Source organism: Hemitrygon akajei, unplaced genomic scaffold, assembly GCF_048418815.1.
Source record: "Hemitrygon akajei unplaced genomic scaffold, sHemAka1.3 Scf000103, whole genome shotgun sequence".
Lineage (NCBI taxonomy): Eukaryota > Metazoa > Chordata > Chondrichthyes > Myliobatiformes > Dasyatidae > Hemitrygon > Hemitrygon akajei.
The window spans coordinates 1,963,486-2,035,574 of record NW_027331989.1 but is presented as its reverse complement, the minus strand read 5'-3'; the positions used below and the strand labels follow the sequence as shown (position 1 = coordinate 2,035,574).

The 72,089-nt window shown below is 44.2% G+C and overlaps 2 non-coding genes across 2 annotated transcripts; both read left to right on the top strand.

Moving 5' to 3' along the window:
- Window positions 1-36,617: 36,617 nt before the first annotated feature.
- trnai-uau (transfer RNA isoleucine (anticodon UAU)) lies at window positions 36,618-36,711 on the top strand. Its single transcript has 2 exons — window positions 36,618-36,655; window positions 36,676-36,711. It is a non-coding gene; the product is annotated as a tRNA-Ile (tRNA).
- Window positions 36,712-38,214: 1,503 nt separating this feature from the next.
- On the top strand, window positions 38,215-38,287 carry trnav-cac (transfer RNA valine (anticodon CAC)). Its single transcript has one exon. It is a non-coding gene; the product is annotated as a tRNA-Val (tRNA).
- Window positions 38,288-72,089: the final 33,802 nt, after the last annotated feature.

Genomic DNA, 72,089 nt, shown 5'->3' with positions numbered 1-72,089 from the left:
CCCGGGGTGTGAAACAGAGTGAAACTCCCTTCTCACCGTCCCTTCACACACTCCCGTGGTCTGACACAGAGTGAATCTCCATCCAAACCGTCCCATCACAGGGTCCCGGGGTCAGACGCAGAGTGAATCTCCATCCTAACAGTCCCAACATAGACTCTCGGGGTCAGATCCAGAGTAAATCTCAATCCAACCGTCCCATCACACGTTCCCGGGGTCAGACAGAGATTGAATCTCCCTCCTCACCTTCCCATCACAAAAGCCCGGGGACAGACACAGAGTGAATCTCCCTCCACACCGTCCCGTCACAAAAGCCCTGGGTCAGACACTAAGTGAACCTGCATCCAAACAGTCCCATCACACATTGCCCGGGGTCAGACATAGAGTGAATCTGCATCCACACCTTACCATGACAAACTCCCGGGGTCAGACAAACAGTGAATCTCCCTCCTCACCGTCCTATCACACACACCCGGGGTCAGACACAGAGTGAATCTCCATCCACACCGTCCCATCACAAACTTACGGGGTCAGACACAGAGTGAATCTCCCTCCTCACCGCCCCATCACAAAAGCCCGGCGTCAGACACAGAGTAAATCTCCCTCTTCACTGTCCCATCACAGAAGCCCGGGGTCAGTCACAGAGTGAATCTCCATCCAAACCGTCCCATCACACATTCCCGGGGTAATACACAGAGTGAATCTCCATCCACACCGTCAGATCTTAAACTCCCGGGTTCAGACTCTGAGTGAACCTCCATCCAAAACGTCCCATCACACATTGCCGGGGTCAGACAGAGAGTGAATCTCCCTCCTCACCGTCCCATCACAAAAGCCCGGGGTCAGACACAGAGCGAATCTCCCTCCACACCGTCCCATCACAAAATCCCTGGGTCAGACACTGAGTGAATCTCCCTCTTCCCCGTCCCATCACACACTCCCGGGGTCAGACTTAGAGTGAATCTGCATCCACACCTATACATCACAAACTCCCGGGGTGTGAAACAGTGTGAAACTCCCTCCTCACCGTCCCATCACTCACTCCCGGGGTCTGACACAGAGTGAATCTCCATCCAAACTGTCCCATCACAGGGTCCCGGGGTCAGACGCAGAGTGAATCTCCATCCTCACAGTCCCAACATACACACTCGGGGTCAGACACAGAGTGAATCGCCCTCCTCACCGTCCCATCACAAAAGCCAGGTGTCAGACACAGAGAGAATCTCCATCCAACCGTCCCATCACACTTTCCCGGGGTCAGACAGAGAGTGAATCTCCCTCCTCACCGTCCCATCACAAAAGCCCGGGGTCAGACACAGAGTGAATCGCCCTCCTCACCGTCCCATCACAAAAGCCAGGTGTCAGACACAGAGAGAATCTCCATCCAACCGTCCCATCACACGTTCCCGGGGTCAGACAGAGAGTGAATCTCCCTCCTCACCGTCCCATCACAAAAGCCCGGGGTCAGACACAGCGTGAATCTCCCTCTTTACCGTCCCATCACAAAAGCCCGGGGTCAGCCACAGAGTGAATCTCCATCTAAACCGTCCCATCACAAACTTCCGGTGTCTGACACAGAGTAAATCTCCCTCAACACCGTCCCATCACAAAAGACCTGGGTCAGACACTGAGTGAACCTCCATCCAAACCGTCCCATCACACATTGCCGGGGTCAGAAACATGAGTGAATCTCCTTCCACACCATCCCATCACAAATTCCAGGGGTCAGACATAGAGAGAATCTGCATCCACACCTTTCCATGACAAACTCCCGGGGACAGACAAAGAGTAAATCTCCCTCCTCACCGTCCCATCACAAAAGCCCGGGCTCAGACACAGAGTGAATCTCCCTCTTCACCGTCCCATCACAAATTCCCGGGGTCAGACCTAGAGTGAATCTGCATCCACACCAATCCATCACAAACTCCCGGGGTCTGACACAGAGTGAATCCCCCTCAACACCGTCCCATCACAAAAGACCTGGGTCAGACACTGAGTGAACCTGCATCCAAACAGTCCCATCACACATTACCCGGGATCAGACACAGAGTGAATATCCTTACACTCCATCCCATCAAAAATTCCAGGGGTCAGACATAGAGAGAATCTGCATCCACACCATTCCATGACAAACTCACGGGGTCAGACAAAGAGTAAATCTCACTCCTCACGGTCCCATCACACAATCCCGGGGTCAGACACAGAGTGAATCTGCATCCAAACCGTCCCATCACACACTCCCGGGGTCAGACACAGAGTGAATCTCCATCCACACCGTCCCATCACAAAAGCCCGGCGTCAGACACAGAGTGAATCTCCATCCACACTGTCCCATCACAAAAGCCCGGCGTCAGACACAGAGTGAATCTCCCTATTCACCGTCCCATCACACACTCCCGGGTTCAGACTCAGACTGAACCTCCATCCAAACCGTTCCATCACACGATCCCGGGGTCAGACACAGAGTGAATCTCCCTCTTCACCGTCCCATCACAAAAGCCCGGGGTCAGTCACAGAGTGAATCTCCATCCAAACCGTCCCATCACACATTGCCGGGGTAATACACAGAGTGAATCTCCCTCCTCACCGTCCCATCACAAAAGCCCGGGGTCAGACACATAGTGAATCTCCCTCCATACGGTCCCATCACAAAAGCCCTGGGTCAGACACTGAGTGAACCTGCATCCACACCGTCCCATCACACATTGCCCGGGGTCAGACACAGAGTGAATTTCCTTCCACACCATCCCATCAAAAATTCCAGGTGTCAGACACAAAGTGAACCTCCCTCCACACCTTTCCATTACAAACTCCCGGGGTCAGACAGAGAGTGAATCTCCCTCCTCACCGTCCCATCACAAAAGCCCGGGGTCAGACACAGAGTGAATCAGCCTCCTCACCGTCCCATCACAAAAGCCAGGTGTCAGACACAGAGAGAATCTCCATCCAACCGTCCCATCACACGTTCCCGGGGTCAGACAGAGAGTGAATCTCCCTCCTTACCGTCCCATCACAAAAGCCCGGGTTCAGACACAGCGTGATTCTCCCTCTTTACCGTCCCATCACAAAAGCCCGGGGTCAGCCACAGAGTGAATCTCCATCTAAACCGTCCCATCACAAACTTCCGGTGTCTGACACAGAGTAAATCTCCCTCAACACCGTCCCATCACAAAAGTCCTGGGTCAGACACTGAGAGAACCTCCATCCAAACCGTCCCATCACACATTGCCGGGGTCAGAAACATGAGTGAATCTCCTTCCACACCATCCCATCACAAATTCCAGGGGTCAGACATAGAGAGAATCTGCATCCACACCTTTCCATGACAAACTCCCGGGGACAGACAAAGAGTAAATCTCCCTCCTCACCGTCCCATCACAAAAGCCCGGGCTCAGACACAGAGTGAATCTCCCTCTTCACCGTCCCATCACAAATTCCCGGGGTCAGACTTAGAGTGAATCTGCATCCACACCAATCCATCACAAACTCCCGGGGTGTGAAACAGAGTGAAACTCCCTCCTCACCGTTCCATCACACACTCCCGGGGTCAGACACAGAGTGAATCTCCATCCACACCGTCCCATCACAAACTTCCGGTGTCTGACACAGAGTGAATCTCCCTCAACACCGTCCCATCACAAAAGACCTGGGTCAGACACTGAGTGAACCTGCATCCAAACAGTCCCATCACACATTGCCCGGGATCAGACACAGAGTGAATATCCTCACACTCCATCCCATCAAAAATTCCAGGGGTCAGACATAGAGAGAATCTGCATCCACACCATTCCATGACAAACTCACGGGGTCAGACAAAGAGTAAATCTCACTCCTCACGGTCCCATCACACACTCCCGAGGTCAGACACAGAGTGAATCTGCATCCAAACCGTCCCATCACACACTCCCGGGGTCAGACACAGAGTGAATCTCCATCCACACCGTCCCATCACAAAAGCCCGGCGTCAGACACAGAGTGAATCTCCATCCACACCGTCCCATCACAAAAGCCCGGCGTCAGACACAGAGTGAATCTCCCTATTCACCGTCCCATCACACACTCCCGGGTTCAGACTCAGACTGAACCTCCATCCAAACCGTTCCATCACACGATCCCGGGGTCAGACACAGAGTGAATCTCCCTCTTCACCGTCCCATCACAAAAGCCCGGGGTCAGTCACAGTGTGAATCTCCATCCAAACCGTCCCATCACACATTGCCGGGGTAATACACAGAGTGAATCTCCCTCCTCACCGTCCCATCACAAAAGCCCGGGGTCAGACACATAGTGAATCTCCCTCCATACGGTCCCATCACAAAAGCCCTGGGTCAGACACTGAGTGAACCTGCATCCACACCGTCCCATCACACATTGCCCGGGGTCAGACACAGAGTGAATTTCCTTCCACACCATCCCATCAAAAATTCCAGGTGTCAGACACAAAGTGAACCTCCCTCCACACCTTTCCATTACAAACTCCCGGGGTCAGACAAAGAGTGAATCTCCCTCCTCACGGTCCCATCACACACTCCCGGGGTCAGACACAGAGTGAATCTGCATCCAAACCGTCCCATCACACGTCCCGGGAGTCTGACACAGAGTGAATCTCCCCCCTCACCGTCCTATCACACACTCCCGGGGTCAGACACAGAGTGAATCTCCATCCACACCGTCCCATCACAAACTTCCGGGGTCAGACACAGAGTGAACCTCCATCCAAACCGTTCCATCACACGTTCCCGGGGTCAGGCAGAGAGTAAATCACCCTCCTCACCGTCCCATCACAAAAGCCAGGGGTCAGACACAAAGTGAATCTCCATCCAACCGTCCCATCACACGTTCCCGCGGTCAGAAACAGATTGAATCATCCTCCTCACCGTCCCATCACACACTCCCGGGGTCAGACACAGAGTGAATCGCCATCCACACCGTCCCATCACAAAAGCCCGGCGTCAGACACAGAGTGAATCTCCCTATTCACCGTCCCATCACACACTCCCGGGTTCAGACTCAGAGTGAATCTCCCTCCTCACCGTCCCATCACACGATCCCGGGGTCAGACACAGAGTGAATCTCCCTCTTCACCGTCCCATCACAAAAGCCCGGGGTCAGTCACAGAGTGAATCTCCATCCAAACCGTCCCATCACACATTCCCGGGGTAATACACAGAGTGAATCTCCATCCACACCGTCACATCTTAAACTCCCGGGGTCAGACACTGAGTGAACCTCCATCCAAACCGTCCCATCACACATTGCCGGGGTCAGACAGAGAGTGAATCTCCCTCCTCACCGTCCCATCACAAATGCCCGGGGTCAGACACAGAGTGAATCTCCCTCCACACCGTCCCATCACAAAAGCCCTGGGTCAGACACTGAGTGAACCTGCATCCACACCGTCCCATCACACATTGCCCGGGGTCAGACACAGAGTGAATTTCCTTCCACACCATCCCATCAAAAATCCCAGGTGTCAGACATAGTGAGAATCTGCATCCACACCATTCCATGACAAACTCCCGGGGTCAGACAAAGAGTAAATCTCCCTCCTCACGGTCCCATCACACACTCCCGGGTTCAGACACAGATTGAATCTGCATCCAAACCGTCCCATCACACGTCCCCGGAGTCAGACACAGAGTGAATCTCCCCCCTCACCGTCCTATCACACACTCCCGGGGTCAGACACAGAGTGAATCTCCATCCACACCGTCGCATCACAAACTTCCGGGGTCACACACAGAGTGAATCTCCCTCCCCACCGTCCCATCACTCACTCCTGGGGTCAGACACAGAGTGAACCTCCATCCAAACCGTTCCATCACACGTTCCCGGGGTCAGGCAGAGAGTGAATCACCCTCCTCACCGTCCCATCACAAAAGCCCGGGGTCAGACAGAGAATGGATCTCCGTCCAAACCGTCCCATCTTTCATTGCCGTGGTCAGACACAGATTGAATCTCCCTCCACACCGTCCCATCACAAATTCCCGGGGTCGGACATAGAGTGAATCTGCATCCACACCTTTCCATCACAAACTCCCGGGGTCAGACAAAGAGTGAATCTCCCTCCACACCGTCCCATCACACACTCCCGGGGTCAGACACAGAGTGAATCTCCATCCAAACCGTCCCATCGCAAATTCCCGGGGTGTGAAACAGAGTGAAACTCCCTCCTCACTTTCCCATCACACACTCCCGGGGTCAGACACAGATTGAATCTCCCTCCACACCGTCCCATCGCAAATTCCCGGGTCGGACATAGAGTGAATCTGCATCCACACCTTTCCATCACAAACTCCCGGGGTGTGAAACAGAGTGAAACTCCCTCCTCACCGTCCCATCACACACTCCCGGGGTCAGACACAGATTGAATCTCCCTCCACACCGTCCCATCGCAAATTCCCGGGTCGGACATAGAGTGAATCTGCATCCACACCTTTCCATCACAAACTCCCGGTGTGTGAAACAGAGTGAAACTCCCTCCTCACCGTCCCATCACACACTCCCGGGGTCAGACACAGATTGAATCTCCCTCCACACCGTCCCATCGCAAATTCCCGGGTCGGACATAGAATGAATCTGCATCCACACCGTCCCATCACATTGACGTGGATTTGCCACCAGCACAATACGTCATGATTAGTATTTCAAGGTGTTTCAGTGGTCTATCATGTTTTCAGAAATGTGTGGCTTACGTTCCGAGCACCGTCAAATGCAGCCGGCGTGAAAATGTACTTTCAGGGACTTTGCATTTCATAATGTTTGGATCCCAATCGGAAAATGCATTTTACGAACACAGAGGGGAGGAGGATAGTCATATCCCGAAGAGGGAACTCGTGATTACATTCGCAGAGACAATTCTTATTTTGCTTCAGCGGGAACTCTGGCACCATACGAAAGTAGGAAACGCGTTTACAAATGTACTAGTTTGTATTCCGACCGATGTTTAGTTAAAATTATCAGGGAGAAATCGAGTATGTGTGCTTACAATAATGTTACTTTTTATATGGATAGACTGCTCACGTACGTGGAAACTGAACAGGGGAACGCAAACATAGGCAGAAGAGGAAGGCTTAAGATAAATCTTCACAATAAGAGAATGTGGACATGTTATGATGGAGAGACTGTGAAGTGGAAACATGAAAAGTGAACGCCCGGCTCTGAATAAATCAGAGGGAGATAGTTCGGTTAGGAACCGAAATGTGAATATTCCCTTTGATAATAAGGTGGACACGTCCGAAGATCTTAAAAGCAGAGGGACCTGGTTAATGTTCCGCAACGCCCTGGGGTGTAGATGACAGTCAGCGATTAACTTCGGGAACACAGGGGGCTTGGAAATCAGTTTAATTGCAAGGGAATCTCAAGTGAGGAAGCAACTCGATTCACAACATATATTCCCGAGTCCAGGATACATGGAAAGGGGAATCAGAGCGGATTAAACATGTAATCTTTCAACGTTTCAGTGACTGACCGCTGTGTGCAGCAATTTTAGGAGTTTACTCATGAGAACCTTTTCAATTGCATCTGGAATATTAGTGCGGCAACGTGACCAGAGCACATGCTGATGATAGTTGATGTATTTTCCACCCAGCAGGGTTTTTCTTGCCTTCTCTATATAAACTTCGATGTCCCTGTGAATTACACTTCTATAAACCTCCGCTTAAAAACGCCAATTATTTGGCCTCAGCAACCGTTCTGTGGTTGAAATGAATTGTAAATTGAGGTTATGACGATATGGGAGGAGCTTAAAGTTAGGTCCGCAAAGAGCGACTGCACTTTCGGAAATGCTCCATAATTCAGAAACCTTGGGGATACGCCAAACTGAATTATTGACAAATTTCTTAACACGAGGGGTGATTGCTAAATTCGTGGCCGAAGATAGAAGGAGATTTTTTATACAACTCTCGTTACATGCACATGTAGTGCAGCTCATTGAGTGATTATGCAGAAAGTTTGAAGTTAAGAACTCATCAGTCATTAACTCATCGGTGTGTTTGATAAGTTCGTGGGCCAAGTTAGCAGGAGATGTTATTAACTTCAACCTTTCTGCATAATCACTCAAAGGTTGAGCTGCATGTGCATGTAAAAAGAGCTGTATAGCTGATCCCTATGAACCATAGGCCACGGACTTATCAATCACCCATGTGTGGGCACTTTCTGGAGGTCCAAGATTCGGATAATCAACGACCGCTGGACTAAGTGTGTAGATGCAGGAGTGGACAATGTTGAAAAAATAAAAGTGCCAGGTTTTCTGAAATTGGCTCCTTCTAACCCATGCCACGAATTATCAGTCACCCCGCGATAAACTACTCAACATACGAAGTATGCGGTTTGTGTTTCAATTATGTACCAAGGATTAACAAAGTTAAATTTAGAGAACCACCATTTTCCATATTAGATATCAGGTGGACCATGCAGGAAATAGATAGATACAACCACACATGTTGTCACATTCGGGAATTCACCTGAACAAACTCCTCCGTGTATATTATAGAAATAGGTCGGGACCACTTAATGTTGGATCAGGACTTTATATTTTTTAACCATAGTAAAAACCGAATATGCCCACTGTATTGTGGGGAAGCGTCAGGAAGGAGCTTGGATTTCACTCGTCACACACCCATTTATGCTTTCAAATGGCAATAATCTAACAAGGGGGCACATTCCGCTCCTTGTAGTCAAAAGAAAGAATCGTTCAGCCAACGGACGGTCCCCTATTTCAGCGTCTGGGGTTTGGAGAGGTATTCGGAGTCAGTATTCGTACAATAGGAACAATACAATTCTGGATTTTATTTGTTGCCCTGGGGTAACCACAATTCCGGTTATCTTTATATAGAAACAATAAAGTACAACTGTTGAATTATTCAAAACTCCCGCAGAGAATTGCCAAATCTCGATCAGTTGTCGATAGTTCAACACCGGTTAGCGTCATCTGTTCCAGCGCCTCCGTTCCAACTTTCAAATTTGTATTAGTGATTTGGTTGAGAGTCAAAATTGCAGCACAGCGGGAATTTAAATCGAGGATCATTCAATCGGTAATTTTAAGCTGGAATCAACATGAGAGTGTCTGAATGTGGTCGGATATTCCGGAAAGACGCAAAATCAGTTATTATGTTAGAGACAGTAGGCAATTGGCATGTATTATTCTGTTAACGTGTAGATGCAGCATGCAATCACAAAGATGAAATGCGAGCTGGTGATTGTTGGATATTTCATTAAACGAGAAGAACATCTCTATGAAAGGAAATCTGGATATGTTGAGCTCACATCCGCAGTCTCATAATACGCTGCAAATGGACAAGGTCAGCTTAGTTTCAGCAGATTCCTTGCTAGCACATTTAGCTAGTCATTTCAAGAAGGACTGGGTAGGCATGGCTTCAATTGCCGGACAGCAGAAACAATAGAATATGGTCTCCACAAAGTTATGCAAGATGTGTACAGGCCTCAACACAACTGTTGCAGAGAGTTTTCTTACATTACAAGAAACCACATTTGGTTAAACACTGAAGCAAATAAATCTTTCTTTGAAAGGAACGCCGGCCTGCCACCAGATAGTGTTTCCAATCGGTATGAGTCAGCATTCAGTATCTCCGTCTGCATTCAAACGCATCGTTGTTAGATGTTGACGCACCTCTATAGTCTCTGTCGTCACTATCAATGCCATAGATTTGATAAATCTAACGACTGCTACCATGGAATTACGGGAGTTTTGCATCACTATTGGTGTAGCTTCGGAGATCGATATCAGTGGTTGGTAAGTAAACATGTGACAGCCAGACATTGCGTATCAGGGAAATGCCTACGTATTGAGAGGGAGGAACAATTGACAGCGATCAATCTGGGAATTTGGTTGTAGCAACTGTTTTTTGCAAGTACATGTTCTCATCGGATCGGCATTTGGGAACTGCTCCCTGATTAAATATGCAAAAATGTAGTCTTTTCGATTTTAGCAGGGATTTCAGTAACGGGAGACTGAACGCAAAACGTTGCAGTGGTCTCCGGACTTCGCTCAATAGCTGATTTTCTTAATGAACTCAAAAACTGAGGTAACGGGATTTTTCACTTGCTCCCTGAACTTGGACTGAGTCGCCACGTAAATAAATGTGTTGGTGCAGCAGCTTAAAGTTCTCAGCAAAAAAGCGACTTTATAAAATATATATTCAGAATCATTCCACTCGCCTCCTGTTCCTGTTATTTGATAATAGAGGAATTGTAAAACAGCTGTCAGCCACAGGAAGATGAAGCTGCCGGAGAGAGTGAAGAGTAAAACCACTGATCTCCTCCTGCTCTCCATCTCCGGGTCACTGCGACTCTCCCCTTTGCTCTGACCCCTCAGCCACTTACGGACCCGACTGGCCACTAAGATGTGTCTGATAGACAGAGCGTTGAGCAGCAGAATTGCAGCGAAAGGCAGTAAAGGAGTTAATACCGTACCAAACCAGTCAACCAGATGACACGGCCATAGTGGGGTGTGTCAGGAATGGACAGGAGGAGGAGTATAGGAAACTGATACAGGACTTTGTGATATGGTGCAACTCAAACTACCTGCGTCTCAATGTCACCAAGACCAAGGAGATGGTGGTGGACTTTAGGAGATCTAGGCCTCATATGGAGCCAGTGATCATTAATGGAGAATGTGTGGAGCAGGTTAAGACCTACAAGTATCTGGGAGTACAGTTGGACGAGAAGCTAGACTGGACTGCCAACACAGATGCCTTGTGCAGGAAGGCACAGAGTCGACTGTACTTCCTTAGAAGGTTGGCGTCATTCAATGTCTGCAGTGAGATGCTGAAGATGTTCTATAGGTCAGTTGTTGAGAGCGCCCTCTTCTTTGTGGTGGCGTGTTGGGGAGGAAGCATTAAGAAGAAGGACGCCTCACGTCTTAATAAGCTGATAAGGAAGGCGGGCTCTGTCGTGGGCAAAGTACTGGAGAGTTTAACATCGGTAGCTGAGCGAAGGGCGCTGAGTAGGCTACGGTCAATTATGGAAAACCCTGAACATCCTCTACATAGCACCATCCAGAGACAGAGAAGCAGTTTCAGCGACAGGTTACTGTCGATGCAATGCTCCTCAGACAGGATGAAGAGGTCAATACTCCCCAATGCCATTAGGCTTTACAATTCAACTGCCAGGACTTAAGAACTTTTTTTTAAAGCTATTATTAATGCTTTTTGAGTTAGTGATTTAGATGCATATCATATTATTACTGAGTTAAGCATTGTATGTAATGAGTTTTTGCTACAACAAGTGTATGGGACATTGGAAAAAAAGTTGAATTTCCCCATGGGGATGAATAAAGTATATATCTATCTATCTATCTATCAAAATCCAATCCATCCCGGAGCAGTGTAGTAACTTACTTTTATAACAATGTACCACGGTACGTTGTCAATAATTTCTCCCGGTTCAAGCGTGAAGTAGAAGGGAATATTTTTGAAACAGAACAACACGCCAACTGCTGTCAGAACCACGGCTGCAGTTTTCCCGGTACAATATTTTGCTTTCAGCTTGTGGCAACAAATGGCGATAAAGCGATCAAATGTGAAAGCGACAGTGAACCATACAGAATAGTCCACGACTGCACGAGTCAGGACAACTCTAACACTCCCCACGGGAGTAATGTTCAGGACACTCACTGGGAAATAATGATTGCTGATCCGATACAAAATTACCTCCGTGATAATGACCATCAGATCTGCCGTTGCCATGGCCACCAAGTAGCGAGTGGTGCAGGTGGACAAACCACACTTCCTCTGTGACAGGACTGTAATCGCCAATAAATTCACTGGAGAAACAGAGTTAAGAGGCATTATAGATTACAATAAATACCTTTACAAGAAAAGTGGCTGATATATTTAATCAACGAAATCAAACCAAAGCCTTTGCACCGGAAGACTGGATACTGAGAGTACCCGTGACTTTGGATACCAACAAGTAAAGTTAAGGGTGAAATGGTCGCAGAAAGATTGGACAAACCAAACGGTTTTCCATTTTTGTCCCGTACAGAGCGTTTAATCAAAACAACTGGACACCGAAGGGAAGCAAGAAGACGTTCAGAGGGCAGACAAAGCAATTCCTTTGTTCAGGAGAAAACGTATTCATTACAGGACTACTGTTGCAATGAGTACAATTCATTTTTTTTTCCGCTGTGACATGTCCTGCTATTATGTGCCCTGTAAGCGAACAAAACCAACTGAAACCATCTTAGTATAGCCTTCCGATGTGACCCCTTTGCTCAGCGCTGGCACACCAACCTAGATAGTGTCCGTGAAGGCTGCTTACATTTACGGCTTTACCGTACGTTTCATAGAGTTTTCTCAGTCACGTTGCTGCAAGTAATAGGCAAACTACGGGAGGAAAACTGTGTAAATGAGCAAAGGATTATCACCACACGGGGCTTTGGATGCAGGTCGCCGATATAGTAAGCAAAAAAAAAAAAACAGTCTCACTTACAGAGTTGTTGTGTTCTTGTATTCGCTTACCTGGAACGCCAATCAGGGCAATGAAGGCATAAAATATTTTCTCGACACGGTAATACGCTTCAAGCATTTTCTTTTCACGCAATTAGCGGGTCCGTTTGCGTTACAGGCATTCTTTTTGATTGAATGTTTTCGTCCATGCAGTTTACATCCTTTATGATCTCTCCTGGGACAATGGTTCACAACTACTACCATTGGATTCTAGAAATGGGAGCAAACAGATGACGCCATCTCAGTTACATTCCCGACGTGGCAGATTTTGAAAATCACTGAGATCGAAAGAGCAGACCCAAAACATTTAATCCGATCAGACCAATTGCTTAAACTGGAGCATCTCGTTTGCAGTAAATGGGATACCTTTTCAAATGCCAACAGCTCATCCCAGTTTCTCATATTGCTGGATCTTTTTTTAAAATCTTCCGATCATTTACAAACTCACTTTAGTCACCGGAATCTGTGGATGAACTGTTTATCAATGCTAGAGTCGAGTATGCATGGTATTCAAGTATTCATATAACTAGACCCCTATTCCTGGCCTAAATATGGACAGAACAGTTGAGTGATGGCGGCCTAAGAAATGTAAGTCTGTTCTTCATCAGATTTTCTTGCTTGGGTCTAAGTCTACTCGTGAAAATGAACATGATGGACGTCACTGGGTGTTTGTGACTGTCCCAGTACCTCTACAAATGAAGATATTTATGTTTGTAACATATCAGTAGATTCGGCATACTGGAATCCTTGTGAATATTACCCAACTTCAGTCATAGGCTGGCAGGCACGCCCTTAAATAAGGGACTTCATCCTAAACTTTAACTGCTTATTTATTTCCATAGATGCTGCCTAATCTGCTGTGTCCATCTACCATTTTGTCTGTGCCGCTTTCATTTCCAGCATCTCCAGCATTCCTTGTGTTCTTCATTTGCTACTTCAATGCAATCGAACTTCGAGGGATGACCACACTGAAAAAAGTTTAAATCTTCTTAAATAATAAAAAAACACCTTTTTGTCTGTTCCATACTCTCAGCTATTTTCTGTTCTCACATTCATCACTTGCTACTTGGCCCCTTCCTCCTTCGTTTTTTTCCTAACGTCCGTTCCCTTCGTGTATTAGATTCCTCCCTCTGCAGACCTTTACCATTCCCGCCACCAGGCTTCACCTATCAGCTTCTTGCAGAGATCACATCCCTGGCAGTGACACCAATGCGTACCCACTTATGGAACTCGTGAGGGTAGGCGTCCCATGGGAAGAGAAACCAGAACAAGGCAGAATCAGATCTTAAAACAGATCTTGCAACTGCACCTTCGATTGAGACCCAGGCCTCTCCGAGTCATTCTCTTTCGAGGTCGCTGCCACCAGTAAAACCGTATCAGCTTTGTAACTCCAAAGATGACAGACTGACGCCAGTGACATTTGCAAATCGAATATTTACCCCGACGAAACGAGATATCTAACATCCCAAGGTCATTATCGATTATTTGGACAGTTAAATATTTTACTTATGTTCTGGCTTTTAATACAATGATCCTTTACCTAAGCATACTCCAATTCATCTGGATGACAGTAAGAAAGATACAACTGTCAGTCAAATTCCACTAGTCAGTTTGAAATTGTTATTACAGGGCTGTAACGTCGTGATTGAAAGAGTTAACAGTGCTGTCACGCTCGTTGAGAATTGAACTTATCGGGGTGAAACTCATGAGTGCCCGGTGACAGTAGTACAACAAAGGAAAGAACCATTCATTCTCATCATAAATTAAAATCAAGAGAGGGCAATAGGGTCATGCGAATGCAATGTTCATATTTATGGATATTTCCTGACGGATGGCGATTAGTTCAGGAAGAAGAGTGGTTTGTCGAATCTGTTCTATAGATATGGATGGAGTATGAGTACAGATAGAAAGTATTATGAACAATCTGCCAAAATTAATGTGTACACAAGTGCTAGAACTTGCTTTAATGGCTTTTATTGTTAACAACCCAGACGAAAATCCTTCAGGGATGACATTGCACACGGATAGTATGTGTGTCTGTGATAGTTTAACTGAATAATTTCCATTATGGGAAGCCAGATCTTACGTGAATCCCCAAATACGTGTGCACGGCCATGTTTCAGATTAAATTTCGAGTGATGTCTGAGTTTCTTCCTTAAATCTCACCGGTGGTTCTTTTCTCGCATTCCCTTCAAACTTGCAGCAAATTCTAAAAGCTCAGCGCAGTACCGTTAAATGTGAATTTAAAGTATTTTACAATTTTGATAAAGAATTAGACCAATACTCTGTAAAGTTGCCCAGCGCTCCGGACTTTCGAAATTTACTTTAGCAGAGTCTTTGCACTGATAAATCAAAACTGCCCGCCATGATCCACAAAAGATGTGCACATCAGCAACTCAGTGCGCACTCCAAATACGGTGACACACCACATACAAAATAGATTATTCCAAAGCAGAATTCATGTCCAACAGTTCAGAAAATGGCTGTTTCGATATTTAAAATCCGCACGCACCCCAAAATACCTAAATGCCAACCCTAAAATCTACGAACACCCGAAGTCAAAGCTCACCCCTTTATTTGAGGATTCAACTTTAAATCCGTGCGCATTCCCAAAATCCAAACTCACACCATAGCAGTGTGCACCCCTTATTCTCAGACACTGTCCAATATCTGTACGACTCAATTCAGTGCGCACCCCAAAAACGCTAACATCCTGACATGCAGTTTAAAATCCTTTCAAGAATTCAGAAAATAGATGCCTCGATATTAAAACCCGCACACAGCCCAAAATTCATGTGCAACTTCAGATCCGCCAACACGCCCAAATCTTTATCTCCCCCCATATCCGTGTTTACATGTACACAATCCCGAATCCATATACACCTCAAATATGTGCACCACCACTAGGTGCGCACCCTAAAATTCATGCGAATATCATACCCGCAGAGAAACACACTTGCACATTAGATTATCCCAGAGGAGAGACATTTAAAATACTCCATGTCAAATTTCTAATTAAATTTATTATTCACGTGATCTAAATGAAACAACTTTGAGCTTCGGCACAGCTCCAACCCGCAGACACCCCAAATACGTGAGAAATCCGTGTGCAACTCCAAATGCAAATAGATCCCCACAACTTCAAAACCGTGGACACACACCCGCTAATTTGATTATCTCAACATAATAATTTCAGACATTCACAAGATGACAAAATCTGTGTACAACGAGCCCCACAAATGAATGTGGGGGTTTCAGCGTGTTTGGGCTGCGCATGGATTTGGTGATGCGCACCAATTTGACGATGCACATGGATTTGGTGATATTCGCTGATTTGGGTTGCCTTTTCGATCATGGGATACACATAGATTTGGTGAGTTGACGGATCACAAATTTCCGTGCGGATTATTAATGTCGAGGCTGCCATTTTCTCAATTGCTTTTATTGATTGTTGCTCCGGGAAAATCTGATGTACAAGTGGCGGAGTCCGTGGGTTTCGGGTTCGCACTGAATTGGCGATTGCGCAATTTTATTTTTTGTCGTCAAATATGGGTTGTACAAGGTCTTGTGGTTAATAAGGATCTAGGGTTGTGAATGGATTAAGGAGCGTTCTCTAATAAAGGGTTGCAAACTGTTTTAGGGGAGTGCTCCGATATCGGGGTGCGCACCTTTTTGGGGATAGCAAATTTGGGGTAGTTAGCGAATATGTGAGTCCCCACATTTTTGTGAGTGCATATCGATTTGGTGACGGACGTTGGGATTTTGGGTTACGTAGTGGTTTTTTCTGTTAAGACAGCCATTTTGTGTTTGGGTCATCTAATATGCCCGTGGGGTGCTCTCGTATTTGAGGATGTGCGCAGATTTGGGGGTGCGGACGGATTTTAGTGATCAGATATTAAGAGTGTAGACTTCAATGTGGGCTGCACACGGATTTGGGTTGACACGCAGATTTGGGTGTTTCGCCGATCTGCAAAAGGATTTTGGCTTTCTAACCTGGAGATGGTTATTTTCTGAATTGATTGAAATGTTTGCTTGTCTGGGACAATCCATTATGCATCTCGGGTGTCAGCGGGTTTGGGGAGCGCACCAATTTTGGGTTTGCGCAGATTTAGGGCTGCTTCGGCATATATGGGTGGCAACTGATTTGCGATGCGAACAGATTTTGTGAAAATAGCGGATTTGGGGGTACATACAGATCTGGACTCTTTAGGAGAGTTTCCGCGAGGACGTGTGCACAGTGATCGGTGGATTTGGAAACACATACGTATTTGATGGTGCTTTCTGATTGGGAGGTTGCACAAGCTTAGGAATGTATCAACCAATATGGGTGCACAGGACGTCAGTATGAATTTGGGGTGCACATGGGTGCCTGACGATTGGGGATGAGATCAGGTTTAGGTAGGTGTCGGCGCATATGGGTGCACATTAATTTGTTGGTGTCGGTCGATTTGGGGTTGTGGTCAATCTCAAAGTCATTTCATTTATAGAGTCTTCAATAATAGCAGCACTATTTTCTCGCGATTTCGTTAAGGTGAATGCTGTCACACTAAAGTGACTCTTCTTTTGGGAAAAACAAATGTGTATACGTGGGTGTCAGCAGGTTTGGTGGTGTACAACCATGGTGTTGCGCATTCACATATGAATACGTTATTTCACTAGTACGGAAAGGAATCGAATTACTGTATAGCATTTTAACACCGTTGCTACCAATCGGCTTAATCCTAGTGTTCAATGTGTTAACAGTAGGGCATATTATTAAGGCAAATAGAGTCCGCAGAGGGCTTCGGAAGAAATGTGATAATCAGAAGTATGCCGAGGTAGAAAAGTGATGATTTTTTTGTTTGCAATATCCGCTAATTTAATATTATTTTGGATGTCCTATGTAGCTCATTCCCTGAAATGACAAGCACAAAACTATTCTTATCAAGACAGATATTTGAGTTCCTTGGTATATATACTACAGCAATTGTTGCAAATTCTGAGTATGTGCACTAACACTTGTATCAATACACTGACACAAAGGAAATTCAGAGAAGAGCTGAAGAATAGATGTGTTTACATTAAATGGCCGTCTATGTAGATAACGTCCATGTTCAATTGCAAATCAGCGGAGTTTTCAAGCAAAACAGTTTACAGGATAATGTTTGGCAAAGTATTCATATGTTCAAACAATCAAGTGACAGGCCATTCTTAAATCCCAAAATCGGCGCAAGATTGCACACTTCATACAGTTCAAGTAGGAAACTGGGCAAATGGTCAATGAGCTGACGTAATCGTTACATTGGTTGATTAAACTCCAAATTATCACAGAAACTTGAAAATCACAAGGAGAGGAATGGCTTCTGGACAGGCCGGGTTTCCGATGTTTCAAAACGGATATTGACGGGTGAACAAGTTTAAAGACAGAGCCTTTCAACAACAGGGAAGGTCAGATAATTTAGCAGTTCACTTTGGTTGCTTATTGTAGTGAACAGGTGGTTGTGTCTCAAGAGGTATTTGCAAAGCAGACGTTTTGAAGGCAGGGTTAACGGGAAGGGTTTGGTAATAGAAATTTCTCGATGAGGTGTCAGACTATAGAAAATTGATTCCATTACCCAGTCCCATCATCTTCTGTCACCTCAGCTTTGCTGCCATCAGTTTATTTTTAATATGCGTCTGTGCATTTCAACAGATGTTACCTCTCCATCGTTCGTATTCTGATAACGTCCTGTGGTAAACACAAATTCAAATAAGCAGCCGTTGAGCAAAGCACACTGTTTATTGGAAATTTCAGAGGCATCAGGTTTTGCAGAAGATCCACGGTAAACTCTGCATGGAATTACAGTGCTGCGCATAGAGCCAGAGAGGCTAAAACATTTGTCAGTGCTGTATACGCCAAAATGGAGTGGAAAGTGAGTTTATAAACCTGATGGGAGCAAAGGATGTTGGGAAGGGCGACATTGGAACGTCGCGTGAGAGGTGTTGAATTGGAGGCAGATCAGGAGTGCTAGAGGTAGTGGTAAATTTCAGAATATAGAGTACATTACTAAAATGCCATAAGACATAACAGCAGTATTAGCCCATCAAGCCTGCTCCACCATTTCAGCATGGCTGATCCATTTCTCCTTTCAGTCCCAGTCTTCGGCAGCGCTCACAGCCCCCGACCATATCCCTTCATACCCTGACCAATCAGGAATATATCAACATCTGTCTTAAATATAATTAAAGGTTTGGCTTCTACAGCTGCCTGCGGCAAATAATTCCACCGAGTCACTGCTTTCTTGCTGAAAACAGTCCTCCTCAACTCAGTTCTAAATTGACGCACTCATTTCTGAGATTGTACCCTCCAACGTTAGACACTCCCACCTTCGGAAGCATCCTCTCCAGATTCATTCACCATTAAGGAGGATGTGAGGGTGGTGATCCTGGTGAGAAACCCGTTTCTAACCTTGCTCTGCCCCACGCATTCTTTCACAGAGCTGTGTAGCACTTTAGCCTGGACGCTCCCTTCTTCTCACCCGAGGTTTACAAATTATCCTTCCACTAATAGCAACCTCATGATTCCTCACTAACCTGGCAAACCTAGCTCTACCCCCTCTCCAAACCTAATAGGAGAACTTCTTATTATTTACTCCCTTTTTAAATGATCCCAATGAACTATTATCATTACTGGGTTTGGCGTCCTACTAACCGCTTCCTACTTCCTATATATACTTATTATAACACAACGAGGCCCTCTCCCTCCCTCATATACCCTTTATAAATCCCTCCCGTACACGAGAACATCTATTAATATATCTCCATCTAATTCCAACACTCCTCCTTATCTCCAAACCAGAACTAATTCTAGGTTGAACATCCTGTAATTATAGTTTAATAAAAACATTAGATTGTGGTTTTAAAAATAAAAGTTAAACTCTTTTTAATTATCAAATAAAGGTCTGGGACAAGGGAAACTGCTAACTTCCCCCACCGATGGTTCAAATCCATGGTTTTCTTAAAGCTTTAGAAAGATAATAGTCATCTATTGGTCTTAGGAACCAAAAACTTTTGGTGCAACTCCAAGCTAAAGCTATGAACTCATTAATCTTCAACACATCATTGTTACTAATCTTCCTAATCCTCCTATATCCCTTAATTTCATCTATACTCCCTACCAAAACACACCTCGATCATACCTGATCCTCAACCTATGTTAAAACAGCCGTAAAAACCTCTTTCTTCATCAGCCTTATCCCCCTATTCATTTTTCTAGACCAAGGCTTAGAATCTATTACAACTAATTGAAACTGAATTAACCTAGAAACTATTGACATTAACATAAGCTTCAAATTTGACTCCTATTCCATTATCTGAGTTGATTAAGTTAATGAAACAGGGAAAGAGTACAAGAAAAAAATGCTGTTTTGGTAGGAATATGATGACATGCGTTAGGTACTAAAATGGCTGCTGCTGATTTAGTGACAGTAACGCGTAGTTGTTTTGGTGGAATGTGTGAGCGAGTGAAAACGTTAGCAGGATGTGCAAAGATTTTGATAACAGAAAGTAGCGCTAAACGTTCAAACAAACAAACAAACAACGACGATGGAATTACAGTTTATACTATCAATCCTTCGAGACAGCGACAGCATCCGAAGTCCGGGCAATTACAGCCGGCATCAAACAGTCCTGCGAGAAAGCGGCAACATCCTAGTTCTGGAAAATCATAGCCGGCAGCAAACAGTCCTGTAATACAGTGCTGCCATCCGAGCTCTGGGAAAATACAGTCTATATCAAACATTCCTCTGATTTACGCTGGCTGTCCCACCACTCTATATGTCCTGGTCCATCACGCCCATGACTCTGAATGAACCGGAGTATATCCAGATTCAACTCGAACACCTTAAGGCGGATTGTTACACAATGCAACTGTGTGCACTTCCCGCAGGTCTCGTCATCAGGAACTCTGGACGTCTCCCCGCCTTCCACATCCTGCGAGGAGCCTTTTACTTAGACAATGGCTGCCCCGCTTGTCCCTGCCTTACTTTAATGTGTTCAGTGCCGTTACCACTGGATCAGAGAACCTGAGCGAATTACGTTCTCTAAAGCGTCTTATCTCTCAGAAAGGCATCTGCTCTAACATTCAAAAGACCCTGCTTCTGTTTCCTCTCTATCAGATTAAACATTGGCCGACAAGCCTGAACAACATTCTGACTGTCATAACTCATCCATGACGGAATGATGAAGCAAACCCTGGAGACCGAACCGTCTTTTTGCACGATGTCTTATGTTCTTGTGAACCTTATCTCGATTTGGCTTCCTTCCATAAACATCAGATAACTGGGCCTTATAGTCTACTTACCAACATCCATCTGTAAAGCAGCGTTGCACGGTACAATTGAACCTCCTGTGTTCAGTTTCTGTTGTCACGATCAAATCCCACCCAATGTTTTCAGATTCACTCCTGTCTAGAAACGTTTATTTCTCCGCTTCCCTAAATGTGAAAGCGATAAGCCTTCCAAGCGTTCTCATCCATCTCAGCAAAAGTCCTTCCCAGTTCTTGAAGAGACGCGTCCCACGAGTCTTCGATTTGTAATTTTTTTACAGCTTCACTCTCCACAGAAGCTGCCTAACCTCTCGCCTTCATTTCCGATATGCAGGGCGAAATGCGTGTTTGTCTGTATATGACTTTGCTTACAAATCGGACATTCATTCCGTTATGAAACACAACTCAAAAGTTGTCCGGATGGCCGAGTGCTCTAAGGCGCCACACTCAAGGAATGAAAGTATTTCCAACAAAATGGAGTGTTGTGGTCTCCATCTGGGGTCGTGGGTTCGAATCCCACTCCTGACATAATTTGTCTATAAGCATTCAATAGAGGTGATGTTATTTCTGCAAAAAAAAGACACCTGGGGTGTTGAGGTGGATTAGAAAACTGGTTGGAAGATAAGGTTTTGTTTTTTGACACTGTACATCGCATTACAACAGATCAATGTATACCGAATTCTGGGTAAGTGATTTCTTCAGAAACCATTTCACAGTGAAGAATCTCGGCCCAAAACGCCGACTGTTTACGTTTTTCCACAGATGCTGCCTGATCTGCTGAGCTCCTCCTGGCATACGCAGCTAATCAATACAGAACAGCTTTTAAAGTGAAATGATTGGTTGTCAGAATGTTCAATGGATGAGCACGTTTTGATGAAATTTCATATGATATAAACATGATTTCGGAAGTAATAAAAATAAAATCTGGACAATATAAACACATTAATCCACATTAAAAATAGCAAGAACAAAACTCAACGTTAAAGTGCATTATTTATCCGAGTATCTATAAACGAAACAATTTGAATTTTGGCATTAACCCAATTCCTCCGACATCCAAAAATCCACGAGCACTCCCAATTCCGTATGCTCACCCAAATGGGTGCGCACTCCGAATCCGACAACACCTCTCACTTACAGATTAGGTTATCAGAGAGGAGAAATAATTTCAAATAGCTCGCAAAGTAACAACCTCCAAATTAAAAATCACAGCAAGAGCAGAGTAGAAAAATGAAAGTGTATTTATTAATAATGTACCTGTCAATGAAACAACCTTGATGTTTATCAGGATCCGAAATCCAAAGACACCCCCAAATCCGGGAGCACTCTAAGATCGTGTACACCACCAAACCTGTTGACACACACATGGGAATTTGATTTTCCCAAAGGAACAGTCACTTTAGAGTGGCAGCATTCACCTCAAAGAAATCGCGAGAACATAGTGCAGGTATTTAAAGGCACTATAAATGAAATGACTTTGAGCTTCAGCACAACCCCAAATCGACCGACACCAACAAATTTATGTGCACCCATATGCGCCGACATGCACCTAAACCTGTCCTCATCCCCAATCCTCAGGGGACTGTATAGTCTGAATGAGGTGGGGAGATGCATTCGAAGATCTCAATGACAAAACAGCTGCTTAACATAATAAATCAAGTTGAAAGAGTATAAATGCTGGCAGTAAGAAAATGAATGAACTAATGTCCAGAGCTCCCGCCACACCATGCAACTCACACCCACATTCTACTCTCTGAATCCACTCCAAATCCACACTGACGTCTAAGTACCAGTGCATCCATATTTGCTTGTGCAACCTCCCAGTCAGAAAGCACCATCAAATACGTATGTGGTTCCAAATCATAGTGCACACGTATTCGCCGAAACTCTCCTAAAGAGATCAGTATGTACCCCCAAATCCGCTGTTTTCACTAAATCTGTTCGCCGAAGCAGCCCTAAATCTGCGCAATCCCAAAATCGGTGCGCACCCCAAAACGGCTGACACCCCAGATGCATGATGGATGCCAGCAAGCATTTCAATCAATTCAGAAGATGACCGTCTCGAGGTTAGAAAGCCAAAATCCTTTTGCAGATCGGTGACACACCCAAATCTGCGTATCAACGCAAATCCGTGTGCAGCCCCATATTCAGGACTACACCCCGAACTGTACTCAGATCACTAAATTCCGTCCGCACCCCCAAATCTGCGCACATCCCATATACGAGAGCGTCTCAAATCCGCTGACAATCCTACAGGCATATGAGATGATCCAGACGAATAATCAATGCAAACACAAAATGGCTGTCTTAACAGTAAAAAGCACCACGTATCCCAAGACTCTAAGTACGTCACCAAATCGATATGCATTCACAAAAACTTGGAGACTCGCCAACTACCCAAAATCTGCTATCGCCAAAAAGGTGCGCACCCCTATATCGGAGCGATCCCCTAAATCAGTTTGCAACCCTTTATTAGAGAACGCTCCGAAATCCATGCACAACCGCAGATCCATATGAACCACAGGTGTGCAACCCATATTCGACGACAGAAAGTAAAATTGCGCAATCGCCAATTCAGTGCGCACCCTAAACCTGCGGACTCCACCACGGGTAAATCAGATTTTCCCGGAGCAACAGTCAATAAAAACAACTGAGAAAAAGGCAGCCAGACGCAAATTTTGATCCGCCAACTCACACAAATCTATGTGTATCCCATCAGCGCACATCACCAAATCCATGTGCATCGTCAAATTGGTGCGCATCACCAAATCTATGCGCAGCCCTAACACGCTGACACCCGGGGCTTTGTACACAGATTTTGTCATCTTGTGAACGTCTAAAATTATTATTTTGCGATAATCTAATTAACGTGTTTTGAAGTTGTGGGGATGCATTTGCATTTGGAGATGCACACGGATTTCTCACTCATTTTGGGTGTCTGCGGTTTGGAGGTGTGCCGATTCTCAAAGTTGTTTCATTTAGATCACGTGAATAATGAAGTTAATTTGATTCTTGACATGAAGTATTTTAAATGATACTTCCTCTGGGATAATCTAATGTGCGGGTGGGTTTCTCCCAGGGTATGATATTCGCATGGATTTTGGGGTGCGCTCCTAGTGAGGTGGTGCACATATTTGAAGTGTACATGGATTTGAGATTGTGTACATGGAAACGGATTTAGGGTGAGATAAAGATTTGGGCGTGTTGGCGGATCTGAAGTTGCACATGAATTTTGAGCTTTGTGCGGATTCTAAAGTCGTGCCATCCACTTTCTGAATTTTTGAAAGGACTCTAAACTGCAAGTTTGGATGTTAGCGGATTTATGTACAATAGACACTAAACAATAGGTGCAGAAGTAGACCATTTGGCCCTTCGAGCCTGCACCGCCATTTTGAGATCATGGCTGATCATCTACTATCAATACCCGGTTCCTGCCTTGACTCCATATCCCTTGATTCCCCTATCCATAAGATACCTATCTAGCTCCTTCTTGAAAGCATCCAGAGAATTGGGCTCCACTACCTTCCGAGGCAGTGCATTCCAGACCCCCACAATTCTCCGGGAGAAGAAGTTTTTCCTTAACTCTGTCCTAAATGACCTACCCCTTATTCTCAAACCATGCTCTCTGGAGCTCGACTCTCCCAGCAACTGGAACATATTTCCTGCCTCTATCTTGTCCAATCCCTTAACAATCTTATATGTTGCAATCAGATCCCCTCTCAATCTCCTTAATTCCAGCGTGTACAAGCCCAGTCTCTCTAATCTCTCTGCGTAATACAGTCCAGACATCCCAGGAATTAACCTCGTGAATCTACGCTGCACTTCTTCTACAGCCAGGATGTCCTTCCTTAACCCTGGAGACCAAAACTGTACACAATACTCCGGTGTGGTCTCACCAGGGATCTGTACAAATGCAAGAGCATTTGCTCCTTGCTCTTGTACTCAATTCCCTTGATAATAAAGGCCAACATTCCATTAGCCTTCTTCACTGCCTGCGGCACTTGCTCATTCACCTTCCGTGACTGATGAACTAGGACTCCTGGATCTCTTTGTATCTCTTCTCCCTTACCTAACTCTGCACCATTCAGATAATAATCTGCCTTCCTGTTCTTACTCCCAAAGTGGATAACCTCACACTTATTCACATTAAACGTCATCTGCCAAGTATCTGCCCACTCATCCAGCCTATCCAAGTCACCCTGAATTCTCCTAACATCCTCTTCACATATCACACTGCCACCCAGCTTAGTATCATCAGCAAATTTGCTGATGTTATTCTCAATGCCTTCATCTAAATCGTTGACGTAAATTGTAAACAGCTGTGGTCCCAATACCGAGCCCTGTGACACCCCACTAGTCACCACCTGCCATTCTGAGAAATACCCATTTACCGCTACCCTTTGCTTTCTATCTGACAACCAGTTTTCTATCCATGTCAATGTCTTCCCCCCGATGCCATGAGCTTTGATTTTACCCTGCAATCTCCTATGTGGGAACTTATCAAATGCCTTCTGAAAATCGAGGTACACTACATCCACTGCATCTCCCTCGTCTAACTTCCTGGTTACATCCTATGAAAACTCCAACAGATTAGTCAAGCATGATTTACCCTTGGTAAATCCATGTTGACTCGGCCCAATCCAATCACTGCTATCTAGATATGACACTATTTCATCCTTAATAATGGACTCTAGCATGTTCCCCACCACCGATGTCAGGCTGACAGGTCGATAGTTTTCTGTTTTCTCCCTCCCTCCTTTCTTAAAAAGTGGGATAACATTAGCCATTCTCCAATCCTCAGGAACTGATCCTGAATCTAAGGAACATTGGAAAACGATTACCAATGCATCCGTAATTTCCAGGGCCAGCTCCTTTAGTACCCTAGGATGCAGACCATCTGGACCTGGGGATTTGTCAGCCTTCAGTCCCATCAGTCTTCTCATCACCGTTTCCTTCCTAATGTCAATCTGTTTCATTTCCTCTGTTACTCTATGTCCTTGGCCCATCCATACATCTGCGAGACTGCTTGTGCCTTCCTTAGTGAAAACAGATCTAAAATACTCATTAAATTATTCTGCCGTTTCTGTGTTTCCCATAACAATTTCACCCAATTCATTCTTCAAGGGCCAAACATTGTTCTTAACTATCTTCTTTCTCTTCACATACCTAAAAAAGCTTTTGCTATCTTCCTTTATATTCCTGGCTAGCTTGCGTTCGTACCTCATTTCTTCTCCCCGTATTGCCTTTTTAGTTAAGTTCTGTTGTTCCTTAAAAACTTCCCAATCATCTGTCCTCCCACTCACCTTAGCTCTGTCATACTTCCTTTTTTAATGCTATGCAAACTCTGACTTCCTTTGTCAACCACTGAGGCCCCTTTCCCCCCTTTGAATCCTTCCTTCTCAGGGGTATGAACTGATTTTGCACCTTGTGCATTATTCCCAAGAGTCCCTGGGTGCGCACTGAATTGGGTCGCGCAGATATTGGACAGTGTCGGAGAATAAGGGGTGCACACTGCTATGGTGAGAGTTTGGATTTGGGAATGCACACGGATTTAAAGTTGAGTCCTCAAATAAAGTTAAGTCCTCAGTTGAGCACTGATTTCAGGTGTGCGTAGATTTAGGGTTTGGCGGAAAATATACACAAGGATTTGGGGATACGCGCCAATTTAGGGATCTGTAGTTAATTAGGGGACGTAATTAGATGTGATGTTCGTATATTCCGGGGGCTCTTTGCTTACTAATCAACAGTTGCAATCGTAATTTCGGGTTGTGCGAATTTTAAATGTCAAAACAACCATTTTCTGAACTGTTGGACATGAATTCTGCTTTGAAATTATCTATTATGTATGTGGGGTGTCAGTGTGTTTGGAGTGCGCACTGATTTGGTGATGTGCACATCTTTTGTGGATTCATGGCGGGCAGTTTTGAATTATCAGTGCAAAGACTCTGCTAAAGTAAATTCCGAAAGTCCGGAGCGCTGGGCAACTTTACAGACTATTGGTCTAATTCTTAATCAATGCTGTAAAATACTTTAAATTCACATTTAAATGTACTGCGCTGTGCTTTTAGAAATTGCTGCAAGTTTGAAGGGAATGCGAGAAAAGAACTACCGCTGAGATTTCAGGAAGAAACTCAGACATCACTCGAAATTTAGTCTCAAACATGGCCGTGCACACGTATTTGGAGATGCACATAGATTTGGGTGTGTTGGCCGATCAGGATTTGCACCCGAATGTGTTGAGTGCGGATTGTTAACGTCGAGTCTGCCAATTTCCCAACTGTTTCGAATGTATCTTGCTTGGGAAAATCCCATGGACATGTGGGGGTGTCAGCGGGTTTAGGGTGCGCGCTGCAGAAATTAGGCGTGAAAGCGAAAATGGGTTGCACAGAGTCTCGGGGTGCACATGGATGCACACGGATTTTGGGGTTTGTTCTTGAATATGTGGATGCGCTCGTATTTGGGGATAGCATATCTGGGGGTGTCGGCGAATATGGAGTCGCCACATTTTTTTGGGTGTATCTGCGAGTTCATAAGGATTTGGGTTGATCTGTGTGTATCGGTGGATTTGGTGATGTGCTCACAACCTTTTGGGATGCTTGGGGCTTTTAGCGTCAATGCAGCCATTTTGTGTTTGAAATGATTCTTCGTCGGGGTCATCGAATGTGCGTCCTTACTTGGGGAAATGCGCAGATTTTGGGACTCACACGCATTTTCGAGATACGTGCATACTGCTGCTGAGTATGAGGGTGCACATGAATTTGACCATCGATGACCATGATGATAATGTTGTTATATTTGGAGCCTTAACACTGACCAGTGTGATAATATAACAGCGTGTCCCGGTCATTCACGGCAATGCATTCCTAAGACACCCATATTGTAACTTCCTCTCCTGTGCATAGAATTCAACTGGAGATTTACCCAACTCCTTGAGTCGGCTGAATGCGATTAGCTCGATCAAAGGTATATGCAGTCTTGTATGCTGTACATTACTGCCCCATATAACTGAATACCTAACAAAACGGGTGGGGGGGGGGTGGTGTTTAGTCCAAATGCTGGAGAAACTTCTCAGGCCAGGCAGCATTTATGGAAAAGAACGCAGTCGACGTTTCGGGCCGAAGCCCCTCAGCAGGACTGGAGGGAAAAAAAGCAGAGGAGTAGAATTGAAAGATAGTATGAGGGGAAAGAGAAACCCCAGACGACAGGTGAAGCTTGGAGGTGGAAGAATGAAGCAAAGTGATAGGAAGTTGATTGCTGAAAGAGACAGAAAGCTATGGAAGAATGAAAAAAAATGGGGTAAAGGGAGCTGGACCATAGTGAGGCTATAGCGGACAAGGAGATATTAAGTGAGAGGGTCAAAGGGGTGGAAATGGTGAAGGAGAGGTTTGAGAAAGCAATGTTCATGCCATCAGGTTGGAAGCTAACCAAACGGATTATAAGCTGTTGTTCCTCGCACCTAAGTGTGACCTTATCGTGACAGTGGAGGATCTCATGAATGGACATATCGGAATGGGAATGGGAAGTGGAATTAAAATGGGTGACCACTTGAAGATACCGCCTGTTCGGCGGATGGAGTGTAGATGCACAAACCCCCAATCGGTTTGCATCCCTTTAACGGAGAAGAAACCCTTAAGTCTGCGCAATTTCCAATTCTGTTCGCATCTCAAACCCATGTGTACCCCAAATACGCACACATCCTCAAGAAAGAGCACACCCAAAATCCACCTGTGCATCAAACCCGCTGGGAACCTCAAATGCGTTTTAAGTATCCCAGAAAATAATAATTTCGAGTAGTACACATGATGGCTTCGTAAATTATTGTGCTTCGCAAATTTGTAGCGGACGTCCTAAATCTGCTCTATCCCCAAATCGGCGCGCACCCTAATCACTCTGACACGCCCAATGCATAATCACAGAATGAGAATCATTTTAAAGAATTCAGAAAATGACTGTCTCGACATTAAAAATTCACATATACCCCAGAATTCATTTGGAGATCAACCACTAGACAAATGTATGGTTGTACAGCAAATCTGCGTGGAGCCACATATTCAACCTCGCACCCCTATACCGGCGCAATCCCAATTTCAGTCTGACCACAAGCCCGTTGACATGCACATTAGATTTTCCCAGAGCAAGGATAACTTCAAACAGATCACCAAATTGCTGCCGCCACCATAAAGTAACAAGAATACTGTGGTACATTAAAAGTATATCTATTATGAAAGTATCTGTAAATGATGCAAAATTTAGACAAGTCACAACTCCAAATCCGCAGACACCAAAACTCTGTGAGATCTCAGAATTCCGAAAACATCCCCATAAATCTGCGCAATCCCTAAATCAGTGCTCACCTAAAACACGCTGACACTTCCAAACGCATAATGGATTATTTCAGAGCAGGAATCATTTCAACCAGTTCAGAAAAAGTCTGAATCGACATTAAAAAATCCTGACAAATGCTCCAAAATTGTTTACAGATCGGCAGACACACTGAAATTTGCTTCTCACCACAAAGCCATGTTTACCCTCATACTCAACAGTGCACACCTAAATATGCACAGATCACGAAAATCCGTGTGAACCCCCCTATCTTCGCAGATCTCTAAATAAGAACTCACCCCAAAGTGCATGTACACCTCAACCCACATATTGGATGATCCAGGCACAGGATGGTTTCAAACACGAGATGGCTGCCTTGACAGCAAAAACCCCAGGCATCTCAAAATCCATGAGGAGACCGCCACATCCGTAGAAATACCAAGATCACAACCAACCCGCCTGAACACCCAGATACACCCACAAAAACGTGGATATGGGGTGCTCACGTACTTGGGGATAACATGTTTGGGGTGTGTGCATGGGTGCATTGATTAATATAGTTGTGTAAAATGTAAATTGAAGAAAACATGAAGATAATCACAAAAGATGATTCAGTGCCAGATTTATGGACGAAATATGTAAAAGTGTATGAACATTACGTTCTCACACTGTAGCAGAGACATACAGGTAGAGGATGAATTATTTAACCAGACTGCCCATTACTTGGCAGCCAGAAATATTTCTTCACAACTTTCGACTGACCTCAGGCAGCTTTGACATGCTCACAAAATTCTATTACATCAGCAACATCACGCACACAATTCTCAGCAGAGATGTTCCTGTTCTCACTCGGTGTTGCCTTGGACCTCCCATTTCTACAGATTTTCTTCAGTTTCTTCAACAGTAACATCGTCATTTGACCGTTGTCACCCGACCTTGTTCTCTATTTCGTATCTCTGCTGGTGTGTGTGTGTGTGTGTGTGTGTGTGTGTGTGTGTGTGTGTGTGTGTGTGTGTGTGTGTGTGTGTGTGTGTGTGTGTGTGTGTGTGTGTGTGTGTGTGAGTGTGTGTGTGTGTGTGTGTGTGTGTGTGTGTATGTGTGTGTGTGTGTGTGTGTGTGTGTGTGTGTGCAATCAGCGTCCGGATTTACTAATTTCATCCAAGGTGACGCGAAGGGAGGGGTAAAAAAAAGACTCTTAGGAGGGTGATAACCCGGCTTTAGTTTTCCTCTGCGGCTTCAAATTTAGGAATTAATATAGGAATCATTTTGACTTCATTTTACAGGGCAAAATCCTCTTCTGTCTCTGGATGACATGCGCCCTCTCTTGACACTTTCACTAAATGCGACAATGAACTGGAAATATTGCAGGATCCCCTCAAACTGCTGAATTAGTTTCTGCTCTGTAATTTCTGTTCTTGCTTTTCTCTGCCTCTGTCCCAACGAACTTGATGACGATTGCAAGCCTGTATCGGGGAAAGTGCGGTCTCTCCAAATGTGTCACTCGCTACATGGTGGGAATGGCCGTGACCGATCTCCTGGTCGTTATCTCCGATCCGCTGCTGAGGTGGACTGCTTGGTATTATTTTCCCCAATCATTCCTGATCATCACTCCTGTGTGTAAACTCCATTTCTGGTTGATTTTTGCGAGTAAAGCGACCTCTGTCTGTCTGACTGTCGCTTTCACCGTCGGTCGATTTGTGGCTATTTGCTGTGACAAGCTGAAAATAAAATATTGCACAGAGAGAACGGCGGTTGTGTTTATCGGAACAGTACGTGTGCTGGCCTGTTTGGAGAGTGTTCCCTGGGAATTTGCATCGGAACATAAGGTAATATTTAATAGTGTTCCCTGGTATTGTGTTCTGACACCAAGCTATAGAAACTCTCTCTCATGGGCTGAGTTTGCGATTCTTCACCGCATTTGTACACCTTATGTCCCATTTCTTTCTGATTTTGTTGTTCAATATTTTGACTGTCAACCGGATTCTAGCGGCTAGTCAAGCCCGCAGTGCGCTCCGGAGACAAAAGAGTGCAGAGAATGAGAAGGACCGGGAGATGAAGAACCGACGGAAATCTATCGCTTTGCTCTTCAGCATTACCGGTAGTTTCATATTGTTGTGGGTAACACAAGTGATATTTTATATCTATCAAACGATTTCAAAGAGTGTTGCTTATTCTGTCACTGAACCCCGTTAAATCACAGAAACGACATACAGAATGCTGCAGATACTCAGTTCCTGTTCTAATACATTCATTTACGTCCTGACCCAGAGCAAATTCCGGGAGGAACTAAGGAATGCGGTGAGATACCCGTGGAATCCTGTGTTGAAGCTCATGAAACGTCAGAAATGAATGACATGAAGATTTATAATTCGGCTGTCTTCTTGCTCCCTATTCTGCAACCCGCCTTGTGTATACAATGAAACAATGTGATGATCACAGTTACAAAACAAACAGCGCACCCAAGATCAGAGTCTTGATAAAGAGTGTCAACCCGAAAGGTTGACTCTTTATAAATTTACACCGAAATCACCTTTGCACTCACTCACCTCCCACCTTTATAATTTTCAGGCGAACCTGTCACCCTCAGTCTTCTGGTTCTGACAAAACTACCTGATCCTGGAGCATATTTCCGTCGGTACCAACCACTCCTGCTCCCGTAATAACTCGCGCTTTCCTTTCCTCTTGCACTCTTGTTTTCTCCGCTTTCTTTAACTGTAGGTTCTTCAACTATCTTCCAGCAACAGAAGTTTTAGATAGATAGATAGATAGATAGATACTTTATTCATCCCCATGGGGAAATTCAACATTTTACAGATTAAGATGGAACAAAATTGCTTTAACTTTTAACTGCAGGAGAGAGAAAAATAAATATAGGAGAGTAGAGTGATAGAAAGAGAGAAAGAGGAGGGTTGTAAAGGAGATACCTGAGAGAGGGGAAAAGAGGAAGAGGCATTGCGAGAGATAGCTTGGGAGAGAGAGCGCGAGAGGAAGAGAGACAGTGACAGAGAAGGAAGAATGAGATCAGAAAGCTCGTATGGTGATATTACGGAGGAGGTGGTGTTCGATCAAGGAGCATAACTGTGGGGGACACGGACCACATGCAGGCACATATGCAGCTTAAATTGTCATCATTGACAGCACACACACAGTGAGCTGAGGAAGGGTGGGGAGGTCTATTCCTGTACTGTACTGTTTAATGTATATTGTTCAATTGTTTGAAGCCCAGTCTGCATGTGATGAAATTGTTATTTCGACCCTGACTGTCGTTTACATCTGGGAAATTCCTGCATGGGTGCTGGGAACAACCAATTAGAGTGTTCAGAGCTAAGGTGGTCAGATCCTCCGGGAGAATTAACCTGCCGAGCTGCAGGAACGGGACAGTGGGCACGATATACAAGATTAGTTTGTGTAACAAGAACACCCTTCTCTAAACGCAATGGCACTGCAAACAAGCAGACAGAGCTGCCAGAGCACAGCTCTGGCCAGTGTTTGTACAGGCCAGCACAAGAGTCTAATACAAGTGCCGAGATTGATCATATATAACATTGATAATACAGAACTGGTTTGTACTGTAACTCTGATCGATAAACATCACCAGCTCTGGACTGCTGGGGCACCAAAATGGAGGAACACGAATCCCAATAAACGCAACACTGCTCTGTGAAGGCTCATATTTGCTGAAGAGGTAAAGACACGAACAACCCCACATTTCACTGTGCATTCAGAGCCGATCATTCTCAGCCCGCTGAGTACACCAGCGACCTGCACCACCACAGGAACACCAGCTGTGCAAACCAGCTCTGAACTTTATGTACACTGACCAGTGTAGCTCCAGCACGGCACCGCAGGGAGGTGGATAATCAGAAAGCAAACTCTGTTTCTACTCAGCGCGTTGAGAAAGAGGAGGGTGTAACCATCATATAAACATGTCGTGCATACGAGCCTGTACAAGAACATACAGCAGCTGGTTGCGTAGATAATGAACTTTACAAAATCCAGATTTTCAAAACCAGGACACAGACCTATACAACTCTGAACATTGTGAATTGACCACATAGACCTTTGCACACTCAGCACTGTACTCCACCCTGTGCGACACTGACACTGGAATTCATCGACACTATCAATCACCTACCTCCCTCTGGGCAGCTTTCGAGATGTAACGCAGAGTTCATGGGGGGAGGGGGGGGGGGGTTCCTGAGATGTTATGTGCTTCAATTTCCAAAGATTTTTGAGATGCTAGCAGGAGAGAAATAAATACATGCAACCAACTTATGGAAATTGTAAGGACACCAGAGTAGTTTGCAGCTCGGCTATAATTATCTAAATATTGACTGGAATTGTTCGTGTAGAGGCCCAGAGGAGCAGCATTTGTTAGCAGTGTTTTGGAAAGGTTTACCAGCATTTACAACCTGTACTATCTCAGTTCGTGCAGATTAGTGATGTCATCCAAAACTCATATTAACATCTACGGGTGTATACTGGAGAATATCTGACAGACCGCATCGTGATCTGGTATGGAAGCACAAATCTCTTATAACGACTGAACTGCCCGCTCCATTTTTCCATGGTGATAACCTGGTTCCTTTCTCGTCCTGTACGATAAAACCCTAAAGAGCCACCAGTATTTCACACGCCATAGTTTAACTTACCTTTCATAGCCCCACAACCTCCATCTTGAAAATGGACACATTTACTCTTGACCTAAATTCCGAGGGTGATCGTTATCTTGATTCTCCTTCACTGCACAAGTCTGTTTGTTTCTGTTTCAGACCTTGAACGAACACCTTTCACGTGACGTACACTGACGAAAACGAATCATAAATTACCAAATGCGCATAGGCCGATCCATGGAATGGAATGAACTGGAGACGTTAGTTTCATGCTGTAATGGCAGGCGAATCACGTCTGAAAATGCGCGAGAGCTCTTCGAGGTTGAACTGCAATTGTCGAACGAGGCTGTGACATAAAAGCAGATGAAATACTGGCAAATGGTCATCGACGGGCAAACAGGGGTCACTATTGAGGTCATTACCTTCCATGGATGAGTTGGGTTGGGATATTGACAAAGAATGAATGGGTTCTTACCTGCTGATGTAGAGAAGGGGAAGGGAATGGGATTTCAAACATGAATGAAGGTAGGGAACGGGTAGAGTAATGTGCATTTCAACACATTCCGAATACCTGCCTTCACGAACCGGAAAGGTCATGATGCAGTGCCATATAATTATGGTCTAATCAGAGTATCATAATGTTTGGATGTGATTGCAGTGAAACCGCTGCAGAAAGGTTTCACCAGGAAGTTGCCGAACATGAAACATTTCAGATATCAGAGAGAATCTAGCATTCAATTCTTGAAATGGAGGAAGAAGAAGACGTTCAAAAGGAAGTTTTAAAATAATTAGAGACATACTATTGTTCATTAATGTTAACTACTTCTCCATATCAGGGGTATCTAATATGAAGTTATAGGTTTATTGGAACTGTAAGTTTTAACTGACGTTAGCGGAAGGTGTTGAGCTCCCTCAGATGTAGGCATTTGTCGCAGCGATTTCGTCACCACTCTGCGACCCATGCTGCTGCATTTTCATTATTCACAAAACTGTCGCTTCCACATTAGAACAAAGAATCACCGGGCTTGGGTGCACGGTCTCCGGAATACTTGTGTACGGACCACATGGCTGATCCTGCGTTTTCTGGTGAAACTCATTCCACTGACCTCACAACTATTTTCCCTGCCTCCGGCATTCTCCACTGGCATCGCGAGGCAGAGCAAAGAGGACATCTGATCATCAACCAGGACCGGCTTGCAAGGATTCGGGATGAACTGCGATGTCTTTTGTTCTTGCACCGGCTGAGCTGCCCTCTCGCTGCTTCTATGACGATGCCGTGCCCCTTTCTCGCATCTGATTAAACCACGCTGAGTAAGAATATCCATCCCAAAGAATCTCCATCCTCCAGTAAGAATCTTCATTCCAGAGTAAGAATCTTCATCACTGAGTATTTCTCGTCTGCATAACAGTCTATGTGTTTCTTTCTTTCTTTCTTTCTTTCTTTCTTTCTTTCTTTCTTCTTTCTTTCTTTCTTTCTTTCTTTCTTTCTTTCTTTCTTTCTTTTCTTTCTTTCTTTCTTTTCTTTCTTCTTCTTTCTATTCATCTATCTGGCTGGCTGCCCTCTCCTGTCTGTTTTTTGTCCGTTCATCGGTCTAACTATATGCTGCTGTGTCGGCTATTGCGAATTTGACCCAGCAGAATTCACAAGGAGATTATCAATGAGAAACACTTGTGGAGTTTGTGAAATGATTATTTTCTCAGTCTTACTGGACCGATTTTCAAAGGCAGACTGAATGTCATGAGCCATTAGCTAGCGTGTCAGTAACTAGCAATCTCTCACTTGGTGTCCAGATTTAACGGCGTTGATGGCATATTATTGGAGGGACCTAGAGCGCAAAAGGTAAGTGAAGGTTCACATGATGGCTGAGAATCACTGATAATCAACTAAAATGAAAACTCAAGTTTCTGCCCTAATGTGGCGTCTGAACGCACAGAGTAACAACGTGCAACGAAAGATTCAAGAGAGCATGAAGATTAGCATCAAGGACCCTTCAGTTCCCCACCAGGGAAAAGCTCCAGCGTCATTTTTCCAACATAACAAAGACTGCCATCCAAGTCTGGACGCTACATTTGGCCGGAGAATGGTTGGATTGCTCTGTTCCTTTGAGTATCAGACTGAAATTGTTGCCTGCCACCTGCACTAATGGAAAGTCTGCACTTAACTTTCGCCTACTGAGTAGCGAGTGCTCACTTTTTCTCCACCATCCATAGCTCTCTGCTTACATCGGCGTGATCATAAGGCTCCCCATCTTCCCTTCCGGTAGAGTAGCAACACCTCCCACCACCCCCCATACCAGACTGTGATGCAGACTGTCAGAATGCTCTCCAGAAGTCCGTTTGTTTTTTTTAGTGTATTCGTTAATCTCCTAATGAAGTACTCTATAGTCACTATCTTGCCTTCTTTATAACCGTATCGATTTGTTGGGACCCAGGTTAAGGCCTCAGAGATCTTAACACCCATGAACTTGAAATTGCTTACTCCCTCCCCTTTTGATCCCTCGATGAGGATTGGTGTCTCTCTACTTCCTGAAGTCCACATTAAGCTTTTTCGTCTTTCTGACGTTCGTTACAATGTTGCTGCTGCGACACCACTCATTGACATATTTTGCCCCTATTCGCCCTCTCGTCTCCATCTCAGATTCGACCAACAACGTTTGCATTATCAGCAAATTTATAGGTGGTATTTGATGTGCACATTTGCTGACTCGATATGCACATGGATGTAAGGAAGATCGAGGGATATGGACATGGTAGGAAGGAGGGTTTAGAATTTGACTGTCTTTGTTTTGCTTTTTAGCTGGTATGGCAATACATTGTGGGCCGAACGGCCTTTCACGCGCTGTACATATTGAAGCTCTATGCTCTATGATATATGTAAATTTCTTCTACATTTTCTTTCCATGTGTACAAAACTCGCGTTTGCAGCAGTGGGCTCTAGTGGCGCAATCGGTCAGCGCGCGGTACTTATATGACAGTACACGGCGGAGAAATGCCGAGGCTGTGAGTTCGAGCCTCACCTGGAGCACTTGTGATTTTTAATGCTTGCAACGCCCGGGTGACTTGACGACTCTTCAGCTGAGCATTCCACTGAAATGTTACATTTGATTTTGTCTTCTGAGACACCCCGCTTATTATTTGTGTTTAACTTCGAATCGATGCACCATTGATTTTGATCTGAGAAGGCGCGTGTGAGTTTACAAGCGTTGCAGGAGATCCTCCCTTATTCACTAAAAGGCATGTGCCCGCAGGGCTACAGACAATCTCTCTGTTTGGTTCTTTAGTTCAACACGCGTAGCCTCACTTCCCGTTGTTGAAGGTGTCTGAGCAGATGGTTCATTTGCTGAATCAAGGCATCACGCGTAACCCACCTTCCTGTCTTCTTAGTTCAATTAACCAAATGGCGAAGCAACGAATCCTACCCTTCCTGAAACCATGCTTCAGAAACCTTCTAATTACACCTCACCTTGGTTTGTTGTGCTGTCGAATAAACTCAATATTTACTTGCTTCGGCGAATTGTTTTAGGCCACACGCGAAAAAATAGATATTGATCGTAGCCTCAATGGCCGCAAATGGTATCGGGATGTTGATATCTCTCTCTCTCTCTCTCTCTCTCTCTCTCTCTCTCTCTCTCTCTCTCTCTCTCTCTCTCTCCTCTCTCATCTCTCTCTCTCTCTCTCTCCTCTCCTCTCTCTCTCTCTCTCTCTCTCTCTCTCTCTCTCTCTCTCTCTCTCTCTCTCTCTCTCTCTCTCTCTCTCTAAAATAATTCTCACATGTCCAGAGTTCACCAAGCCTCTGTTAAAGAGACGACACCGCCCTTGATTCTACTGACGTCCTTCCGGCTGGAGAGAGATCACTCCACCGCGACCTCAGAGCTGATCGACTTGCCGCTCCGTTCCTGAAGGCTGTGGTTACCAATATAATTTTCGTTCACAGTAGGTCGTTTAATTGGCCGTTAATGTCTTGGTCTGGTTGCGATCATTAATGAAATATCAGTGTGGTGGTGTGTCTGGTGTCAGTGCGGACTCGGTGGGACGATTGGCTGTGATTCGTTACCATACAGCTGGCATCATCTCACAAGTAACCCTGGCTTGTAACGCGTCCTGTTGTTTATAAATGTATCGGCACCTGGTTCACTCACTTGCTTCAATTAATTGTAATCTGTGGTGATGAGAACGGACGAGAGAGACAGGGTGAAAAATCTTAAAGGTACTGTTAAATTTAGCAGGTGGGCCGGAGCACCACCCTGTGTAGACTGCTGGAAGCTAGAGTACCGAAGTTGTGTTAATTCCTTGCCTCATATATGCAACATAGTTCAGTTAACTGTTACATGTCGCTCCTTAACCAACACCCCACAGCAAATTGTTAATACCTATCTCTGTATATGGTGCATAAGTTTAATACTTGTCACTGAAAACGGAAAGGAACGGTGGACAATGCTTTGTACTTATTGCTGTACTTCAGAGCAGGGCGGGGAGGGGATGTCTCAGGTCATTGCTCAATAGCGCAGAACATTGAGCGCTTTGCAGGGTTTCTGTGGTGTAGTGGTTATCACGTTCGCTTCACACGCGAAAGGTCCCCAGTTCAATCCCGGGCAGAAACATTGTTTGGGCTTCAGTACTTCAAATGAACTTGAGTCTCAATTTTTCAGTTTGTGTTCAAGTGTATTGTCATCCATGTGTAATTATAATGAACATTCGCTTTTCTATCAGTAGCGCATTGTGTTTCAAACCTGGCAAAGGTAAATTAAAGAAAGAAGAATTATTAGTAATTATATATAATTTAGCGGAGAACATAAACGGATTTAAACCTAAGGAGGTTCGTGGATAACGTACACTGCGTAACGGGAGAATTAGCCTTCAACCCTATTATCATGTATTGTCGCATGAGGATGCATTGTGGTTTCAACGGAGCTCGCATCTCAGAAGTTTCCGTCCAAAAAAACATCAGGAAGAATAACCATGTGCTGCAAAATTTCAAACCTACCGTCAAATGTTAAATCGCTTTCTTTTTCCCTCCCCCCCTGTATTCCACTCCTTCCTCGTCTCACCATACAGACATCTGATCGTATTCTCCATCAACGGCGAAATCTTTGTTTTCTCCGTCGCGAGCAACATCACAGCCACCCCATGTCAGACGCGCAAATATTTGTTTTCGGCGGTGGAAACAGTTGGTAACATCAACACATAATACTTCAGGACTCGAATCTGCGATCTTCCGGTGATATTGCAGCGCAGACAGAAGTCAAATTTCTTACTACTGGCATCGCACATTCCGATCCTGTTAAAGATCCTATGAGGAAGGTCTGATCACAACGCTGACATCGGGTTTCTGATGTATAATCATCTGATGTATTATACCTTCCTGTATAATGAAGGTAATGTAGCACAAGAAAACGGGGTACTGTGGCACTATCTATTTTGGGAAGAGGTGACAATGGGAGATCGCATATCCGTACAGAGTTGGGATCACGGCCCTTTTCAATATATCGAAGTTGTTGTGATTCCATGTAAAATTCATACATGGGCGAAATATCCCACGCCTGCATAAAGGTCAGCAACTGGCCGTGGAGGTTCTTCCGCAAACGTGTAGAGTTACTCTGAAATAACTCCCGATCTTTCCCCGGCTACACTCTTAACTCTATCACCTTATTAAAACCTTACGGTCTGTCATTCTGATCAAACCGGCCACAATTATATTGCTTAACATTTCGGCAACGTAATTACCAGAGATGCTTTACTCCAGGATCCCCACAGTGGATTTGTAAAGATTGAAATGTATGCCACTGAAAAATGATCAGTGAAAATGTATCCTGGGATATCGGTGGAGTCCAGGAGAAAAATAACACCTCGCCATTGTACGTCAAGTAACAGATGGATGGTATATTGACAGTGGTAACTTGTCCTGCTCACCAGTCACGAGTTTGCATGCAAAATTCCACGGCAACATTGGAGGTTTTGTGATTTTTTCGGTCCGGATATTGTGCCTCATGTGCAGAGGCATGCAAATGTTCGGGCAGCCCCGGTCAAAGATTGTGTCACTCTGAATAGTTCAGTGAGTAGTCATAAAGTTAAAGATGAAACATTCTTTTCAACATTTTAAGCAAGATTAGTGTATTGCTTTTTGTTTTGTACAAATTTAGAGTGAAAAGAAGGAAAAGAGCACCATGCATATGTTTGGACAACCCAAAGATTTGAGCTCTCAGATAACTTTTTACAAAGGTCTCAGACCTTAATTAGCTCGTCTGTGCTATCGCTTGTTTATAATTATCGTTAGGAAAAGCCAAGTGATGCAAATTTCAAAGCTTTATAAATACCCTGTTTCCTCTAATCGTGTCCCAACAATCAGCAGCCATATGCTTCTCTAAGCAGCTGTATAGCACTCGGAAAATTAAAATAAATGATTCCCACAAAGCAGAAGAAAGCTATATGAAGATAGCAAAGCGTTTTCAGACAGCTGTTTTCTCAGTTCCTAGTGTAATTAAGAAATGGCAGATTCGAACTCTGGACCATTCGCCCCATAGTCCAGCGCTGATGCCACTACGCCAACAGCCGGCGTCTTAAACACACCTCAAAATCCACAATGGACTACTTCAGGAGGCGCAAGCTGAAGGATTTGCATAGGCCCTCACAGTCACCCGACCTAAACGTCATCGAAAATCTGCGGATGGACCTCAAATAGCAGTGCATGCAAGACGGTCCAAGGATCGCACAGAACTAGAAAACTTTTGCAAGGAGGAATGGGCGAAAATCCCGCAAACAAGAATTGAAAGTCTCTTAGCTGGCTACTAAAAGCGTTCACAAGCTGTGATACTTGACAAAGGGGGTGTTAGTAAGTACTGACCATGCATGGTGCCCAAACCTTTGCTTCGGGCCCTTTTCATTTTTTGTTATTTTGAAACTGTAAAAGTAGGATTTTTTTTAAGTAATATTGCTTAAAATATTTAAAAAATGTGTCATCTTTAACTTTATGCCTTTTCAATTTCAGGTCATCTTTCACTCGCTTAGCTAATCACAGTAATAGAAATTTTGAACAGGGTGCCCAAGCATTTGCATGCCACTGTATCGCATGACGAGAACATACTCGGCAACAGATTTTCAGATGTAACATCGTGCCGGGATTTGAATGGGTATGCACTTGGTTGAAGGCGTAGACTTAAGTTCTAAACGGGAAATAAATTCAAATATGGAAGGTGCAAAGACAATTGGGAGACCCTGTGCAGGATTGCCGAAAGGGTAAACGCAGGCTGAGCTGGTAGTAAGGACGACAAATGCAATGCCAACATTCATTTGGATAGAACCAGAGTACAAGAGTGAGGCTGTAATGTTGATTCTTTATAATGCATTGGTCAGACCGCGCCTGGAACAAGATGAACAGTCTGTGTCCCTTATCTAAAAACTGATGCCCTGGCACTGGAAAGGGTCCAGAGGACGGTGACGAGAATGATCCCGGAATGACAGCTTTAATGTCTGAGGATCGTTTTATGACTCTGACCCTGTACTCGTTGGAGTTTAGACGAAGGAGTTAGGGTTTTCATTGAAACCTATCAAATATTGAAAGGCCTAGGTAGACTGGACATGGAAAGGATTTTCCAATTGTGCGTGAGTTTAGAGTCAACAGAGCACAACCTCAGAATATTAGGACTCCCTTTAGAACAGGGATGAGAATGACGTTTTGTCACCCGAAGATTATGGATATGTGGAGTTCATTGGGGGGATATCTGTGGAGCCAACTGAATGGTTATGTTTTTTAGAAACATAGAATACCTACAGCACAATACATGCCTTTCGGCCCTCATACCTGTGCCGAACATGTCTATAATTTAGAAATTACCTGGGGCTACATATAGCCGAATCTTTTTCTAAGCTTCATGTACCTATCCAGGAGGCTCTTAAAATACCTTTTTATATCCGCCTCCACCACTGTCGCCGGCAGCCCATTCCATGCACTCACCACTCTCTGCGAAAAAAAAACCCTAAACCTGACATCTCCTCTGTACATACTTCCAAGCACCTTAAAACTGTGCCCTGTCGCGCTCGCCATTTCAGCCCTGGGAAAAAGCCTCTGACTATCCACACGATCAATACCTCTCATCATCCTGTACAACTCTATCGGGTCACCTGTCATCCTCTATCGCTCCAAAGAGAAAAGGCCAAGTTTACTCAATCTATTTTCATAAGGCATGCTCTCCAATCCAGGCAACATCCCTCTAAATCTCCTCTGAATCCTTTCTACAGTTTCAACATCCTTCCTGTAGTGAGGTGACCAGAACTGAGTACAGTACTCCAAGTTGGGTCAGACCAGGGTCCTTTAAGGCTGTAACATTACCTCTCGGCTCTTAAATACAATCCCATTTTAAGCCGAGATTGACAGTTTCTTGATTATGAAGCGTGTCAAAGGTGACGGCGAAAAGGCAGGAGAACGGCATTGAGAGAGATTATATATCAGCCATGATGGAATGGACGGAATGGCTGAATTCTGCATCTATATCTTCTGGTATTATTGCCAAATTTATTAGCAAGCTTTAATAGAAAAACGTTGATTTTCATGATTTCCAGCACTCTGTATAACAAAAGGATGAGGCTCGGAATTCTAATAAATGATAACTTCAATACATCATCCCCCAGATAAAACTGTCACGACTAGGATGGGATTCGAACCCTTGCATGTAAAGCACAATGGATTAACAGTCCATTGCCTTAACTTCGCGACCACCTCGTCAGCTCTTCAAACGTTTGTGTTTTACTGTTATGTGTTTCTTTCCGATCACCGGCTTACGTTTCGCACGTTTACTTTCATATTCCAGTTCTATTTTCCTTGGCTGCCAAGTTTAAAGGAATTCCTGGGCATGGATAAGGAAGACTTCGAGTGACATGCCCCAATGGACATGGAACTATCTTTTATAAGCATCTCAGACGCTCTGATCGTGCTGCGTTAAAAGTATCGATCCCGTCCAGTTTAAACCTTTATCAAATCTCCCCTCACTCTTCTACGCTCCAGGGCATAAAGTCCTAACCTATTCAACTTTTCTCTGTAACTCAGTTTCTCAAGTCCTGGCAACACCCTTGTAAATCTTCTCTTCACTCTTTCAACCTTATTAATAGCCTTCCTATAATTAGGTGACCAAAATTGCGCACAATACTCCAAATTCGGCCTCACCAATGTCTTACACAACCTCAACATACTATTCCAACTCTTATACTCAATACTTTAATGTATAAAATCCAATGTGCCAAAAGCTGTCATGACGACCCTATCTACCTGTGACGCCACGTTTTTTTTAATCTACATTCCCAGATCCTTCTGTTCTACTGCACTCCTCAGTTTCCTACCATTTACCTTGTAAGTTCTACCTTGCTTTTTCCTTCCAAAGTGCAATACCTCACACATGTGCAATACCACATACTTGTCTGTATTAAACTCCATATGCCATTTTCAGCCCATTTTTCAAGCTGGTCCAGATCCCTCTGCAAGTTTTGAAACCCTACCTCACTGTCCACTACACCTCCAATCTTTTTTATCATCAGCAAATTTGCTGATACAGTTTACTACATGATCATCAGATCAATGATATAAATGGCAAATAACAATAGACCCAGCACTGCTCCCTGTGGCACCTCTTGCCAGGTGACGTACGAATTCTGTTGAGATGTGCTTTTGGCAGCTCTTGGGTGCCCCTAAGATATACCGTACCGGTCACATCTGGAGCGAATGTGGATTATCGGACAGATGATATGCAGGTACCTCAAGGAAATGAATCACTAGAGCAGTGGTTACAGAATAGGGGTAAGATCGCCATCATGAGGGCAGCACAAAGACATGAGTATTCAGTGGAGGTGATTCGATGCCAGCACAAGATGGATGAGGACACCCCTGATTTTATATCCCGATTTCGGAATACGTGGAAAGAATATGCAGGTGTGCCCTTGGGGAACAACGGACCACTGGCATTACAAACTTTGCTTAATTGCATGCTGCCCCATCAAGCGCAGATTTTTCTTTTTAATGATGGCTTTGAATTGGCAGGCTAAGCCTTGGCCAGAAATACTCACCACGCGGGTGAATATGGATCGGAAAGGACTATTTGTTGGCCCCCGGGATTGCCCCATAAGACACGATTTTACCAGCAAGAGCAGGGAAGGGGGAATTGAAATAGAAGCTGACTCAAGGTCAAAGAAGGGATTCCCAGGACATATGCAGGAAACGTGGGGAAATGAGGCATCGGGCTAAGGAATGTCGGAGCAACCCCTGCAGGGAACACGCAAGGCCAGCAGAACAAATTGAGAGGGCAGAGAGCAACACACACAAAGTGCTGGTGGAACGCAGCAGGCTAGGGTGCATCGGTAGGGACAAGCACTGTCGACAGTTCGGGCCGAGACCCTTCGTCAGGACTAACCGAATGAAGAGATAGTAAGAAATTTGAAAATAGTGGGGGGGGGGGGGTGGGGAAATGCGAAAAAATAGGAGAAGATCGGCGGGGGTGGGTGAAGCTGATAGCTGGATAACTGATTGACAAAAGGGATACAGAGCTGGGGAAGGGAAAGGATAATGGGATGGGAGGCCTAGAGAGAAAGAAAGTGGGAGTGGAGCACCAGAGAGAGATGGAGAACAGGCAGAGTGATGGGCAGATAGAGAGTAAAACAGAAAAAGAGGAGTGGGGAAACCTGTTTTCCTTCGCTACATCGACGACTGCATTGGCGCTGCCGCCTGCACGCATGCTGAGCTGATGGACTTCATTAACTTAACCTATCGGGAAAGATTGCCCTGACTCTGGGTGATAAACCGCAGAATGGTTACGTGGTGACATCAGAGCCGCAATGCGGGGCGAAGGCTCCCGAGTTTCAATGCTGCCGCCGCCCTTGCACGCTTTCCATCCGTGGAGCAAGCAACTCGGCCTCATAAAAATAAGGAAGCCTTGCAAAAAAACGCAGTCACGACTGCGTCCAATGATTCCACTCGGAGTTAAGAGCTTTCCTCTTCTTCTTCTTCTTCTTCTTCTTCTTCTTCTTCTTCTTCTTCTTCTTCTTCTTCTTCTTCTTCTTCTTCTTCTTCTTCTTCTTCTTCTTCTTCTTCTTCTTCTTCTTCTTCTTCATAGAAGGGACCCTAATAGTCTCCGACACCACTCCCTTGCCTCTATTAGGACGCCAAGCTCTTTGTAAGTTAGGAGCTACAATTTACTCTGCCCCTCAGGGCATGTATATGAAAGTGTCTTCCCCCAGTATACACCAGTTGACCTCTTTGCTTATTGAACCTAAAATTGCCCAAAATTGTGTGCTACATTGCTGGGATCTGGAAAGTAACCCCTTCCTCGAAGCGCTATCTCGAATAGGCCAGGCCCTGAAGAAGAGGATGCCCAGGGAATGCATTGAAGCCTTGTCTTGCTAGCTGCAGATAGTGCAGTATAGCTCCAGATTGCACTGTACTCCTGGTATGCTGGAGATGATGACCCGCAGTACAGACAGAGGAGCGAAATATACCCGCAACATTATCTCTACTTCGGAAAGGAAGGGTTGGGTATTCCGGTATACTTAACTGAGGAGCAGCGGCCCCTGTCTCGTCAAGAGACAGATTCAGTACCTCATTTAACCATTGCTATACGCTCTCCTCACCACACAAAACAAATAGGTCAAATGATGAAACGATTTCAATCAGCAACAAGCATAGACCGAACAAAGGAATTAGAGTGGTTTGGGCCTGAAGAGGGACGAGTATATATGTCCGGCATTTCCTACCTTCCTCTTCAGACAGCAGCTATCCGAAGCACCAAGTCCAGCAGCCCCTCTGGTATTAGAAGCAATATACGCAAAACTATGGGTTCTAAACAAGACGCATGTGGGCATGGTATTAGCTGTAAGACATCATTGTGTCACACTGAAGATGAACGCAGTCTTACCATATATCAGACAATATAAGTGTATACTGTGTTCCGCCTTTTTCTCCAACCCCTTCCATCCAGATTTCCAATATTTGTTTGCCTTTACTTATAAATGACAGCAATATACTTGGACTCGATTATCCCAGAGGTACACCGAAAGCCCAGTCGTGTATGCAGCAGTGGTTAAGCACAATTTGGACGAGTGTCAACCAGGAGGAGAATATACTTTTCTACAATATGCTGATGATCTCTTAGTAGCGTCTTCTAGTAAAAGACTCGACAACTTTGCTCCAATTTCTAGGCTCTCGCGGACTTCGCGTGTCAAGATCGAAGCTACAATTCTGCCAGTCACACGTGAAATACCTTGGTTTCCGCATGAAGACTGGATTTCGAGCGGTAGGGCTGGACCGAGTACAGGCCATTTTTCGATTACCGCCGCCTAAGACGAAGAATGAAGTCCTTTCCTTCCTGGGAAAGGTCGGCTACTGTCGTCAGTTTATCCAGGATTACCATGATGCCGTAAGGAATCAGGTGGCCAATATATATACGTACTCTCGTTACGCCTTTGGGGTAGTGCATGATTTTGTCCAAATATGGAAAATTTGGGGTTTCAGTACCTCAGCGGGAAGGTCCATTAAAATACACCAGTACTATTGAAACTTACCGAAGCTATTCAACTGCCTAAGCAGCTAGCAATTATCAGACGTGAGGCACACAACAATGCAGCAGATGAAATATCACAGGGAAATACCCGAGCGGACCAAGCCGCAAAGAAAGTTGCTTTAACTCAATAGCCTATTTTACAAGGCCTTCTCGAATTGCAAACCACGCCTCTGCCTGTCTCAGAGCCCTCTAAGCTTCAGGTAGCACCGCAAAATACCAGTCCTCAGGAAAGGCGGGCATGGGAAAAGGCCCAATATCACTATAAGTATGGTTTTTGCTTCCACCCGGACTGGAGGGTGGAGTGTCATCGAAGCTTGTCTTTGCCCCAGTGTCGCCTTGCGCATGCACAGGCCAGCAAGGGCAAAGGAGGGATGCAGCATGCAATCGATCAGCAAGGGTACGCACCCGCGTTAACACCTACAATACAGAACATTGCGCTTGCGTGCATAATTTGCCAGAGAAATAATCAGGGCAAATCACCGGCGAAATTCGAACATCTCCCGGTGCCTAAAAGAACATCTGAAAATTTGCGAATTATTTTCGTACATATGTCGTCAGTATCGGGGTATAAATACATGCTAGTGATAGTTTACATGTTTACTCGACGGGTGGAAGCCTATCCCACAGAAAAGATGGTGCTCGAACAGTGGTAAAATATTATGGAGGGCAATAATGCCCCGCTACGGGATATCCATGGGAATAAACAGTCATTGGGGAACACACTTCACGGGTCGAACCGTGAAAGATTTAGTGCAGGCCATGAGCTTGCAAAGGAAATTACATATGCTTTATCAAGAAGAGTAGAAAGGACGAATGGGGACTTGAAAGTAGCCCTATCTAAGGTATGCCAGGACAATAAGCTATCCTGATCAGCGGTTGTTTCTATAGTGCTATATTTTAAGTGGAACACGAAAAATAGGGTCACTGGTCTGACCCCTCATTAAATCCTTATGGTCTCCCCGCAGCTACTGAGAGTCGACTTCCTGTCACCACTGAGAGACTGGCCTTGACCGGAATGATGAACAGACCTTAGAGTATACACAAGCATTGTGCAATACGGCCGCGGAGCAGCATGAGAGAGTGAGAGAGGCGAATACCCCTGTGGAAAGCGAGAACATGCATCCTTTCCAACCCGGTGATAGGGTATATGTAAAGGAGCTAAAAAAAAAGCTCTCTCTTTCTCCCAGGTGGAAGAGCCCTTACACACTACTGCTAACAATCCGAACCGCGGTGAAGTTTGAAGGAAAAGGAAAATGGACCAGGAGTTGGAAGATAAGAAAGCATGAAGCTGACAAGCCAGATGCTTTTATGGGAACTGATGCTGGAGGGACCTTGTATGGACTTGTCCAATAATGCCTTCATGACTTTGTGTCGCACTTATGCCAAACAACAAAGTGAAGAGTTGGACTCTTGTTGGGTGTGTGTAAAGATACCTCAGCATGCCGCCCAGGGTATGTCCATGGAGGGGATTCCTCTGAATGACTCTCCACGTACATTATGAACCAAAACAATCAATTCTCAAACAACTTTAGAACAAGAGGTGGGCAGAAGATGATAAAGGACAACAATCTCAGCAAATGGAATTATGGATGCACCTGTTTCAAAGAATGGTACCTCCAAACCCCGGCGGAGAGAAGAAGGATGCCCTCCTTTGAGTTAGAAAAAAAAACATAAACTGTAAATGGAATTTGTTATTGTAAGACGGCGGGAGGAAATGGGACATTTATTTTTGGGTAATAGCTCTTGTACTGAACAGAGGGCAGGTCCTCCTCCTTGTAGTCATAATGGGACTTACTGGATATGTGGGGAAAGAGATTACCCTTGAATACGCGGCGAAACTGGGACTGTGTCCTGCGGAAACTGGACGAACTGCTGTTATTTAGCCTATTTAGTGCCCTCCATGAACCCTATAAAAGATATATCGCAACAGCGTTTTTTAAGGTGAAGTAAGCGAGGGTAACGGAAAGCCAGTGCCAGTGCAAATCTAGCTGTCTCTATCTGTCTGTCTCTTCCTATCTCCTTATCTCTCTCACTCACACACACACACACACACACACACACACACACACACACACACACACACACACACACACACACACACACACACACACACACACACACACACACACACATCTCACATTCACTTTCAGCATCTATTAATCTCCCAGTTTTGGAGTACTGATTGTTTTTTAAACTGGTCTTCCTTTTCCTTTACAGATTGAAACATCTCTTCTCAAATATCGTTTTAAAGCGGACAGATTTGAAATGATAATAAAGTTCTTTTGCATCAGCCATCACAAAATGCTGGAGGAAATGAGTAGTGATTTTCCAGCACATTGTATGTGCTGCCTTGGATTTCCAGGATCTGCAGATTTTTTTCATGATTGTACATCATTAACCTAATCATCTGGCCGTTTCTAGGACGACGCTCTTTTGTAGGTGTGTGTGTGTGTGTGTGTGTGTGTGTGTGTGTGTGTGTGTGTGTGTGTGTGTGTGTGTGTGTGTGTGTGTGTGTGTGTGTGTGTGTGTGTGTTGGAAGACCAGGAAGGCGTTGAAACACTGCAGGACAGTTCAAAATGTGAAACCACAGGGGTTGAATTTGGGCGTCGGTTGGTCAGTGTCGGCGAATTTCGTTTACAGGTGTATATTTAGTCAACAAAACATGAAGTCTATGAATGTGGCTACTCCGTGACAAAAGACAGTCTTTGTCATTAGAGCTCCGGCATTATGAGCAATGCTGAGGTAATGCCTAAGAATGTTGATTTATTTGTTTGCAATCAGCCCAATATTTAGATCAGAGACAATGGTGATGAATTACAGTGCTTGTTCAAATAACTGTCACGAATAAAATTCATCACGGGTGAATCCTTATCTCTGGAGACCGAGCCTGTTTATAAATCAGGTCCGCTTTGAATGCCTCAGCTCAGAGTGTCTGCCAGATCCGTGAATTCGGGAGTAACAGAGCTACAGATTCTCACTGAAATGGTGTATCCGGTCATCTTGCGAATACGAGAAGTTTACTATCCTTTTATTTCAGCCTTTGGAATTCTCGGTAAGCCACAGTGTCAACTACCGCTGGTGAGAACGGAAGGTTAATTCCCATGTTGTGATTGTTTCTGTCGCTGTGTTCCACTGACTCTTCTCCAGTCCGAGTGTTCCGCATTTCAGGAATGGGACGAAAACACCGGGTCTCTGGATTCAGGGATTAGTATGGAAAACAAACTGTTGTAGGAATTTAGAGAATCGGCTGGCATCAGTGGAATTCAAAGGGTTAGGTAGCGTTCCTCCAGCTGTTTGACTTCAATAATGTGATGTTCAGGTCACTATGCTATTGGTGTTGTAGCAGCTGCACTGTATGTTCAATATTGTGTTACAACAGCCCGCAGAGATATTACTAATTGATTGTCTGCATTTGAATTTAAGCGATTGTGTGAGTAAGTTGTATCAATTTGTAGTATCAATTTAGCAAATGTGAGGAGTTCCATGTTGTACCGTGAAGCTTGTGGAGTTTAATAAATGTGTGCGCTGTGGCTGAATGTGAAGCAGTTGATGGACAACGCAATGAAGTCGTTTACTGAGCCAATTATCACAATCGACATGTTGCTTCATAGTTATTAATTCAGTACAATGTATTTTATCACATCTAAATCTGACATTGTTTTAGACATCTGATTACGGTACCGAGCTTGCTGCTGGCCGTAGAAATCCTCTCCTCTGCTTCCCTGAAATGAATTCAGAGGGAGGTGTCATGCTTGAATGTGAGGTTTTGTCGGACTGCACTGTGTGTGGTGAAATCGTCAATATTCTGTTGTGAATTCACTCAAGTGGCACATGCTGGATTAGGAACCAAACACCAGTAACGCTTGAAGAACTAAGCCACAATCAGCTGTTATGGAAAGAGACACCAGTTAACACTCGTGTCATGTAAATCGCAGAGAAGAGGCACTTCAACTCTTTTTCTACATAATCTGTTTTTTGTCGAAAAGTGTTTATAAGCATTTCGATAAGCATTTCCTGTCTCTGTTCCGTCTTCCGGTGTTGTGTCGCTGACAGGGAGCACCATGGATTTTACGATTGTCTAATGGAAGAATCCCGCATCGACATGAGGCGAGGAAGGCTCCGGTATAATATTTTTCATTCACTATTGACTCCGAGGAGGTAGTTACCCAGTTATATCTTGCCACAGTCACTTCACATTTTGATCATCAGTAACGAATCCGTATTCAGATTATTAACTTTAATTTACTGTGCAAACTCTTTTTTCTACGCCGCCTGTGCACCGCCTCTCGACCCTTCCACTGTTAAATGCAGCAATATTGTGGAAATACTAGAGGATCCTCTCGAATAGCAGGATCCGGAATATTTACTCTTGCTGGTCCTGTCTCTCTTCCAGCGAACTTGGTGGCGATTGTGATCCTGTCCCGGGAAAATTGCGGTCTATCCAAATGTGTCACTCGCTACATGGTGGGAATGGCCGCGGCCGATCTCCTGGTCGTTATCTCGGATCCGCTGCTGAGGCGGACGGCTTGGTATTATATCCCCCCATCATTCCTGTTCATCACTCCTGTGTGCAGACTCCGTTCCTGGTTGATATTTGCGAGCACTGCGACCTCTGTCTGGCTGACTGTCGCTTTCACCGTCGATCGATTTGTGGCTATTTGCTGTGAGAAGCTGAAAACAAAATATTGCACCGAGAGAACGGCGGTTGTGGTTATCGGGACAGTGAGTGTGCTGGCCTGTTTGGAGAGTGTCTCCTGGGGATTTATATTCAAGCCTTTGTTAATAATTGAAGGTGTACCCTGGTATTGTGTTTATACACGGAGCTACAAAAACTCTCCCTCATGGGCGGCATTTACGATGATTCACCGCATTTTAACACCCTGTATACCATTTTGCCTGATTTTGCTTTTCAATGTTCTAACCGTCAGGCGGATTCTAGCTGCCAGTCGAGCCCGTAGGGGGCTCCGGGGACAAAAGAGTGGAGAGAATGACAAGGACCGGGAGATGGAGAATCGACACAAATCCATCGTTTTGCTCTTCAGCATAACCGGTAGTTTCATATTGTTATGGATAACACAGGTGGTATTTTATATCTATCAACGGATTTCCAAGAGTGATGTTTATTATTCTGTCACCGACCCCCGTTACATCACAGAAGAGACAGCGGGAATGCTGCAGGTTCTCAGCTCCTGCACTAACACGTGTATTTACGTCCTGACTCAGAGCAAATTCCGGGATGAACTAACGAATGCGCTGCAATACCCACTGATTCGGATTGTGAAACTCATGAAACGTTAGAAATAGATGCTGTCTGGTATTATTGCAATTGGCTGCCTTCCTGCTCCCTGCTCTGTGCGCCCACTGGTGGATACATGGAAACAATGTGACGAACAGAGTTACAAAACAAATACGAAAATAATCTGCAGATGCTGAAATGCAAAAGAACACACACTGTGAATTAACACAGTGTCCTAATTAAGGGTGCCGGCCCGAAATGTGGACTGTTTACTCTTTTCCATTGCCGCTGCTTGGGCAGTTCTGTGTGTGTGTTGCCTTAAGCAGCTGTTCACAGCTGACCCCGACGGCACTATTGGCCTCGGCATCCCGTGTGCACCTGATCTGCGGCTCGGATCAACTCAAAGCCTAAGTCGAACCTGTTTCACCTACTCCCCGATTCTGACAAAGCTGTCTGATCTTGCAGCATATTTTCGTTTGTATCAAGCACTCCTTCGTCGAATAGAACCCGTCCTTTTCTTGCCCTCCGTTTTCTTTGTTTCTTCATTTTCTGCATGTCGATTCTCTTTCACTCTGCCACCTGGAACTCTCTTCCAGTAACACAGAGCGAGCGAGAGAGAGACAAAAAGAGACGCACAGACAGACACATAGAGAGACACACAGAGCGCGACAGAGAGCCAAAGAGAACGTCGGAGAGACACAGATAGTTGCAGACAGATAGACAGACAGGGAGGGAGAGACAGAGAGACATGGAGGGAGAGATCGTTAGAGAGATAGTTAGATCGAGCGAGAGAGAGAGAGAGAGAGAGAGAGAGAGAGAGAGAGAGAGAGAGAGAGAGAGAGAGAGAGAGAGAGAGAGAGAGAGAGAGAGAGAGAGAGAGAGAGAGGGGAGAGAGAGAGAGACTGAACGCGGTCAACAGTTCACAGATTTTAATGGGAACAGTGTTAGAGAGTTAGAGGGAAAAGAAGACAGGCCAAACAGGGACGTTAACTATTATAACTATTATTCTCAAATGGAAAACGAAACCAACACTGCAGCAGAAAGAAGTAACTAAATATAAAACTGATGAAGCTCGTCTTCAGAGTCAGTTGATTCGACATTCCAGTTTCTCAGGCAAACCGGAACGCAAGCAGACAGCATCACGTTACTGTGTTTTGCTCAAGTCTCGACAGTTCTACGACGAAAGGAATGCAGTTAACTACCATCACAATCATATTATAATTAGCTAACATGTGCATATTCACGATCGCAATTGCCGTCTTCCCTGCGCTGTTGAATCCGTGCCTGTAACAGAGCCCCCCTCCCTAGATGCAGTCCCTAAGCCGTCACAGATCTCTGTCTGCTATGTATACTTGCACAAGGCCAAACCCTTCCCAGTACACAAGGTACAGAAGCGTAACATGTACCCGGCGAGATGCCAGGTGGCGCTGCACCGTATATGTAGGGAACCATAGCGAGTAGTAGGGGAGGTGAGGTGAGTGGGGCCAGGGGAGAGAGAGTAACTGACTTGAGCTGGGGAACATGGAATGCTGAGACGACCTTCAGTGATGCTAGCAGACGCAAACGATATTGAATTCTCTTTATTTCTTACATCCTTCACATTCATGAGGAGTAGGAATCTTTACATTACGTCTCCATTTAAATGTGGAATATGCTGTTACGTATTCCGGCAGCAATAAATATATGTGAGTTAGGCAAGGGTTTTTTACAACAAATAACACGTTTATTAAACACTGAAAACAAACCCCTAAAAAGTAAACAAACACTAACGTAACCAGAAAACAGCTACTGTGCGGCAGCTTAACAGTTCTTAAAACGATGCAGCTCAGACAGTTCTTAAACCGATGTTGCAAAAACAGTTGTTTAAAGCGATATTGCCAAAAGTTCAAAATGCTCTGTCCATTTAAAAGGAGAGACTTTTTAAGGCAATTTAAATTCTCTTCCACGTCGGTTTCCTTCAATCCACAGCGTCGAACTCTTCCCACGTAGACTTTTATGAAACGTAACGGCTTAAAGGCACTGACCTTTCCATCCACACTGTCCTCAATCTCCTGCTATCCCGCAGAGATTAACACGAGAACAGTCAACGAAATCCTTCCGAATGAGGATCACACAAGGTCGAACTTTCCACCGTCGAAAATCGATTCTCCTCGATCTTTAACTCCTGAACTTCTATCTTCACTCTCCACAGTAAAGAAACTGCTGGCAATGACCTTTTAAACTTTAGGCATTAGATAAAACTTCATTTTTCAACTAAACTGCGTCATCACATTAAATCACGCAGTGGCATGAAGTCAGCTTGGCAAATCCAGCCACGAACTGCCCTCCCAACAGGGTGGGGTCCTCCTATTATACCCTGTAAAAAAAAAACCTGTCACATGATCTCTACTGGCGGGAAAATGACGTCACTCCACCATCACAAGACCATTACTTCCAGTCCAGTATAACTTCAACTCCAGTCACGTGACAAGGGTACCACTGTCACGTGTCACGAGTACGTAACACCTCCCTCCAAAAAAAACATTTTTGGTCTGACAAGAACAAAAATTTTAACAATTACTTACAAGAAAAACAAGTGTATAAATTATATAACATACACAATATACAATACCATCATATACCATCTTACAACTCACAATACAGTAGGAGTGTTAGAATTGAAAAAAAGCCACGCCATAAAAAAATTACATTGTACATTCAACATCGAGATAGACAATCAGCAACCACATTATCTTTACCTTTAACGTGAGTTATCACAATATTGTACTCTTGTAACATCAAACTCCAATTCAATAATCTTCTGTTTTTGTTTTTCATCTTACTCAGAAAAACTAACGGATTATGATCAGTGTAAACAATACCAACATATACCTCAAAATATTCTAAAGCTAAAACAAGAGATAACAATTTTTTTTCTATTGTCGAATAGTTTCTTTGATGCTTATTGAATTTCTTAGAAAAGTAAGCTACTGGATGATCAACCTCATCACCCTCATTCCTTTGCATTAATACTGCTCCCGCAGCCTCATCACTAGCATCTACAGCTAATGAAAAGGGTTTTTCAAAGTCAGGTGCTTTAAACACAGGTTGTTGACATATCATTATTTTCAATTTTTCAAATGCTTCTTGACAAGGCACTATCCACACAAACTTCACATTCTTCTGCAGAAGGTTAGTTAATGGAAGGGCAACATTAGCAAAATTCTTACAAAATTTGCGATAATATCCTACCATTCCCAAAAAATCTTCTAAGAGTTTTTTTCCCCGTTGGAATGGGAATCTCTAAAATTGCCTGAACTTTTGCCTGAACAGGAGCTACCTTACCTTGACCCACAACATAACCAAGGTAAGTCACAGTAGCATGTCCAAATTCACTCTTAGCTAAATTAATAGTTAAGTTAGCTTTTGAAAGCCTTTCAAACAATTTCTCCACCGCAATAATGTGTGCTTCCCAAGTATCATTTCCTGTCACTAAATCATCAATATAAGCATCAGTATCTTTCAATCCCTGAATCACAGAGTTAATCATCCTCTGGAAAGTACCTGGGGCATTCTTCATCCCAAATGGAAGAACATTATACTCATATAACCCAGATGGAGTTACAAATGCAGAAATCTCTCGACCTCTGTCCGTTAATGGAACACACCAATACCCTTTCAATAAATCAATCTTTGTAAGGAACTTTGCTTTTCTAACTTTATCTACACAATCATCTACCCTAGGAATTGGATATGCTTCTGTTTTCGTTACAGCATTCACCTTCCTATAGTCCGTACAAAACCTAATACTACCATCTGGTTTTGCACCATAACACATGGCGAACTCCAATTCGAGTTAGAATGTCTAATAATATCATTCTCTAACAGGTATTCAATTTCTTTCTCAGCAAGTTCATATTTTTCCATGTTCATCCTACATGGATGTTGTTTGATAGGTTTGGCATCTCCAACATCTACATCATGTGAAGCTATAGTAGTCCTTCTCGGAACATCTGGAAACAAATCCTTATACTTAAAAATTAATTCCTTCATCTGCTGTTTCTGCTCTAGCTGTAAATGTGCTAATTTCTCATCAATATTTTCCAGAATGGTTGAATTAGGTAACCTAACAGAAACAATGTTGGATTTAGAATGAAAGTCAGATGAATCATCTATCATGTTCCTAGTTAAATCAAACTCATTCTCACTAACCACAACAGTCACAGTATCAGATTGTTTCTCATAATACGGTTTAATCATATTTATGTGGCAAAGTTGTGTAGACCTTCTACGATCTGGAGTTTTATCACATAATCCACATCATTGATTCTAGACACAATTTCATAAGGACCATGAAATCTAGCTTGTAAAGGATTTGTCTGCACTGGGAAAAGAACCAACACCTTATCTCCAGGCTTAAACATCCTCATCCTAGCTTCTTTATCATACCAAGTTTTCATTTTCTCCTGAGCCAACTTTAAATTTTCCTTGGCTAAGCTACAAGCGTTATGTAACCTGTCCTTAAATTTCAAAACATAGTCCAACAAATTAGTGTGTATTTCCTTACTAATCCACTGTTCTTTCAATAAAGCTAAAGGTCCTCTAACTCTATGCCCAAACACAAGTTCAAATGGACTAAAACCTAAAGAATCCTGTACCGATTCCCTTACTGCAAATAAAAGTAAGTTTATACCCTCATCCCAGTCACTTTCATTTTCCACACAATATGTCCTGATCATATTCTTGAGGGTAGAATGAAACCTCTCCAAGGCACCTTGCGACTCTGGATGGTATGCAGACGAAGTGATTTGATTAGCTCCCAATTTATAAACTATCTGTTGAAACAATCCAGACATAAAATTACTGCCTTGATCAGTTTGTATTTTCTTAGATAATCCAAAATAAGTAAAGAATTTTATAAGAGCCTTTGTCACAGTTTTAGCTTTTATATTCCTTAGTGGTACTGCCACTGGAAATCTTGACGAAGTACACATGATAGTCAACAAATACTGATAACCAGTTTTTTTTCTTTGGTAATGGACCAACACAATCTACAATAACTTTAGAAAACGGTTCACCGAATGCTGGAATAGGTTGTAATGGAGCTACTGGTGTAGCCTGATTTGGTTTACCCACAATTTGACAACTAATTGTCTTTTCTTAGACCAGGCCAGTAAAAATGTTTTAAAATCTTGTCCACAGTTTTCCTTACCCCTTGATGTCCCCCTAAAGGCACACTATGAGCTAAAGTTAAAATCTCATTCAGATAAACTTTAGGAACAACTACCTGGTAAACAACATTCCATTCCTCACTTGCAGGAATTGTAGGCGACCTCCACTTCCTCATCAACACTCCTTTTTCCAAGTAATATCCCAATGGCACCTTCTCAATTTCACTACCTAGTCAAGCTTGTTCTCTCAGTTTTATAATCTCATTATCTCTATTCGGCTCTGCTATCATCTCCTTCCAAGACAGAGATAAATCTTCATAGTCAGACTTACTCCCAGAATCTTGTTCAAACAACGAAGGTAAGAAAGTCTCTGACACATCCTCAAAACCCGAATCCTGAGTTGAACAGTCATGAGTAACATCCTCATTCTGCACATCAATCTTTTTTGCCATAGCTCTAGTCACAACACAGGAAAAATCTGTGTTAGAATTCATCTCTGGCTCCTCTGACCCCATTGTCAAATGCACTTCAGGAAAAACTTGTCCACCTGCCAAGTCATTACCTAACAATAAAGAAATACCCTTCACAGGTAAACTATGCTGTAATCCTACTTTAACAAATCCTGTAACTAACCCTGACTTTAAATTTACTTTATGTAAATGTACAGGCATAAAATCACTCCCAACAACTCTTACTTAATTTACCTCACCAGTATCACTCTCTTCATTAAACTTCAACACACTGTCTAATATCAGTGATTGAGAAGCTCCAGTATCCCTAAGGATTTTTATTGGCACTGGAGTAGATCCTTCTTTCAAGGATACAAACCCTTCAGTTATAAAATGATCATATCCCTTTCTAACTTGGTCAGACTCTAAAAAAGCCTCATTTGTGTTTACCAAACCCTGTAACTTTACAGGTGCTTCAGTATGTTGCACACAAGCATCTGGAACTGCTTCCTTCTCTTTCTTTTTCAATTTGAAACAGTTAGCTATTACATGGCCAAGCTTCTTACAATAGTTACAAATAAGACCAAACTGTCTTTCCTTCACAGATTTTCCTTCCTCCTTACCTTTCTCATTAACCTCTGATTTAATTTCTGATTTACCTAGAGTCTCCATATTATTTTTCCTCTTAAAAATTCTGCCCTGAGGAAATTTATTCTTATGGATTAAAACATACTCATCAGTTAATCTAGCACAGTCCAGCAATTTATCAGTATCCCTCTCATTTAAGTAGGTCCTTACTTCAACAGGGATGCTACCTTTAAATTCCTCCATTAAAATCAGCTCTCTCAATGTATCATAGTCCCCATTTACATTTTTAGAAGAAACCCATCTCTCAAAACACATAGCTTTATCATAGGCAAATTCCACATAAGTCTTTTCCACAGACTTTTTCAAACTCCTGAATCTTTCCCTATAAGCTTCTGGGACTAATTTGTACGATACATAGTCAAGTGCTTGCGCAGCAGTTAAAACTGTGTAAACTTGTGCTTTGTCTTTAATTACACTCTGTAACAACACTGACCATTTATCTCTCGGCCACTCTGACATCCGAGCAATAATTTCAAAATGTTGAAAATATCTTTCCACTTCATTTTCACTAAATGGAGGGACCAATTTAATTTCTTGACTAGCAACAAACAGTTTTTTAGAACCAGAAGACTGATTCCCAGACCTTAATTTCTCCATTGCATATTCAAACTCTCTCTGTTTTTGTGCAGCCTTCTAATGTACAACGCTCTAACATCATTTGTTCGATTTGCAACTGCATTTCCAAATTACTTATTGGAAACGATTCTACAATCGAATAATCAAAAACACCCGAATCCACATAGTGAGACGCGATTTTTCTCTGTATTACAGCCTTAGAAGTAGTCTGCAAAATACCTTTAAGTTGCAATCTACTAGCAATCTCAGACATCTCAGTCTTTTTCGCCTTCGCTAATAACTCCGCCCCTGGCGAATCCAGAAACTCATCAATATTCATCGTTGCCGAATACCACTCACAAGCCAATCAAACAAAAGAATCGAGTATTCCCCGTTACCAAAACACCGACGCAAAAGTTAACAAGCATTTAAACTCAAACGATCCAATCCGGACGCAGCCCCCATATTTATGTTACGTATTCCGGCAGCAATAAATATATGTGAGTTAGGCAAGGGTTTTTACAACAAATAACACGTTTATTAAACACTGAAAACAAACCCCCCCAGAAGTAAACAAACACTAACGTAACCGGAAAACAGCTATTGTGCGGCAGCTTAACAGTTCTTAAAACGATGCAGCTCAGACAGTTCTTAAACCGATGTTGCAAAAACAGTTGTTTAAAGCGATATTGCCAAAAGTTCAAAATGCTCAGTCCATTTAAAAGGAGAGACTTTTTAAGGCGATTTAAATTCTCTTCCACGTCGGTTTCCTTCAATCCCCAGCGTCGAACTCTTCCCACGTAGACTTTTATGAAACGTAACGGCTTAAAGGCACTGACCTTTCCATCCACACTGTCCTCAATCTCCTGCTATCCCGCAGAGATTAACACGAGAACAGTCAACGAAATCCTTCCGAATGAGGATCACACAAGGTCGAACTTTCCACCGTCGAAAATCGATTCTCCTCGATCTTTAACTCCCGAACTTCTATCTTCACTCTCCACAGTAAAGAAACTGCTGGCAATGACCTTTTAAACTTTAGGCATTAGATAAAACTTCATTTTTCAACTAAACTGCGTCATCACATTAAATCACGCAGTGGCATGAAGTCAGCTTGGCAAATCCAGCCACGAACTGCCTCTCCCCACAGGGTGGGGTCCTCCTCTTATACCCTGTAAAAAAAAACTGTCACATGATCTCTACTGGCGGGAAAATGACGTCACTCCGCCATCACAAGACCATTACCTCAAGTCCAATATAACTTCAACCCCAGTCACGTGACAAGGGTACCACTGTCACGTGTCACGAGTATGTAACAGCAATCATAGTAACTTATAATCATTATACTAAATAGAACAGTCAATGCAATATCCGGTACACTCAAATCAGCGTGAGTTTTAAAAGCCTGTTGGCCTGAAGGATGAAAATGTCCCGAAGCCTATTGGTCCTGAGTTTCATGCTGCGGTACCGTTTCCCGGATGGTAGTAGGTGGAATAGATTGAGATTTAGATGGCTTGGGTCCCCCAATGTTCCTATCGGCACTTTTTAAACACCTGTCCTTGTAAACGTCCTGAATCATGGGAAGTTCACAACTACAGATGCGCTGGGCTATCCGCTGCACTCTCTGACGAGTCCTGCTATTACGGGAGGTACAGTACCCATACATGGCAGTGATCCAGCCGGTTACGATGCTCTCAATTGTGCCTCTGTAGAAAGTCCTTTGAAATTACGGGCCCATAGGGGTCCATCAACCGTCTGAAGTGAAAGAGGCGTCCGTCTCCATTTTTCCTGTAATCTACAATCATCTCCTCCGTTTTTGCAACATTGAGGGAGAAATTGTTTTCTTGACAGCACTGTGTCGGGGTGATGACTTCTTCCCTGTATGCCACCTAGTTATTGTTGAGATAAGGCCAAACAATGCAGTATCTGCGGCAAATTTAATTAGCAGATTGGAGCTGTGGGAAGCGATAGAGTCATGGTTATACAGGGAATAGAATAGAGGACTCAGTACGCAGCCCCCAGAGAGAACACTCTTACAAACTGCTGGCGATACGACACGAAGTACAGGATCCACATGCACAAGGCAGGGTCAAGGCAGAGGTCTCTGAGATTCCTGTCGAGCCTGGATGGAATTATGGTGTTGAAAGCTAAACTGTAGTCCAAGAACAGCATTCACACTTGGAAATTCTTCTTCTCCGGGTGAATAAGAACGGCATGTAGAGCAGTTGCCATTGCGTCATCTGTCAATCGGCTGAGTGGGTAGGCGAATTGAGAAATGGGGGGGGGGGCGGTGTTCTGTTTGGGTGGTAGGAAGCTGCAAATGTAGTCCCTGACCAGCCTCTATGTCACGCTGTTAATAGAGTTATTAACTACTAACTGTCTACCTAGCGCAGTGCTAATCTGCGGCGCTCAACTCTCAGGAGACGATTCCTTGCTGCTAAAAAATCTTCCTCTCCTGGCTTGAATGGCTTTATGTCGGTGGAAACCATCAGCCTGTTGTTTCTGGCCGCGCACCAGAGAAGTACTGCTTCGCCTCCTGGTTCGCTGTTAGCGCTGGATCAGCTGTTCAGCAGCAGGAGCTCATACAATGGCATGCAAAGGTTTGGGCACCCCAGGTCAAAATTTCTGTTACTGTGAATAGCTAAGCGAGTAAATGATGAACTGATTTCCAAAAGGCATAAAGTTAAAGATGACACATTTATTCAACATTTTAAGCAAGATTTTTTTTCTAAATTTCTATCTTTTACAGTTTCAAAATAAGAAAAACGGAAAAGGACCACAAGCAAAAGTTTGGACACACTGCCTGTTCAGTACTTAGTAACACCCTCTTTGACACGTATCACAGTTTATGAACGCTTTCTGTAGCCAACTAAGTGCCTTTCAATTATTCTTGTTTGGAGGTTTTTCGCCCATTCTTCCTTGCAAAAGGTTTCTAGTTCTGAGAGATTCTTGGGCCGTCTTTCATGCACTGCTCTTTTGAGATCTATCCACAGATTTCCGATTATGTTTAGCTGGGAGGACTCCGAGAGCCATGACAAAACCTTCAAATTGCGCTGTTGACGTAGTCAATTGTGGATTTTTAGATACGTTAGGGATCATTATACTGTTGTAGAAGCCATCCTCTTTTAATCTTCAGGTTTTTTGTTTACTGAGGGTGTGATGTTTCCTTTCAGAATTTGCTGGTATTTAATTGAACTCATTCATCGCTCTACCAGTGAAATGTTCCCCGTGCCACTGGCCGCAACACATGCCCAAAGCATGATCGAACTTCTCCCGTGCTTATCAGTTGGAGAGGTGTTTTTTTCATGAAATTCTGCACTTTTTTTCTCCAAACATACCTTTGCTCATTGCTACCAAAAAGTTCTATTTTAACTTCATGCATCCACATGACTTGTTTCCAAAATGCATCAGGCTTCTTTAGATATTCCTTTGAAAACTTCAGGCGCTGAATTTTGTGGGGAGGATGCGGGAAAGATTTTCTTCTGATGACTCTTCCACGAAGGTCAAATTTGTGCAGGTGTCGCTGCACAGTAGAACAGTTCACCACCACTCCAGAGTCTGCTAAATCTTCCTGAAGGTCTTTTGCCGTCAAATGGGGTTTCTGGTTTGCCTTTCTGGCAATCCTACGAGCATTTCTCTCGGAACGTTTTCTTGGTCTTAGAAACAGAAACTTGACCTCCACCGTTACTGTTAACTGCTATTTTTTAAAATTTCATTACGAACTGAGGAAACGGCAACCTGAAAACGCTTTGCTGTCTTCTTATAGCCTTCTCCTCCTTTGAGGGCATAATTTATTTTAATTTGCAGAGTTATAGGCAGATGCTTAGAGGAGCCCGTGGCTGCTGATTGTTGGGACAAGGTTTGAGGAGTCAGACTATTTATAAAGCTTTGAAATTTGCATCACCTGGACTTTCCTAACAATGACTGTGAATGGGCCATAGCCCTAACAAGCTAATTAAGGTGCGACCTTGCTAAAGGGTCTTGGTGTGGCCAAACTTTTGCAAGGGGCTCCTTTCCTTTATTTTACTCTAAAGCTGTTTCTTGTATGCCAGCTTCTTGCACTTTACGCCGGTTTGCGCTCTGAACTTCCTGTTTAAATGTGGGCTCTCCAAATGTATCACTCTCTACCTTATGGGAATGACTGCGGCCGATCTCATTGTGGTTGTCCTTACAGTTACTGTGCAGGACATCAGTAATCTCTACTTGTACGCCAGCTTCTTGCACTTCACGCCGGTTTGCGCTCTGAACTTCCTGTTTAAATTTCCAAGCCTGGACTGCTCGGTTCGGCTCATAGTTGTTTTCACATTTGATTGTTACATTGCGATTTTCTGGCGGAAACTTCGGAAGCGACACTGTACAGAAAGAGTAGCTACTGTAGTAATAGTAATAGTTGCGATTGTGGGAGTTGTGAGGTGTATCCTGTTTTAATTTATAGTGGAGCATGATGTAATAATTAACAATGTACCTTGATGTTGCGTCCACATATCTGAAAACTTCACTTGATCAGTGTGGAAGATCTACGAGTTTGTTGACAGCATCACCACACCGCTATTAAAAAAAAATGTTCAATCTTTTTTTGTAACGGTTTTACAGCGAGACACATTATAGCGGCAAATAGGGTCCGCAAGGGACCCTGCAGTAATACTGAAAAACAAAAAAAGACCGTGAAGTGGAGAACCAGAGAAAGTCTATTAATATGTTTTTCGCTCTGTCGGGTAATTTCAGTTTACTGTGGATGTCCTATTTAATACACTCTATGAAATGGCAAGCGGTGATTCTTTCCTTTGCAGACAAATATTTGAGAACTTCGATATACATCTTGCACCAATGTGGTGCTATGTTAAGGTATCTCAGTACCTGTACCAACACTTGCATCTACGGCCTGACGCAGAGAAAGTTCAGAGAGAGCTGAAAAATGGGATGAGATACGCGTTGACAATAAACTGGTTGTTATGTAAGTAACAGTAATAATATCCGAGTCGAACTTGGTTGAAGTTGCAAATGAAATTCCAAAGGCTTCTTTATTTTAGTATTTCAAATACCCAGGAATGCAGATTGAGAGAATTCGCAGTTTTGAGGAAAAGCACTCCAAGAAAATTGAAAAGGTAAGTGCATATCTGTAGTGGGAGATTGATAGCTTAACCACTTAGTGACATTAATAACGAGGAATGGGTTCTGTATAAGGTGATTTTCCATCCTGGTAACATTAACGCAAGCAGTTGAAAAACAATTGCCTCTTTAATAATTAGTTTTATAATAACGATAATAGAGAACTTAGTAGTCCAGACTCTGCCCTAATGCCACATTTATTTCAAAATAAACTCGGCCTTTTTAGCCAAATAGTTTAGATAGATATACCTTGTAAAGAAAATCTCCCATTACTTACTTAGAAGTGAAGCAGTTTGTGGCGTTTCCATAATGACTCGATAACTTGTTTAGTTTTCTGGCTATTTCGTTTGACATCTGGTCAAGAGGAAGAAATAAGCTTTAGGAAGCTGACCTCAGGATTGGAAAGCAACGATCAGACATGACTGTAGATTTACAAAGTAGCCGGGAACAAACTGAAGAATGGAATTTGGATTAATAGAAACATCTACAGAAGGTCTGCAGTAGTTTTAAAGGAAACCCCAAGCCATTCTAGATGTATGTGAAGAACAAGATGACCAGAGTGAGTGTAGGACCGGTCGGGGATAGAAGATGAAACAAGCCCCTGAAGTCCGGGGAAGAAGGGCAGGTCCTGAATGAAGACTTCAGTTCAGTACTCACCAGTGAGAGGGACATTTGTGAGGACAGCCTTAAACGGCCCGATGTGCGACAACATATCGAGGTTAAAAGAGAGGATGTGCTGGAACTTCTGAAAAAAAAAACATTAGAACAGATAAGTCCTCTTGAGTGTTCGGAAGAAACCCTGGGTGACTGCGGAAAACTGTGATTCCTACTTCAGTGACGGGCAAATTTTCGGAGAATATTCTTAGAAACAAGATTTTCGAGAATCCGAAGAACCATTTCCTGGTTTTGGAGGATCAGTATGGCTTTGTGAGGGGCAGATCATGTCTCACGAGCCTGGTTCAATTCAGTGAGAGTGTGACGGTTATACTTTCGGTTAACCATGGTAGGACATTTCAGAAGGCTTGGTATCCTGGGAAAGTCGTCTTTTGGATTCAGGACTGACGCCCAAGAAGGCAGAGGATAGTTGTGGATGGAGCGTTTTCTCCCTGGATGTTGGTGCCGGTAATGTCCCGCAGAGATCTGTTCTGAGACCCCCAGATTTCTGAGCTTTAAAAATGATGTGAATAAGGAAGTGGAAGGGTGAGTGATTGAATTTGCAATGATGTAGAAGTTGGTGGAAACATGGATAGTGCGGAAGGTTGTCACAGATTACAACAGTACAATGACAGGACGGAGAGCAGGTCTGAAAAGATACAGATGGAGATTCACCCGGAACGTTACGGAGTGATTCATTTTGGAAGGATGAATTTGAAGGCAGAGGTGATACTTTCTCGAGTCAAACGAGGGCCGCACATTAGTAAGAGTTCTACAATGGAAACAGAGTGGTGAGACTTTCTCCAATCAGCCGAGGCACTGTCGTCGGTACGAATATCACAATAGTCACGGAGTGGTTCACTGCAGGAGCAGGAAGAAGTGTGATTGACAGGTGAGCTTGAACACTTCCGCTGTTCTGCACAGACTCATAGTGACGCTCGAAAGGCAATATAACTAACAGTAAGTCAGGAGAAAAAAATGCAACTTTGTGGCAAATAATAGAACAGCTTGGGAACCTGCGGATAGTTCACAGATTTCACTTGCTACTTCTGTGCAAACAGCGAATGGCTGCAGAAAGCGTGGTAGAATTGTGACAGGTTTGAGAATATATTTTAAGTTAAACAGACTGCATCGCCCGACACGGGTATGGGGTGGTCAAGTCCTTCACCGGCAGGGGTCAGGTTCGTGTCAAACAGCCCATATTGTTCTTCAAACTGTCAACAGCCCTCGCTAATTTTCCGAATACACGCTCCGTTTTTTTTTCTCGCAAGTCTCTGGAATATCGCTGTGGATCTTTTAGTGTCTTTGGAGGAACATAAGTGCTGTGTATTTTATTGTAATGTATGTCAGCTGTCACTGTGACTTCTATCATTTAAAACGCCCGGAATGGCTGGAAGGAACGAAAGAAGAGATGAACGAATGTTCCGCTTTAATAAAGGAGTGTTGTCTATTCCCTAGCCAGGACAAACTCCTTCCTTCAATTTCAGAAGCGAATGTGCTCTGTCAAATGTTACAAAATATATCGACTTCACGATGAATTCCTACTTTAAATGCAACACAGATATAAAAATGTTCCATTTAAATAGCTGAAGCCAGGTATCATTGAAAATAACATGAAAAAACGCACATTACAAATTGTCCTAAAGTAAATAGATTGCAATATGACTTGAGGAGCCAAATTTATGATACGGCGAGAGAGTGAGTATAAATAGTTTAACATAAGTGTCACTAATGTCCCTGGCGTGATAGCCACGCTGATTGCATCAGTGGAATTGCACTCACCTCAATAAAAGTCTACAAAACCGATCCCCGGTCCATCTGAACAGCTGAAACGTTCCGTACAACTGAATGCTGCTTCTGATGGAATATGGGTTATCCGGCGATTTACTACATCGCGGGCATTTTCTATCCCACACTTGTAGCGGTCGGTGTCCCCGCAAAGTTGCCGGAGCTGGTTACTTTATGTATGGTGTTGTCGTTACTACGCAGCGGTATCCGCACTGTTACAAAACACAGATGCTACCGTCGGCTGAAACGTGTTTCCGGACTCGAGGATTCAAGCATCTGATTGTTTTATTTTCATTTTCTTAGTTTGATCGAAGTGATTTTTTATTTGTCAATTACGTTCGTGCCGATATTGAAATTGTTTCATAATTTCACCTGGCTAGGCTTTCTGAACTGATGCTGGTCTCTGCTTTTCTAGGTCCGAGTTTCTATCAGTGTGGACTCTTCGACCTTATAACAGCAAGGGCAGTTTATTGAATGACGGTCCGGTCTATTTTCGACACGTAGGTCTGTTCTTACATAAGTCAGGATAAAATGTGTTTTTGATTCCACTTTTCACCGCTACAAACAATCCCATCAGTATTTCATCTTTAATAATTGAAATGGTGTTTACTGGGACGATCTCCCGTTCACCGGTACGTGAGTCTGGAACAGATTCTTTGTTCTGAACGGTGGGAAGGTCGCCAATGCACTGACATTCACAAGCGTCATTGTCCTGCAGCCGGAGTGCAGTGACGGAGACCGCACATTCTGGACTCCCGCTATCCACTTCCAAACAGAGCATATCCATGGGGGCGTTTAGAGAGTTGCCGCTGACAATATTTCTATTTTGCTTTCCAATTTCTTGAGGTTAATTTACCGGCGATTGTGATCCTATCTCGGCGAAAATGCGGAGTCTGCAAACGCATCACCCGTTAACTGGTTGGAATGGCATCAGCGGATCTGATGGTGGTTGTCGTTGTTGCTTTAGTGGAACAGACCAACAATATCTACATTTATTTTAATTATATTTCTTTATTTCCAATTCATTGCAGTGAATTTAACGGCGATTGTGATCCTATTTCGTGGAAAATGCGGACTCTCCAAATGCATCACCCGTTACCTGGTTGGAATGGCAACAGCGGATCTGATGGTGGTTATGGTTGTTGTTTTAGTGGAACACACCAACAATATCTACATTTATTCCAGATCCCTACTCATCACTCCTGTATGCGCTCTGACACTTGTTTTTGGGAGGGCAGCGACGCACTGTTCTGTTTGGTTTACGGTCAGTTTTACCTTCGATCGTTTCATTGCAATATGTTGTCGAAAGCTGCGGGAACGATACTGCACTGAGAGAACTGCAACAGCAGTTATCATGACCGTGGCTATAGTGAGCTGCGGGAGATGTGTCCCGTTATACTTTGCCATTGAACCTTACGTCATCATTGACAACACGCCGTGGCGGTGCACCGGCTCATATGAATACGTTACTTCACCCATGTGGAGAGGATACGAATTACTGGACAGTATCTTAATACCATTGCTTCCAATCGGCTTAATCCTGGTGTTTAACGGTTTAACCGTAAGACATATCTTTGTGGCAAATAGAGTCCGCAGAAGGCTTCGGCACAGCAGCGACAATCAGAAAGATACCGAGGTGGAAAAACGCAGAAAATCGATGATTTTGCTGTTTTCTATATCAGCTAACTTCGTATTATTTTGGATGCCCTATGTAGTCCATACCCTGAAATGGCAAGTGCAAAACTATTTTTACCAGGACAGATATTTGAGTTCCCCGGTATACATCCTTCAACAATTTGGGTACATGTTACAATTTCTCAGCATGTGTACCAATACTAGTATCTATACACTGACACAGAGGAAATTCAGAGAAGAGCTGAGGAATGGAATGACGTATGTGTTTACATTAAATGGCCATCTGTGTAGATAACGCACGCGTCTAATGATAATACCGCGAAGTTTTCAAATAAAGATGTTTTGCAATGAACAGGATTGACAAATACGTCTTGAAATCAAACAGTCATGTGCCCGGTCGTCGGGAAAATGCAGAATTGGCGGAAGATTGCTGACTTCATGCAGTTCAGGTCGGTAACAATGGGAACGTTCAGTGCTGCTGACGTGATTGTTACTTTGGTTGAAGTATGTTCCAAACTATCACAGACACTCGACTGTCACAAGGGCTGGGATGGCTTCAGAACTTTCTGTGTTTTAGGGTCGGGTGAAAGAGTGTAAAGGGAGTGCTCTGCAGTATGTGTAGACGGTCAAGGTGAGATTCTCCGCAGGTGAACAACAAGACATTTGGAGCTTTTAACGATCTTTACCGAGGAGCCGTCGATCTTCAGCGGGGAGTGGTCGCTCAGTGTCCTCCTGAAGTCAACAGCCATCTCTTTTGTTTTGTTCACATTAAGAGACAGGTTGTTGGCTCTGCACCAGTCCGTTAGCCGTTGCACCTCCTGACTCGTCAGCTGGCTCGTAGTTCCTGTTGATGAGACCCACCATGGTCTTGTCATCGGCGAACTTGATGATGTGGTTCGAGCTGTGTGTTGCAGCACAGTCGTGGGTCAGCAGGGTGAACAGCAGTGGACTGAGCACGCAGCCCTGGGGGGCCCCTGGGCTCAGTGTGATGGTGTTGGAGATGCTGCTCCCGATCCGGACTGACTGAGGTATCCCAGTCAGGAAGTCTAGGATCCAGTTGCAGAGGGATGTGTTCAGGCCCAGTAGGCTCAGCTTTCCAATCAGTTTCTGAGGGATGTTTGTGTTGAATGCTGAACTGAAGTCTATGAGCAGCTTCCGAGCGTATGTGTCTTTTTTGTCCAGGTGGGTTAGGGCCAGGTGAAGGGTGATGGCAAAGGAGTCATCTGTTGAGCGGTTGGGACGGTACACAAACTGTAGGGGGTCCAGTGAGGGGGGCAGAAGGGTCTTGATATGCCTCATGACGAGCCTCTCGAAACACTTCATGATGATGGATGTAAGTGTCACGGGACGGTAGTTATTTAGGCAGGACACTGAAGACTTCTTCGACACGGGGACGATGGTTGCGGTTTTGAAGCACATTGGAATGGTGGCGCTGCTCAGGGAGATGTTGAAGATGTCAGTGAAAACATCTGCTAGCTGGTCTGCACATCCTCTGAGCACTCTACCAGGAATATTGTCTGGTCCAGCAGCCTTCCGTGGGTTGACCCTGCACAGGGTTCTTCTCACATCGGCCACAGTGAGACGCAGCACCTGGTCATTAGGAGGAGGGGTGGACTTCCTCGCCACCACGTCATTTTCCGCCTCAGAACGGGCGTAGAAGTTATCAGCGCATTTGGGAGGGAGGTATCACCTGCACAGTCAGTTGATGGTGTCCTGTAATTGCTGATGTTCTGGATGCCCTTCCACATGCGTCGCGTGTCGCCACTGTCCTGGAAGTGGCTGTAGATTAGCAGGGCGTGTGCACGCTTTGACCCTCTGATAGCTCGGAATAGTTTGGCCCTTGCTGTTGATAGAGCTGCCTTGTCGCCTGCTCTGAAGGTGGAATCGCGGGTCCTGAGCAGCGCACGCACCTCCTCGGCCATCCATGGCTTCTGGTTTGCGCGTATAGTGATGGTCTTGGACAGAGTTACATCATCAATGCACTTGCTGATGTAGCTGGTCACTGATGCTGTGTACTCCTCTAAGCTAGTAGAGTCGCCATCAGTTGCAGCATCCCTAAAGATGTTCCAGTCAGTGTGCTCAAAGCAGTCTTGAAGAGCAGAGATGGCTCCTGCTGGCCAGGTTTACACCTGCTTCTGAACTGGTCTGGAGCGCCTGACGAGCGGTCTGTATGCTGGGATTAGCATAATATAAATGAGGTTTGAGTAACCGAGGTGGGGGCGGGGCTCTACCCGGTACGCGTCGGTGATGTTTGTATAAGCAAGGTCCAACGAGTCCCACTCCCCCCGTTACAAAGTCCACATACTGATGGAATTTGGGGAGTGCTGACTTAAGGTTCATGTGGTTAAAGTCACCGGCGACAATAAACAGTCCATCGGGGTGTGCGCTCTGCAGTTCACTAATAGCCCCGTACAGTTCACAGAGCGCCTCCTTAGCATTAGGAATGTAGACCAAAGGTGAATTCCCGTGGTAAATAAAATGGTCTGCATCTAACAGCCACAAACCCCACTTGCGATGAGCAGTGTCTGGAATCCAGCACAGAGTTCTTACACCATTCCGTGTTGATGTAAATACACACACCACCACCGCGAGTCTTACCGGAGAGAGCTGCATCCGTGTCCGCTCGAAATAAGGAGAGCCCGTGTAGCTGAATGGCAGGGTCCGAAATTCCATGGGTGAGCCAAGTCTCTGTGAAAACAAACGCAGAGCAGACTCTGTACTCCCGCCGAGTATTTCGTTGAAGTCGGATGTAGTCCACTTTATTGTCCAGGGGAGCGGACATTAGAAACAGAATGGACGGGAGAGCCGGCCGGCTCGGGTTCGCTTTTTGCCTGGCTCGGACCCCTACCTGCTTGCCTCGCTTCCGCTTTCTCGCACATCGGTTACGATGTCTCCATCTCCGGTTACCAGCATCTGGGGAGTCCGCGGAATTTAGGCCCGTTCCCCTCAGCAAGCCGACGTCGCGTAATTCAGCTAGCAGATCTTTGTGGAGGTTTGTTTCTGGGCGATCTCTGTATTGTAGTGGTAGCTGGCGATGGTAGATAGCCGCTCTGTTATCCGTGTACCCTAATCGAAAATTGAGTATTAAACTTAAATTTGAAAATTAAATTAAAGTAACACCAGGTCTGAAAGGCCGCTGCTGCCGGGCCGCGCCAGTTACAAGCTTCAGTGGAGAGATGGGAGAGACTGCAAACACAACAACTGTTGTCTGGGTGCTTCAGCTTTTTTTTTTTCTTTTCAATAACCTTGTCACCGAGTTGCTTGGAGTGTTCTTTTGTCTTCTTGGTGCAGCATGTGCCAGGACATTGACGCAACAGGGAATGGTCCCGGTGTAATTGAAACATCCTGACTGCACACAGTGATCTCCATTTAACTAATGATAGGAATTCTAAAACCAATTGGCTGCACCAGTGATGATTTGTTGTGTCATACTAAAGGGGGTGAATACACATAGAATGGATTTTTTATCACTTTGTAGATTTCATTCTCATTTTGACACGAAATAGTCTTTCTGTTATTCAGTGCAAAAAAAATTAAACCAGTGTGGATTAATGGTGTAAAAAAAAACATGAAAACTTTGAAGTTGGGTTTGAATACTTTATGTAGGTGCCGTTACAGTAGGACCGATGTTGTCCTTGATCCTGCTGAATGCGTGTTCTCACTCCTTTATGTCTGCTGCCCAATGGAAGGTGTGAGAAGACGGAATGATAGGAGCGGGAAAGGTCTTTTGATTATGTTAACTGCTTTCCGAGGGCAGCAGGAAATGCAGCCGGAGTCAACGGAGGGAGGAAAGTTTCTGTGGCAGACTGTACTATTATCACTAAGTCCGTCTCTACTATGACTTCAGAAATTGCCACACCTCTCTCATCTGGACTCAACATCTTTTACAATTACTGAGCCTACTCACCACGCTGATCAAGAATCCCTTTCACAAGAATCAGAATCGGTTTTAATATCACCGGCATGTGTTGTGAAATTCTACAACTGATCCCATCAGGTAGTAGGTACAGAAGCCTGAAGGCAAACACTCGGCGATTCAGGAACAGCTTCTTACCCTCTACCATGCGATTCCTAAATGGGCACTCAAACCTTACGTCACTTTGTCAATGTTGCGGAAAAGGTATTACTCGGACACGAAGGGAGATCGCTTTTGAAAGTCTTTATTATAACATGATACGTATTATGGAGAGCTCAACCTCTTACAGCAGAGTTCTTGAGACTCTCCCCAAGTACACAGACTTTTCTCATTGTGCAGACATAGTGTATGCTATCAAAAGCTTCCAAGCATGTTTGTGAAATACAGAATGCAAGCAGATAATTCCTTTACTCAATAATCATGTCTCAGCACAGTACAAAATTATATAATCAGGTTACTATTTTCCTTATCTATTGGAAGCTACTTCTACCTGCAGCCTTGAAGCGAGAACAGTTACACAGTTCAAGTATAGAAGAAACAGAACATCACTCAGTCCAGGAGGAGTTGAAGGCTGCTGTGTAAAAAAAAACCTCTTTAACCCCTTAGTATCTGGCTAATAACAACATTTCTTCAACAGTTGTCCTTGTTGATCTTTTCCAGATCAACAATCCTCACATGGTAATTTCTCCACTTCCTCATAAGTGGGTTCATATACATAGGGGAAGGG